Source organism: Citrus sinensis, chromosome 9 (genome assembly GCF_022201045.2).
Source record: "Citrus sinensis cultivar Valencia sweet orange chromosome 9, DVS_A1.0, whole genome shotgun sequence".
NCBI lineage: Eukaryota > Viridiplantae > Streptophyta > Magnoliopsida > Sapindales > Rutaceae > Citrus > Citrus sinensis.
In genome coordinates this window covers 22,877,920-22,941,248 of record NC_068564.1, presented here as the reverse complement: position 1 = coordinate 22,941,248, position 63,329 = coordinate 22,877,920, and the positions used below count along the sequence as shown (strand labels likewise).

The 63,329-nt window shown below is 38.7% G+C and overlaps 7 protein-coding genes across 10 annotated transcripts; 3 read left to right on the top strand and 4 right to left on the bottom strand.

Annotated features, from left to right (window-relative positions):
- The first annotated feature begins 3,991 nt into the window (after positions 1-3,991).
- LOC107175781 (probable disease resistance protein At4g27220) lies at positions 3,992-9,905 on the top strand. The gene is made up of 5 exons (XM_025096234.2): positions 3,992-4,713; positions 5,466-5,548; positions 5,646-8,214; positions 8,683-9,624; positions 9,822-9,905. The coding sequence occupies exons 3-5, from the start codon at positions 5,653-5,655 to the stop codon at positions 9,903-9,905; spliced, it is 3,588 nt and encodes a 1,195-aa protein (XP_024952002.2). The 5' UTR covers positions 3,992-4,713; positions 5,466-5,548; positions 5,646-5,652.
- Positions 9,906-10,271: 366 nt separating this feature from the next.
- On the bottom strand, positions 10,272-17,295 carry LOC102623093 (uncharacterized). Of its 3 annotated transcripts, XM_052433768.1 has the most exons (14): positions 16,709-17,295; positions 16,330-16,442; positions 16,185-16,241; positions 15,907-16,002; positions 15,744-15,814; positions 14,313-14,355; positions 13,417-13,497; positions 13,273-13,332; positions 12,281-12,367; positions 11,931-12,028; positions 11,774-11,822; positions 11,328-11,372; positions 10,784-11,237; positions 10,272-10,657 (listed from the first exon to the last, which is right to left on the bottom strand). In XM_052433768.1, exons 1-13 carry the CDS (start codon positions 17,043-17,045, stop codon positions 10,791-10,793), a joined length of 1,584 nt encoding a protein of 527 aa, XP_052289728.1. In that variant the 5' UTR covers positions 17,046-17,295; the 3' UTR covers positions 10,272-10,657; positions 10,784-10,790. The 3 variants fall into 3 exon arrangements, with proteins under 3 accessions (XP_052289728.1, XP_052289727.1, XP_052289729.1); XM_052433767.1 differs by having other exon boundaries at positions 10,272-11,237; positions 16,709-17,292; XM_052433769.1 differs by having other exon boundaries at positions 10,272-11,237; positions 12,281-12,331; positions 16,709-17,283.
- Positions 17,296-27,695: 10,400 nt separating this feature from the next.
- On the top strand, positions 27,696-28,055 carry LOC127899944 (uncharacterized). The gene is made up of 2 exons (XM_052434098.1): positions 27,696-27,930; positions 27,979-28,055. Exons 1-2 carry the CDS (start codon positions 27,696-27,698, stop codon positions 28,053-28,055), a joined length of 312 nt encoding a protein of 103 aa, XP_052290058.1.
- A 3,232-nt stretch (positions 28,056-31,287) lies between these two features.
- Positions 31,288-31,731, bottom strand: LOC107175595 (uncharacterized). Its single transcript, XM_015527164.2, has one exon. It carries the CDS (start codon positions 31,729-31,731, stop codon positions 31,288-31,290), a length of 444 nt encoding a protein of 147 aa, XP_015382650.2.
- A 2,382-nt stretch (positions 31,732-34,113) lies between these two features.
- Positions 34,114-39,403, bottom strand: LOC112498879 (probable disease resistance protein At4g27220). Of its 2 annotated transcripts, none has more exons than XM_025100725.2 (4): positions 39,162-39,403; positions 35,597-38,641; positions 34,655-35,467; positions 34,114-34,539 (listed from the first exon to the last, which is right to left on the bottom strand). In XM_025100725.2, the coding sequence occupies exon 2, from the start codon at positions 38,632-38,634 to the stop codon at positions 36,118-36,120; it is 2,517 nt and encodes an 838-aa protein (XP_024956493.2). In that variant the 5' UTR covers positions 38,635-38,641; positions 39,162-39,403; the 3' UTR covers positions 34,114-34,539; positions 34,655-35,467; positions 35,597-36,117. The 2 variants fall into 2 exon arrangements, with proteins under 2 accessions (XP_024956493.2, XP_024956513.2); XM_025100745.2 differs by having other exon boundaries at positions 34,114-34,530.
- Positions 39,404-49,454: 10,051 nt separating this feature from the next.
- LOC112498607 (uncharacterized mitochondrial protein AtMg00860-like) lies at positions 49,455-49,823 on the top strand. Its single transcript, XM_025099879.1, has one exon. The coding sequence runs from the start codon at positions 49,455-49,457 to the stop codon at positions 49,821-49,823; it is 369 nt and encodes a 122-aa protein (XP_024955647.1).
- An 11,604-nt stretch (positions 49,824-61,427) lies between these two features.
- LOC107175598 (uncharacterized) lies at positions 61,428-63,111 on the bottom strand. The gene is made up of 2 exons (XM_052434097.1): positions 62,271-63,111; positions 61,428-62,161 (listed from the first exon to the last, which is right to left on the bottom strand). Exons 1-2 carry the CDS (start codon positions 63,109-63,111, stop codon positions 61,428-61,430), a joined length of 1,575 nt encoding a protein of 524 aa, XP_052290057.1.
- Positions 63,112-63,329: the final 218 nt, after the last annotated feature.

Here is a 63,329-nt window from a genome sequence, read left to right as displayed (position 1 = left end):
GTACTGCCCTTTCTCTATTTGCTCCGTTTTGAGTTGGGGGTAGTGGCAACACTTCTGGTCTGCTCCCTCTACTGCCGTGGGAGTGTTGATGAAGACCACCATATGTCGAATCATGCCTTCTCCAAGGCTCCCTAGCTGGGGAACGAGGAGGCTGCGCCCTGCTGCGCTGATATTGTGGTGGCCTCTGATGAGGCTGGTAAGCTATTACCCGACCTCCTGCTCCACTACCTGAGGCCTGGTGATCCCTCCTCCTGATCGGCCCATTCCCTGGTGGTGCCCTCTTCTCTTTCTTTTTCAACCCCTCTAGCTGGTCAGTCTTAATCCGAGCCGCCTTTTCTTCCTCGATCTCTATGTCTCTTTTAGCCTGCTCGTATGCGGCCGCATATGACTGAATAGCTGGGCTTCTCAAGTTGTACCACAGCTTTCCTATCTTCACTCCCTCTTTCAATCCCCTTAGTGCCTGAGGATGGTTGAAGGCTCCCAAATCGAGGACAGCACGATGAAACCTCTTGATGAATTCTCGAAGGGTTTCTTGCTCCCCCTGTTTCATGCTTTTCAGCTCCATCATGTCATCTTCTGGTGCCATCGCCCCACTAAACTGCTCTGCGAATTCCTGGCACATCTGCTCGAAGGTTTTAATGCTGCCCCGAGGAAGTTTCCTGTACCACTCTCGTGCACGTCCCTCAAGGGATAGTGGGAACACCCTGCACCTTTGGGATTGAGATAATCCTTGTACCTCAGTTATGTCGTTAAAGCGCTCTATGTGCACCAGCGGATCAGTTCTTCCCGCGTATCTAAGGTCTGGGAGGCGAAAATCCCTTGGAATAATTGCCCTCATGATCTCTGCTACGAGCGGTGATTCTCCGTCCAGCATTATCCTCCAACCAGGAGCTCTGCTCCTTCCTTGCATGTCGTCAATTATCTGCGCTAGTCTGCGCACTTCCTCCTCCAGCTGCACTGCACGACCAGGGTCACGTGCTGCAACTTGATCCCGCTCTTGCTCTACATCATGCAAGTGTTGCCTCAACTCCGTTTTCTCTGCATTCGCCACCCCGTCGTCCTCGTCAAAAATCTGTCTTGTTGGGGACTGCTCTTCCTCTCTATGAAATTCTCCCCGCAGAGGTATGTTATCTCTCTCACCACCAAATCTCCCGGTGGTTTGACTTCTCCTCGCACTATCAGGACCTGGTGCCACTCCACCACCTCTCACCCTTTTCTTCTGGGTTACCCTGCGTTCACTCCGCAGCTCATGTAGGATGGTTGTCAGGGTCTCCATCTGCTTTTCCATCCGTTCCATCTGGTCGAACATGGCTTTTTCCCGTGCTTCACTGGCTATCTCCCTCAGCGTCACGGAATCGTTAAGCCTCAAATCACCCCCTTGTGCACTACTTCCTCCTGTCTCCATTGCTTTTCACTTGCTTCACTCCTCTTCTTGCTATCAACAGAAGCTTTTTGCTCAGCTCCCCACAGACGGCGCCAAAATGTTAATGCGAGATTCTGGTTACACTCTTCCTACGACCAGGATATCTGCTCGACCAACCTCACCTCGATCAAAATCTCTCCTCGTACGCTTTCTTCTCCAGGTGTTCCTGCGTCCACAGAAACAAGTCAGAGCACGCCGGTTGGTTTTCCGGCATAAACCCTCCGACGCTCAAGTCAGATATGAAGGTTCCGGGAACGTTTGCCACGGATCTTATGGCTTTTCTGTAATCTCCGTTCTTTAGAGTTCTCTTTTTTTAGTTCTAAATAGCAAAAATTCTAACCCTTTTACCTTCGTTGGCTACCTTTTTATAGGCTTCCTCTGAATCCCGGTCTTCCGCAGTCTACGCCCGTCATTCTCCCCACTCTCAGATGTGGACGCCCCATTATCGCCATTGTGGGCGAATGGAGTCGGACCTCGTGCCTTAATTCTCGGATAGGAACGCACGTCCTGCCAACTATCGTTGACTGGGTCTCCTCGCCTCGACCTTTAGCAGGAATGACCTTATGCCTCTAATCGGGAGTCCGGCCTCGCGAATGGCATATTCGTGGATGAGCAGAATATTTCTACTCCTATTCCCCTGCTACTTGGCTCTTACAAGACACACCTGCTCGCAGAACTCTGCCACCAGACACCTGCTCATCACGTCTGGTCTCCTCGATATATTTCCCTCGAACACTCACTATAAGAGGCTCAACTAGCCAAAAAGAGAAAATTCAGTGGTGGATCTCATGTCGAATCTTACCCCACAGACGAATTAAGTGTAGTACTAAGGAAAGTGTTCTAGATAGACTCCGGGAGGCTTATGATATATCTGAAGACATATATCTTAAGGTGTCTAATCTGAAAGATACACATAATCGTCCTTTAAGAGGATATGTAACGTTGTACTTATAATATTTTAATATGGGTGTTAGGCTTGCCCTGTAATCTTAATTAATTCGAATACTGGGGAGGGTAAATTTGGCTCCTAGTCAATTAAACCCGAAAGGATAGAGAGTGTTCTCTAGTCTATTCATTTTATGGAGTAAGTGCGAGCAAGGGGAGCCTAGTGTTGATGAAATTAAGCATTTGTACCAGATAAGGAGTAGCCCCAAGGACTTTCACCAATATTATTTTATGACGAGGACCAAAATAAGGAGGATCATAACCAACATCTTCACCTCGAGTGGTGACTGAAAAAATAAATTCCTTTTTGTTGGGGATAACTAGGGTCAAGTAGCGCCTATTGATGGTAAGAATATTCATATTCATTCCTTCTTTTGCACTCTAGGTTGTGTATTACTCGTATTATCTCGTGCTCATCCTTTTTTATCTTGGTCCTCACATACCCCCCTTACTTTGACAAATTTCTTATAGTGATTAATAGTGGATTGGGTTGGATTTTTGCAAACTTGATCCAACCTAACCTTTTTTCAACCTTACCTCACAGTAGGATGGTAGTAATCCTTGATAGACAGGTTTCTACTGTATTCACCACTAATAGACGGGTGATCAACACTCGACATCAATAAATGGGCATCTACACCGCCAAAAATGCTCCTTTTGGCTTCAAAAGAGAGAAAAAAATTGATTATATTATATGTATAAATTATTCAAAATATTGGACATGACACTAAAATTCTCAAATCTTTAAATAAAGCCCAAATTCTATTACCTAATTGGGCTCTTGGCCCAAAAATATATAGTAGCAGGCAAGAGGAGCTGCGTCTCATCTAATGTGGGATATTAACGTCAGCATAAAGACTTTACAGCTTCAAGGAAGAAGGGAAGGTGCAGTTGCTTCCCCTTCGTGGCTTCAAGGACGATGGGATTGTTTTAATTGAGAAGGAGGTTGGATTAGGTGATTTTAATTGAGATCTTTTTCATTTTTTTTCGTTGATTTTAAACTGATTTGAATTGTAACTCGTTCAAGTTACAAAACTTAACCCAATTGGGTTTTAGAGTTAACCCAACCAAACCGAAACTAATAATGAATTTTGAGTTCGGTTATGTTCGAGTCCACTTAATATGCGTGAGTGTTTCCTTTTTTAACGTCTTAAATTGCTACAAGATTTTAAGTAAACCAAAATGAATCTGTGAAAGCTAAATAAGAGGTACCCACACGTTCATTAATTTTACTTAATAGTTTACTCACGTATATATGTTATCATATGTGCTCATTATCATGTTAAGGAGGCATACATCAACTTCATCAAACAAGCTGTGATTGATTTTTACGGCCTTAAATTGTCACTCCCTCAATGAGTGATTCAATTTTTTGTGAGGCCATGTCAAGGAGATTTAATTTAGAAACAGATATAAACGTCACCTGACAGCTTCACTCTTGCAACACATTTTTAATAAATAATTTTTTTTTAAAAAAAAAGTAAAAAGGAAAAGGGAAAAAAAGGAAATAAGGAAGGAATTTCTTGGGAACACAACATTCCTTTATTATCATCTTTTGCTTTACTTTTGGCATTTTCTTTTCCTTTAGCTTCTCATTAACTTTCATGGTGAAAGCAGCAAAGAATACGTGCATCTGTCACCTTGGAATAAAATGTTTTTATTTAACTCATCAAGATGCTTGACATGCCAAATTCTGTTTCTTATCTTCATCTTCTTGCCTATTGCTAATCAGAGACTTTGCAAAGTTCTAATCAAGCTCAAGCGCAGCTCAATTTTCAAGGATAACTTTCTCCAATTTTCGGTACTGTCTTTCTACATCGAATTTACTTTTGTTTTTTCTTAAATTATTTATAGCTTATTACCTTTTTCTTAATTTCTATAGTCATCTATGTACCATGTACAGTTTTGTCTTAAAGCAATGAAATAAAATTTTGATACTTCAGAATAGTTAGCATCCCACATAATTTTTAAAATAATCGTATCCTTATGTAACTTGTAGGGTAATACATGTGTTTATTACTAATGATTAATACTACATTTATTTTTAACTCTAACATTTACTTGAGCTTTTTGGTTAAGCGGTTTATCTAACGAGTTGAAAATTAAATCAATTAAAGAATTTGAGGGATATAACAAAGATTTGTTTTCTATTGTACGGATGGTACTGTTGTTATGTACACTAGCCATGAATTCGTGCTTTCTTTTCTTCAACCATTTAAATGGATTATGGCTGGACAATTTATTCCTTTTTATCCCTTTCTTTTGCATAATATTACTGTGTTGGAATAGCAGTAATTGGTAGCCAGGTGAAGCGGCGAGGACTGAGAATATCTCCTTACGAAAAGGTACGTGACACTGTTCTTATGCATTAACTGGTATTATTATTCTTTAGTTAATTAGAGATGAATCTACAAAATTTTATGTGTTTGATAGTGTTATGGATAATTACAATAAGACATGAAGCTTAATTTGGGATATAACATGTGATTCCTTTAGGAAATAAGAGATAATTTCTGATTCTACTCTCTTCACTTGCATTTACAACTTCATTTCGTAGAAAGCTTGATAATATTAACTGATTGTGGAAGGCGTTAATGGCCTAATGTAATTTATAATTCCATTCTTTATCATCTGTTAGTGGAAGCGTGTGTAAATTACTTGTTTATTTTGTACAAAATAAACAATGAATAGAAACAAAATAAACTGGTGTATGCGTTAACTATTGCAATTGGAGCTGAATCCATGGTAGTTCTTTCGGAAATGTAAGAGCACTTCTGATTCTGCTCTATTCACATGCCATTTTGGAACATCATGAAAGCTTGATAATATTCATTGTGTATAGAATTTAGCTATCTTTTTTCTCTTCTTTGCTGCTTTTCTTGCATCATTTACATTCTACCCCATTTTTAAAGGCAGATAGGCAGTCATTGTGTTTCTGTTCCTAAAATATATAATAATTCAAGATCGTCATTTCATAGTCGTTCATTTACAAAAGGAAGGGGGCAAAAACAAAAAGTATGCCGAAAATTTTCCCTTTTTCTTCAATCTATGTCGCTTTTCTGACTTCGTATAAATTCTAATGAACTCTTAATATCAGATACGCTGTCATTGTGGCATCTGCTTTAATTATTATCCACACCACAGGTTGCAATTTTCCACTTGTGCATCTACTGAAACAAGGTATAATTCAAAGTTTCCAATATTCTCAAATCATATATTGTTTATAATTTACTTGCTTGGGTTGCATATATCCTAATGAACTTTTAATATTAACTAGGCTTGAAATGGCAACGGAAATTTTGGGTGGTGCTTTATCCAAAATTGGAGAATACTTGGTGGAAGCAACCATACACCAAGTTTGTTACTTATTTCGTTTCAAAAGCAACGTTGAAAGTTTAATGAACGAGGATAAAAATTTGAGATTGGCATTAGATCGTGTGCAGCTACAAGTTAATAGAGCCAAAAGAAATGCTGAAGATATCGAGAAAGATGTACAAAAGTGGCTTGACGAAGTAAGCGACATCATAACGGCCGTTCAAAAGCTAGGAGGAGAAATACAAGCAAAGAAGACATGTCTCAGTGGGTTGTGTCCTGATTTGGGTTGGCGATATCGGTTGAGTAGAGAAGTAGAAAAAATGACAGGCAAATTGTTGAATCTAGTAAACAGAGGCAAGTTCGATAGAGTGGGGCACATTCCACCAGGCATTGAGCTCTTTCCATCGAAAGATTTTGTACAATTCGAGTCTACAAAATCTACTTTTGATCAGATTATTGAAGCGATGAAAGATGATAAGATCAACATGGTTGGGATTTACGGCATGGGAGGTGTCGGTAAGACAACCGTGGCGAAAGAAGTACCTAAGAAAGTGCTGGAGTTGGGTATTTTTAAAGAAGTTGTGTTTGCTGCTGTATCTCAGAATCCAAATGTCAGAAATATTCAAGGTCAGATAGCAGAATCGTTAGGCTTGAAATTAGACGAGGAGAGTGATGCTAGACGAGCAACACGATTGATGAAGAGATTGAGAGATGAGAAACAGATCCTCATTATATTGGATGATGTTTGGGCAAGACTCGACCTGAATATGATCGGAGTTCCCTTAGGTGGTGGTTGTAGAATTCTTGTAACTACCCGCCGGAAACAAGTGTGTCATTCCATGGAGTGTGAGTCGCAAATTCCATTGAATGCTCTTGTGGAAGAAGAAGGTTTGGCTTTGTTTAAAAGAAATGCATGTGTAGGTGATGAACTGCCCACCTTAAATGACTTGGCAAAAGAAGTAGCTAGAGAATGCAAGGGTCTGCCTTTAGCAATTGTGACTATAGGAAGTGCTCTGAAAGGAAAGCCTATTGATGAATGGAATGTAGTGTTGAAAAAGATGAAAAATGCGAAATTTGTGGATGTAGAGGATGTGGATGCTGACATCTATGCTCTTCTTAAATTGAGCTACGATTATTTGAAGGGTGAGGAAACAAAGTTATGTTTTTTGTTGTGTTCACTATACCCTGAAGATTATGAAATTCCTTTGGGGGATTTGGTCATTTATGGAAAGGGGCTAGGTTTGTTCGAAGATGCCAACACAATTGAAGAAGCAAGGAGCCAATTGCGTGTAACGATTAATCACCTCAAGGCTTCTTGTTTATTATTAGACGGTGGCAATGAAGAACTTGTGAAAATGCATGACATAGTTCGGGATGTGGCCTTATGGATAGCATCTAAGGAGAAGAAGTTCTTTAGTAAGGCTGGCTTGGGATTGAAACAGTGGCCAAAAGATGAAGGTCTTGAACAATACGCAGGAATCTCGTTGATGGCCAACGAATTAGAAGTTCTTCCTGTTAGTTTGGCATATCCAAAGCTTGAAATTTTGTTTTTCGATTGTAATTATAGGGCTGAAGTGGAAGTTTCAGATCAATTTTTTGTAGAGATGAAAGCGCTAAAAGTTGTTCATTTAGGTTGTGGTGTCATGTCGGTAAAGTCACTTCAATTCTTGACAAATCTTCGATCTCTATGCCTAGATGATTGCAGATTAAAAGACATATTTTCCATCGGGACATTGAGCAGGCTTGAGATTTTTATTTTGAGAAGTTTTTTTGATGAATTGGCGAAAGAATTAGGGGAGCTTGGTGAACTGAGACTGCTGGATTTACGTGACTGTAGATGGTTGAGAAGAATTCCTGCCAATGTGATACGGAGTTTATCTCAATTAGAAGAATTGTACATTGGTGAGGTTAGCTTCCGTACTTGGAACGTTGAAGGGACAGGTGCAGAGACAAGTAATGCTAGCCTCTACGAGCTGAATTCACTATCTCACTTGACCATGCTGTCACTGAGCATAGAAGATAAATGCATTCCAAAGGACTTTACCTTTCCTAAATTGATAAGGTATCACATCAGTGTGTTGCCTAGTGACTCTAGGGGGTTTGATTCTTCGTATTTTAGCGAAACAGGTTCACATGGACACATAGAAATCCGAGGCTCTCGATTAACCTCATTTAATGCATTCAAAGAAGTCTGTCATACTCTACAAACTCTTGAGGTGAGTGATTGCAATGCGTTGACATGTCTATTCACAGTGTCCCTTGCTCGAAGCCTGGTGCAACTTGAGATACTCTCTGTTGAGAACTGCAGCTCGATGAAGCACATTGTTGTCGCAGATAACAATATGCCTGTTCGGGAGGGAAGCCATATCGTGCTTCCTAAGCTCACAAATTTAGCTCTTAGTGAACTTCCAAATTTCATGGGCTTCTATGAAGGAAGTGATTATTCAACGTGGCCGTCTCTACAGGAGTTGACAATATATGAGTGTCGCAACACGAGTCCGTCTTTCACTGTTTTTGAAGCAGCAGGCAAGGTATGTTCTCACAATTTCTAATTTATTTAAAGTTTATTGTTTTTATTCTTTCAGAATAAAAAGTTTGTAATGTTTTACCATTCAAACTGATAAAGTGGGGGCTATTCTCAAATTATTACATATGTCGATCGGAGTCAAAATTTATAGCATAACCTGGGGACATGCCAAGTATTAATTGACTCCTAAACCCCCACATCTATAAATCTTTACGATGAGTGATAGCGTCACCGCACGTGTGTGTATATAAAATGCAGGCGCTCTTTAAGAGCAAATACCAATATTATTTGCTATTAATAACCAAATAGCAATAGCTTTTAAGAGCGAAAACCAATTTGAGGTCCCTTCATCCTTTGTTTTATTTTTTTTTTTTTTTCTTTTTTTCCTGGCGTAGTTGTCTCATATCATAAATCTCATATCTCAATTTCAACACAACAGATTTTAATTTCATGGATTGATTTGTATTCCCAGGATTCGAAGTTTCTGGAGGTAAATAATATTGCTCGGATGCGGCATGGCTTAAAAAATTTGAAGCTTCTAGAAATTGGAGGTTGTTTAACACAAGTGGTATTTCAACTTGAGGGTTTTGAATTTGATGGAGGAGAAGGAGAACATTTCTTATCATTCCCAAGTCTAGAGACACTTAGGTTCTCTGATTTACCCGAACTAGAATGTATATGGAAAGGTCCCTCGCAATTTATAAACCCGCAAAATCTATCCATTCTATCAGTGGAGAATTGCCCTAAACTCAGACGTATCTTTTCAACGACTCTTGCTCGACATCTGTCGAAATTGGAAGTTCTAAGTATTGAATGGTGCTCAGCACTGGAGCAAATCATCGTTCAAGATGATGAAGAAGAGGAACAGCATCAGCAAGCGGCGTGCTTCTCAAATCTCTTAGAGATAACTATCTACGATTGCGACAATTTGAAAAGTCTGTTTCATGTCAATGTAGCTCGAGATCTTCAGCAGCTGAAAAAATTAGATATTGCACGTTGTGAAAAGTTGGAGCAAATCATCTTTCAAGATGATGAAGAAGAGGAACAGCATCAGCAAGCGGCGTGCTTCTCAAATCTCTTAGAGATATCTATCGTCGGATGCCACAATTTGAAAAGTCTGTTTCATGTCAATGTAGCTCGAGATCTTCAGCAGCTGAAAGAATTAAGTATTGACGATTGTGAAAAGTTGGAGCAAATCTTTGTTGGAGATAATGCTGTCGAAGAGTGCAAAGAAATTGTGCTGCCTGGTGTCTGGCTATTGAATCTTCTAAATTTACCAAAACTCGTTCACTTGTGCCCAGTGGGTTGTCACTTGATACTTCCATCATTAACCCATTTGTGGGTGACAATTTGCCCAAGAATTGCAGCAAGATTTTCAGTTGACCAAAATGGATCACTGCATGTCAAATCAGAGGTACTCACATTACTTTTTTTTTTTTTTCCCCGTAACTTTACCACTCAATAATTTTCTTTCCTCGTGTCCGTGTACATGTTATCTTCTTGGTTATGATCATACACTGCACAGATTGGTTGTAAAACCATGCTTAATTTGCTTGCCCAGTTATGGATTTGGTTGATGATAGCTTGCCATTGATACTGTTGGTTGTGCAGGCACGACAAATAGATGAAACAAACTTTGCCATGGAGATTGATTGCTCGTCAACTGATCAGATACGACAATTGACCTCCAGATAAGTCAGAATGATAGAAGATGAAGCATAGAAATTCTCACCCGTCAATATCAAATGAATAAAAGGAAAAGGAGCAGGTATTATGCTTATGAGTCTCCAGTCCACTCTTCACTTCAGCATGTGTTGCCTTGCCGTGTACATATCGATTGAGGCTTTTCTTCTTTTTCATTCTGTGCTCTTAATTGCATGTTAAGTATCCGTACTGTAATCATGAAGACAATTCTTAGGTTCTTTAAACATAAAATGTCGTAAACTTTGAAGATACGGATTGTTAATCTCAAAGCCTATGTACATATAAAACCTATAGAAAACTTAACCTGAAAAATATCGACTGTGAAGGTTCTTTTCGTTGCAGTTTATGAAGAACAAATGAACAGTAATATAACTCCCCATTACCTGTTGCAATGCACATGTATTATGGGAAGAAAAAATGATTGTTTTATTAATTCTTTCAATACACCAATAAGGGAATGAATGAACATACATGAATATAAGCCAAAACAATCGATTGAGCAACACATGAAATAATACATCAAAACTATCGATTAGATGGACACATTGTGCTCTGTAAACTCCTCTGGCTGCTTGTGGTTACTTTTCAAATGTCAAAACTCCCAATTGATTGAACGCATATGAATTTCTCCAACTTATTTGGGCTCCTTCAAGTTCAGATTCATATATACTCAGTCATCCCAACAGCAGCACGATTGCCACTTGAATGTTGAAACTATGTGGCATTCTTCATTTCCATTCCTCCTGCAAGGATTGATGAAATGACCGAATGCATCAAGAAAAACCACTGTGGCAAACTTGATACAAAAATGGTGTAGACATGCCAAAGCGCAAGCTTGAAAGGGGATTAACTACTCCATGGGCACCCACCAATATATCAGCTAAAACCATTTGCATGACCTTGGTTTTGTCTCCAACGTTTCTTTTTACCACTCTTCTCCTTCTTTGAGCCACCTTCTTCACGGCTTTTCGACTCCCCAGTTTCTTCCGTCTTCTTCTTACTAGTCTTCTCTTTAGAAAAAGCTTTCCTCTTTTTACCAGAAGACTGCACACTACCATTTCCACGGGGAAATGACTCTTCTTCATAATCTGACTGCCAATTGCACATAATGTCCCGCTGATCTCCAAAGTGTGTTTGTAATGGCTCCCCTGCTCCAGGAAGTAAGTTGTTAAAAGTTATCTCACCATTAGATCCTCCTTTGCGCTCCAGCAAGACTGGGTCTGGCCTAATTATTGTACCAAGAATGCTTCTGTTTGGCCCTAGGCTCAAGATGGTCTTTGGATTTGTCAAGGTTGTAAATGCCATTGCAAAAGCTGATTTAATCTGCAAAAGAGAAGAAACATGATTGATCATGCACACTGCATCAATAGCCAAGAAAACAAAAGGAATTTAGACACAAATTATTCCACAAACCTGGAAATAATTAAAGGAGTTCTTCCCAATGTCATTATCTGGAGCCTATTTTGTCATAAAGATAGCAATACTAATCAATAACAGAAGAATGCAAGAGTCAATGTTCACTGGCAGAACTCCATTAATAAATTCATGTGCTATTGACAAATCAAACAAGTGACTCACAAAATACTACATATACTCTTTAGTCTGTTAATAAATTGTAAAATGAGGAGGTGATGTACCAAGGATAACAAGATCCCTGTTTGAGAATTCACTACGAGCTTCATAAAAAACCAACCACAATTTCTTTTGGGAACATATCCAACTAAGCACTTAAAGTAAAATGAAAACATCAGAAAAGAAAATATTTTGATTTCATAAAACATCCTCCATTCCTCCTATTGTTTCTCAAGCTGTCCTACAAACAATAAATAACAAATAAATATCTAAAATTAAAAGTAAACCTGTGGATCCTCAATGGCGATGAGAAATGGTCGCCCCTTGTTTGTAAACCTAAAAGAAGAGAACCCACGAAACAAAGACAGTTAGTACCTACCAATCAGAAAATATAATTTTTAACTGAAAAATAAGTGTAGTTGGCATGATTGTCATTCTTTTTACCCTTTGCTACTCTTCTTAAAGAAGGAGCCTGCCCCTTTGCAGGATACACCAACATCGGTGGTGTTCAATTTGCGTCCATAAAAATCAAAGAAGTTCACCTGTTTTTTCACCAAATTAAAAAAAAAAAAAAGCAGTTGGTACATAGAGTTCATATATCTCAATTTACAACAATTATAGCTGACAAACAGCATTCCTTAGTCATTTATTTTAATGTTAAATCATTCTTTTTTAGCATTTTCATGTGCAATGAACATGTCCAACCTCACTAGAGGTGTAATCAAGCTGGCTTAGAAATGTAAGTCACTGCACCTACTGGAAGAACAACATATCAGTTTAATCCAAGCACATACCAAAAGGATTCCCAAATTATGTTCTGGAGAAGCTCGACACTCGTAGAGAGACTGCAAATATGCCATATAAGGAACATCATTAACTATCTGAGAAAAAAAAAAATGTCCATTATAATGCATAATGCTGGTGAATTAATGAATAGTTCACTTGGAGCAATTATAAGAATTGAAGGCTATTAATATATATGTATTCTTAAGGTCTGGCAACTCTTAAGCAGACTGGATTAATAACCACAGAACACTGTCTGCATCAACTGCCAAATTAGTCCAGCCAAAAGGGAAACAAAAAATCATGAGACAATAGTCTTTGTTGAAATTTAGGACTGGTATTATTGAAAAAGGGCGCGCCCGGCATATGGGCTAAGAGAATGAAGGATTTTGAAGACTTATTTCAAAATTTAATATAGGGAGAAGGGAATTTTTTTAAGGTTATGCATCAATTATTTTAAGTCTTCACCCCAGCCCACCACTTTCACTGACGAGCTCGCTGCTTGATTGTGTCACAACGGTACTGGAACGAACCTAATATACTCTGATTCGTAGGAGCTCTTCATAATGACATAAATTACCATAAAAACCATCTATTGGGACCTTTACAGTGCAGAACTGATGACACACAGTGGACCTAGTTGTTCCTGAACATAACTTTAAGGTTTGCCAAGAACCATATTACACTTCATTTCAATTTACTAAAAGAAGGATGCAGTTAAATATGCAGAACTCTGATGCAGTTTCAGGTATTGAAATATAACTGAAGAGATGCAAGGAACAAACTTTAGCTAGCTCTCTAAGTTCCAGGAATAAATATCTTTTAGAGCCACATCAGGTCTCATTCCCAAATCTTAATCTTAAACTAATATTAAAAAATAATTACAAATTATCCTTTGATTAGACAATGATGATAGAAAGACAAAAACATATCATAGGGTAACGCCAACAGTGAGATTACAGGGCCTATCAAGGTGAAAACCAAGAATGCAACATAAACTTACCTTCAAGACTGCCATTATCATGGTAAGGAGAGCATAGGAACCAATTCCACCAGAATATACCTATACAGTTCAAAGAAATATAAAATTAAACAACTTGTAATAACAGAAAGCCTTAAAGAATGGACAGCACTATCAAAGCCTAACCTCATTCAATTCTCTCTGCTGCAAAAAGACTTTCAAGATCAAACATAATGGACGTAATGGCGGGCAATTAGCCAATGCATCCTGAGTAAATAGTGCACACATTAAATGGATAAAAATTTATAAAATATGTTGTACTGAATTTCTTATTTTTTATAAAGCATTTGAGTTTGAAAACAAAGATACAGCACCGCATAAAGAAATAACATTTTACCAGTAAATTCGTAAAGCATATAGAGTTTAATCTTGTCAGGACACCAAATAAATTTTAACAAAATACAGAGTAAATCTGAAAAGCCAAAACTAAACATTCATCATCACAATAATAGTAACAAAATGCATAATTTTTATACCAATTTATTAGGTGAAGCACAACTACAATAAAAAAAAAAAAGAGACCAGCAATACAAAACTGATGACAAGATCCCAAAAATGGCCCAAGAAGTAGGATGATGGAGACACCAAGCAAACTCACCAAACAGGTCCAAAAATATCTTGGTACTCAGTGATAACAAAGGAGGCTAATAAGTTAAAAATTCACAAGATTATACAAGTATATCTTCTTTCTCCTTTAATAACTTCAAGATAATCAATTCCGTGCAAACATATAAAATGCCACAGTGATATTCACAATTTCCAACAAAAATTTCATATTCTACCAATGATTTCCACACGTCTCATCTTTTTTCCACATCAACATGCATTTATGAGAGCAAGTAAACTGTAGAACCTAATACAACTAATGGTTATAGCATGCTAAGCCTTATCCGAGAGATGTTCAAAACCCAATGAGTAATGCATGAGTAATATTCAAAGTTGCAAAAAAATTTCTCATCTGAAATTTATTAAAGAATTGCAACCACTATCAGGTCCTGTAAAAATATAGGTGAGGAACAAACCTTAATAAACTCAGCTGCTTTTGGTCCATTTTGTGCATCAAAACTGTCATCAAAGTGGAAGAAAATTGATGAATATTCCCAACAAAAAAATGGAGTTCATAGCTGATGATAATGTACAATAAATCTATTTTCAGACCAACTTCAGTAATATGATGAATATGAGCCCCTTCACTCATTGAAGACAACAGTGAGATGTTCTCAACATACAGCACTCTCACTTTCCCAGTCCACAACACCAATATGTAAAAGAAATGAGCAAGATATCAAATCAACACACAGGTGACTCACTAAAATGATTTTTCTGTACTATCATGCATGGCTAAATGCAATTAGAAACACCCAGAAACTAAGCAAGAGAAGAAAAAGGAAAAGGTGACGGCACAAACACAACGCATCAAAAGCGTTGGCTAATAATATCACATTTCGGAGCCTTAACAGGGAACGTCTTGATTGATTCTGGTATTCAACATCTCGTTCAAATGTTTCTTATAGATTTTTTAAAATAATCAATTTAAAATAAAAAATAAAATTATAAAATTGGAAAATCAACTATTTGTATGTGTGTGAGCGCACATTAAATTGTTAATCTGGTATAATTTATGTATTAAGAAGTAAGCTTGTGTTCAATCCTCCATCAAGAAAACCACGTCTCCAACAAACCCATTAAGTAACAATACCAATTAAAACCAATATAATATATTGATGTCGAAAATGGAACAGTGCCCTTTCTTTTCTAATTATCATCATTTGCTTCTCTTTGGTTACAGTTACAACTTACAAGGAAAAAGAATGTTAATCTCTGTACAAATGCAGAAAAAATAAATTTTATGACTTTATTTTTCTTTTAACAGAAAAAAGTACTTTCAAAGATAAAAAAATACAGAAAGAGTCAAAACTAGAAAACAACCCGACTAAACAAGAAGTTAGAATAAATGAAGACAAACAAGCCAAATTCTTAGGATAGTCACGAATGACTCACACTGGGATAACCGAAATGATCAGAGAGGAATGGAAGGCAGAGAAGATACAGTTCTGATCAAGCAGGAACAATAATAGGATGAGTGGATAACGCACATATCCCTCTAAATGAGATGCACATAAATATCTCTACGCTATCACGCATTATTAATAAACCCTCCAAGCATGGCAATGGAAAATATGTCCCACTTGCAGCAATTTCTTAGAGCAGACTAAAACATTCTTGCCATAACTTGAATTACAGAAACCAACTTCAACCGTTCAACTGCAGACCACCAAACCTTTAATCTCCAACAAGACCCCAGGTATGACACACCATTCTTATGACACGACATATATCCATAAAGTGCCTAAGCATGCTCAAATCAAGATGTCAACAAACTGCAAAATCGCACACATGAAATTTGCAATGTAGGCTTTAGATGCAACTGGTGCAAAAGGTAAGAAATAAACCTTATATCAAATGAAACACCACTTTTTTTCTCGACAAATTTAACAATCGGCACACGAGCCTTTGCAATCACCTAAAGAGAGGATAGATCAATTCATTAAAAATTATTCTATTAATAAATAAAAAAAAAAAACAAAAAGAAGGTAACTGTTAAGGGAAGTCCACCTGTATCTTTTTGGCAATGCCCCGTTGCAATAATGCCCTAGAAAGAGCTTGCAAACCAGTTGCTGGGTTATGGATACCAGATTCCATAATCACAACCTAGTACCAAAGCATTCAGCGAAAGCCTTAATTCAGATAATAATTAATTAAACTGATGAATCCCAGTACTAGACAACATAGATTCTTATGTTTCACATTACAATAGATGAAGAAAATGATAAATCACTGAAAAAAGTTCCTAAAATCACAAAGAAGAGATGCAGAAAAATCGTCATACTTACATCGATATCACTGGTTGGAAGATAAAGCCCAGTTCTGAAGGACCCAAAAACTTCAGGCTATAAAGCAACATTAGTAAGACAACCATGCCTACCACAAAATCAGAGAAAGCACAGACAAAAAGAAAGAGATAGCATCTTATCATACCTTGCACTTGGGCCATATATACTTAATAACATCAAACACAGCTTCTACTGCAGTGTTGCGAACCTCTCGTTCATCTGAAGTTGGAGATAGAAAATCACAAAAGTCCACTATCTCTGCAATTTACAAACAGATACAAGTCATGATAACATACAGAATATTTATAAAAACACAACAATAGATTCATAAAAACTTGTTGAAAATATTAAAGAAATTAACCTTCATTGCATAAACATATATTCAACTAATCAAGCACAACGGTAAATTCCAAAAAGTTCAATTTTTTCAAACATTTAAACAAAAACACACAAAGCAAGCAAACCCTGTTGCAAGTATTCACAAATTAAGCTGTTAATCTCGCAATTCAAATCAAATTTATCACCTTTATGCAACTGAAGCATAGGACTTTTAAACCTACTATTCCCTTTAAACCATCTGTTCTCCATCCTCGGTTCGGCTGACTTCGCCGGTGGCGTCTTCGGCTCGACTTCCTCCACGTCATCGACTCCACTCTCATTCACGTCCAGGGAGAAAAAATCCTGAGCAGGGGACTCCTCTGCAGCGCAATGGAGATCCGTCAAAGAGATCTCGTTGCGAAACACGGTGTAGTGATCCAATTCATCGGGCGGCGGAGACTGCCGGAGAGTGGGGTCGTCGGACGCCTGCGAGCCACGTAGTGGGCTTAAGGCTTCGTAAAGGATGTTGTGGGATTCTTCCATTGGGAATAAAAATTGCGAGATGTAATTGAATCGAGGGCGACGTTTGCGGACTAGGGTTTTAATCTAGGGTTTAGGTTGGTGAAGGAGCTCATGTTTTTTTTTTTTTTGGTTGAAAATTGGAGTCGGAGTTGAATTAATTTGAGACTGAGAGGGAGATGAAACGACGGTCAATCTTCATTTTGGTTGTCGTTTTTGTGATGTTTACTTGTTTAGTTTCACAAAAATTAAAAACTAATTAAAGGGCTCCCGACTCCCAATGGTTTAGGGTTTTTCAATTTTGGATTTTTAGAAATTCGGCTATTTTAAAGAAATCGTTCTTCTTGTTGGCTGCACGGTAGATTTTATCTGGACGAGTTTTGAAATTTAACTCCTCAATATTTGGGTGATATTTAAATAAATTATTTGATAACTAAAATATTTTTGATAATTCTTATTTTAGATTTTTTTAAGATTGAGTTTGATGCACTGCATTGTATTATATTATATTAATTGTATTGTGTTATAATATATTGTATTAAATTGTAATGCAACACAATGTTTGGTTTACTATAGACTGCATTATAAATAATTGTATATTAATATTAAAATTAACTTAATATTATTTAAATTTATTAATATTTTAGTGTTATATTATTAATTTTTTAAATTAATTATTAAATAACTAAATTTTCTATATATTAATTTTTATAACATTAGAATAATTTAATAATATACTTTTATCGAATAATATAATATTATAATGTTATAATTATAAATAAAATAATAATATAATATAAATATATAGTATAATATAAACTACTAATGTTACAATTATAAACATATAATACCATACAGCATTAAATTTTCAATTTGATTACAAATTAGTTTTTATTTATTAATGTCTAATGTAATTATTTAATTTATAAGGAAAATATAATTATTTCCCACCAGTATTTTATAGTTTCCCCCAAACTTTAATTCTCATCACTTCTATATAAAATATTGGAGGGAACTGAGAAAACTAATGTGCATCCTTTATAGATAAATGAGAGAGATAGAAATCTCTGGTGGCGACTTTAAGTATAAGCAAACAAGGTACTCGCCTAAGGTCTGATATTTTGGGAATGCCTCATTTTTTTGAATATGCTCTTAATAATTCTCTAATTAATGAAGCTTTTTTTTCTTAAATTATGTATTATAGGAAGCCTATCTATATTTGTTAATGTTAGTGTTAAAGGGATATAATTAATAATATTGTCTAACTATTAATTCATTCAGTATTAGTCCTTCCAAGGAAAAAAATTAAATTCTTTACCTTTTCAGTTTCCTAAAAAAAAATAATTATTTAACATTAAATTCTTTGACTTTTAGTATTCTTTTTAATTTCTATTAAAAATCTTATAAACTAAAAAATCAATAAATGAAACAATTTCTTGATATCTTATCTACAAAAAAATTATTGCATCCATTAGTTCATTTAAAAAAAAGAAAAAATTAGTCATTTAAAATATGAAGTCCATATTCATTATCTTATCATCAATTCATCTTCTCAACTTTTTATGTGCTACAATTCTAGATATTCTATTTTAAAATAGTATTTTCTTATTTATTTGTTTGTTTATTTTTATAATGGTTCTTCTAGAAGTATATTTATATATATATATATCTTCTTCAGTTTTGTTTTTAAACTTTTTTTATATCTTCTTAATTATTATTGAAATTTAAGAATAAATATGGAATGAACTTTGACATATTTTATATTTATTTGAATATTGAAGTTGTAAAATAAAAAGAGGCCTTATAAAAAAAAATTCACCTATAGCCCCAAAAACCCTAAAGCCGGCCTGCTAATCCCTAATTTTACCTTGTATTAAAAATAGAAATTGATATAAATATCCTTCTTTATCATATCCTCTCATATTTTATCAATTCATAGAATGTGATTCACAACCAAGAAAAATGTTCACTAAATTTATCAGAAGAAAATAAATGTCACCGCCATGCTATAGAATCTAGATATATATATATATATAGTATATCAGATGATGACCTTCTCACTTGTGTTGTTTATTTTGAGAATGTGATTCGAAGAAGAGACAAGCTGTCTAGACTTACATTTTCCTGAGAAAATTTTCCCAGAGAGTTGGGGCATTTTCTATAAAAAAAAAATGTAACGATCTGTGACACAATACATATAATTTTCCTTCTGTAAAAATCTTCTAAATTTCCCAGGAGGGTTTTTACCCTCCCTTCAGTCAACATCGATGGCAAAACCCATGCCCCCTCAAGTCTTTATTATTTTGGACGGTGCCCGAAATTCTATGGACATTTGCCTCATTGGTTTGTGCCTCTTCTTCTTCTTTTATCACGTTCTTGATTGGTTTTTCATCTGGCTTAGAAGATTTGATTTTGATCCCATTTGGTCTCATCAAACCAACTTATGCGTATTAGAGATATTAAACAGATTTGTACAAACCTCAGAAGAAAGGCAAAGGCAAAGAGAGCAGACCCTGAATAAAATGACGCATCTTGTAAATTACAAAAGGCAAGAAACTACAACATCATCAAGCTCTAGTGGCTGTGCTATTTGCTTGGAAACTTTTGCAGATGATGAAACTTGCCGAATTTTTCTTGTATGCAATCACATCTTTCATTTAAATTGCATCGATGGTTGGTTGGAGATTAATCTAACATGCCCTCTTTGTCGTAATTGTATCTTAGATGCATGAGATGCAGGATTGATTTTTGTAACAAGTACCAAACTTTGTTAATTTTTTTTTTTTTTGGTTTGGGGGAGGGGAGAATGAACTTTGTTACTTTAAAGGAAATTAATTTATGCTTGTTAGGCCCTATTGGTATTAAGGTTAAGGTACAACACTAAAGTGCTTGGTAAACTAAGATCCTCGGTTCGAGGCTTTGGAACGCAGCTACGTTAAATGCTTGTTATGAGAGTTTTGCCGCTTTAATGGTCCTACCCGGCTCGAATCTGGATTAGTTGAGACCCAATGTGATTTTCGGATACCAGATGGTTTAATATACCCAAAAAAAATACTTAGTAAACACTAGCGATTATAGCTTAAAAGTTAATAAATAAATTTAATATCGCACTTATATGATAAAAAAACCTATAATATCTTTATTATCTTTGTAAATATTATTATATAAAAATCATATTTATTACATATTATCAACTTTTATAACGTCATAATTACAGTTTTTTTTTCCACTGCAGTTGGTCATGGCTTAAGATTTAAGGGTATGTATTGTCATAATTTCATAATTTATTAACGGTAACAAACCTAACCAAAAAAAAAAAAGAACTATCAAAACAATAACCCCATTAAAAGGTTTAACTAACGGTACTATTGTTCAAAGAAGTTTCATAGTTTCAAAACTAAATAAAGCTAATATAGTTAATGGCAACAATTAGGGTACTTGCGCCTCCCCATTATTCACTAGAACATGAAACAATAGATTTTGTTTCCCAAAAGTTTTATTAATTATTCTTATTATGTCTCTAAAATTGGGATCCATAAGCTTGCTCAAGTTTCCAGGATCATTATTAGCTCCTTCTCCATCTCCTTCCCCATCACCGCGTAGAACTAATAAAACAAATCTTTATCTTGATTTGTTAGCACTTTTCATTTATTTGTACCCTAGTTGCTGTTCTTTGCTTCTTACTTAGCAGAAAACGTAACCGCAATCATAATCATAATCCCGACCGTGATGTTAATGATTCTGACCTTGAAGTAGGAGAAAGGCAAGGATTAGGGGACGAAGCGTTGGAGCAATTGATGCCTTGTGTAAATTACAGTGACCAAGAAATGACACCAAGTTCCAATTACTGTGTCATTTGCTTGGAAAATTTCGTGGATGGGGAATCTTGTCGACTGTTTCCAGTATGCTATCGCATTTTTCATTCAGTTTGTATTGATCAATGGCTGAAGGAACATCTTACATGCCCTGTTTGTCGGATTAGCTGCATTGATATTGAAAATTATTAGCGTATTTTGAGTTGCATGATTTATGAACTTTTACACTGGATTAATCAAATTGAATTGCCTGAGAAATTGTATACAAAATTTAGACTTGTACCAATCAAAAGTTTTGTTTTTGCTAAATTATGTTTAATAGAGGGCATGCAATAGGCATTTTTTTCCATCATTATTGTTTTTGATTAATTATTTGCCATTTTGTCGTAATTGTAAATTGCAATGATTATGTTTATGTAGAAAAATTTCCTAGCTTTTATGGAAGTTTGTAGATGATGAGCAGTGAAGGAGTTCTTATTTTCTTCATTGTTTTCTTTTAGATTTTATGGTGTTTGTTTTGTGAGAAAACTAAAGAAAATTATTGAGTAAAGAAAGGTGAGAGAAAAATATCCGAATAATAAAACAACGTTTATGAGTTATTAACAATTATTTCCTTGTGCCTGGGCACGTTTCAAGGAGCACATTCAAATTATGGTTCGGGCAAAATAAAATAAAATAAAATGAAATAAAATAAATCTATCCTTATACATTAAATTTAATTTTCATTTGATGATATGTAGTTAGTGTAAGAAGTTTAGACGATTTGACTATATTTGACCAAAAAAAAAAGATAATTCAAATTACATTGGCGAATAAAATCTCATTTTTTTCTTAAATTACATTCATTTTTTATGCCGTGAATTTTGGTATGTAAGTTAAAGTTGTGATCCTTTAAATTATAATTATTCTTGAATTGCCCCCGTAAACTAAATTTCTAATTTCATCCATGCTCAAGATTCAGTGGAATTTGCTAGCGAGGTAAGAAAAACAGAGCACGAATAAATGAAAGCACTAATTACTATTATTTTTTTTCTCAGAAAGAGAAATAATCTTTGAAAATGACCATCAAATTAACCAAACATATATATTCTAAATATATGCTTGGTATCACTTGTCTAATAGTCAAAAGTACATATTTAATGTCACAAATTCTTATCGATACTTCTAGTATTGTTTGGTCGCATTTTAAGTGAAATTTTTAGAAATTAAATAAATTATTTTACTTCTACTAATAAAATCTCAAATTTTGAACTTTTGGAAGTAGAAGTTATAAAGCTTTTTAAAGGGTTAAATTATCTTGAATATTTTTATTTATTTCACAATCTTATTTCATTATTTTCATAACATAACTTTTAAAAAACTTACCTATTAAAATAATTTTACAATATTTAACAAAAGCTCACACTGATAACTAAATGAACGAAAATATTTTTCAGTAAACACTCTACTTGTATAAGATCTATTAATAAAAACTTTACTTAAATAACTCTATTTAAAAAGCTATATCAATGGAATAAGTTTAATTGGACTACTTGGAATTTACAATTCTGGTCACATTCGAGTTTACAATTGAACCTCGTTTGCATTAATCTTAATAATTTAACATTTTAATTGTATGTTCATATCAATAAATCAAAAACTTATATTACCCAACATTGGTAAATATGTTTTTGTTCCCAAGGTCTTGTTGTAGCAAGAAATGTAGAGTCAACAAGTAAAAAGAGGGCTTTGGTCTAATGAGTTGTAACGTGAATTTTAAAAGAAAAGTCAAATAAGTCCAGTTGTTGTAGAGCTCATCAATTGGAAGCTTAAATAAATGAAACGAGTCCAACCGCTGGAGAGCAAGGCAGCCGGAAGCTTAAATAAGTCCTGTTGTAGGAGAGCACGACAATTGGAAGTTTAGATAAGACAAACAAATCCAGCTACCAGAGAGCATAGCAGCTGGAAGCTTGTATAAGTTAAGTAAGCCTAGCTGCTGGAGAACATGGTACCTAGAAGCTTAGATAAGACAAATAAATCCAATTGCTGGAGAGTACACCAGTTAGAAGCTTGAATAAGTCAAGTAAGCCCAGTTGCTGGAGAACAAGGCAGTTGGAAGCTTAGATATGACAAACAAGCCCAGCTATTGGAGAGCGCGTAAACTTAAAGCTTGAATAAGTCAAGTGAGCATAGCTGCTCGAGACCACAATAGCTAGAAACTTGAATAAGTTAAGGTAGCTTAGCTATTAGAGAGAATGGTTGGTGGAAAAATAAATAAATCAAATAAGTCAAGTTGCTGGAGCCTAGTTATTGAAAGTTTAAATATATAAGTCTAGCCGCTGAAGCTAATTTATTGGAAGTTTAAGTAAATAAGCCTAGTTGCTGGGAGTCTTATTCAGACCCAGAAGGTTTTATTTGAGGCCATTCTTAATTTGGGTTTTTGAAGTAGATAAGTGTTAGAGATAAATGCTGATTACTGATGGAACTCTAAATTTATTGATAAAGATTAGAAGTAAAAGTTGTTATCTAGGATTTGGGTTATCCAAATCGTAATATAAAAAGGGTGTTCTTCATGCATGAAAGGACAAGTATCAGCGACAAGTCAACCAAAAAACATAAAATAAGAAGAAGAAAAAGAAAGCTCCAGCGTATTCATTGTTAACTAGTGAAATTAATTTCTCTCTATTTATGAATGTAGGTCAAATGTTGAACTACGTTAATTCTTTGTATTTCATTTATTATATCCCCACATATTTATTTTTCTGGTTGAGTAGATTTCTACTACAAAAGGTCTTATTAAATTACTATCAAAATTACAATGGCTTGTTAAAATGATAAACGTATATTTTTTTTTATTAGATAAAATATGGTATTAATTTATTGGTTGAACAAAATCTAATTATAATTATAATACTACAACTAAACAGAACTTGATTAACAAAATTAACCATATAATTTTGCTTATTTATGAAGAGTCAGACTATAAAATTGGAACCGTACCATTGGGTACAGCAAATGCACGTTGGATCCTTAACAGCTTCTGTCTTTTTTTGGTTTTTTTTTTTTCAATTCATTGTATTGTCATCCCTTCTCGTGTAAATCTAAAATTCGTTCAGGCGGATAAACTTGTAAGATTATTTTAGTAACACGATTCAAAAGCTAAAACCGATATAAGTTACCCCAAAAATCATCATATGGTACATTATGATGGTGACGTTATTCTGCATAATGGCAGCCTGCGTTACCGCGGCATCCTTCATTACGGCGGCCACTTGCTTCGTCTGTGAATGCATTTGCTGGCCATTTTTTCGAAGATGTGAACAAGATCTTGAGCTTGGAAGAGTAATTACTTCTAGTACAAGTCATCGAGCCAGCAGGTTCGTAACTTATCAAACCCTAGAAGTTTCGGATAATAATTACCAAATATCAGGGAGCAGCAGCATAATAGGGGAAAGAAGGGAGCAGAGGCAAGAGGCATTAGAAAAATTGTTGCCGCTAGTGAAATATGGAAGCAGCAGCAGCAGCAGAGAAATATTGTCAAATTTTGGTGACTGTTCAATTTGTTTGGATGATTACAGGGATGGAGAATTTTGTCGAGTTTTTCCAGTTTGCAAGCACATTTTTCATGTCAAATGCATAGATCACTGGTTGAATAATCAGCTAACTTGCCCTATTTGTAGGAAATCTTTACTAGATTCATGAGCTAGCTAGCTAGCTGGCTGCAACATATTAATTTGTGTATATTAATCGGTCATGATTATTCTCATGTACAGAGAAGTGTAAATATATTAAACAGCAGATCAAAGGAACAAAGATTACTTTCAATTAGGAATCTCATTTTGTTTACTAATTGATCAACTTAAATTTGTTCGGAATTCAGATCCGTATGATTTTAATTTAGAGCCCTTTCGATCATTCTTAATATTTAACTTTTAAAGAAATAAAATGTAGGACGACGAGAAAATTAAGTCCAAATTGATTTCTTAGTCTTTTCCTCCTCTAAGATTCGCACTCGTATGGCCAGACAAAAAAGCTGTTTAAAAATTAATTGGCTACGTCTTTAATAGCAAAAGATTTTCAACCATAATCATAGCAATATGCCAATTAAAGTCTATGTATATATGATCATTTTGAAATGGGGGGTTTTGATGAGCATAATTTATATACATATTTTATCCTTTATTATATATTTGCTAGTTAATTTTATTTATTATTTTTAATTAATTGAATTATTTTATTAAATATGAACTTAATTAGAGATTGAAAATAAAAAGTACAAAAAAATTAACAATTTAAAAAAATATTAGTTGAAGCCGTGACAGAGTTAAGCCAAGAGCAATTTGCATTGAAAAGGAATTTCAATTCTCCAATTGAGTTGCACGTGCATGGCATTGCAAAAGTGGAAAGCAATTTAAATGGGGCACACACTTGACTTTCAAAAGTCCAATTAATGGCTTATGGTGGCGTTATTATGGAAGCTTTGTTTTATAATTGGAAAAGGATTTTAATTAGTAGACAAAGAGGATTCGGTGGCTAAGCATTATAAAAAGAGAGTTTCGGTTTTTGAATGAAGCAGCCGCCAAAGGACAAAAACAAAAGTGCAAAGCCGCAAGACAGAGAGTATTCGGCAACACTAGCAATTCGGCTTCCATGACTGATTTTATTTCTTTTATCTATAACTGATTTTATTTCTTTTGTTGCTCCCAATTTAAATATGTCTAAATAATTTTCTTATACTTAGGTTAAAGATGAAATCCTATTTAATGAAATAATTATATTTTTATTTAATTAATTCCCTATATATATTCTTTGATGATTATGGTTTTTATTTTACATGATTAGTTGGATATTATTAAAATCTTTTCATCAATTCTGTCATGCATTGTTGATTGTTAGGATTAATACTCGATTAAGTCTATACTTGGATCTATAAAGTTTATACATGATTATCTTTGATTCTATGTCTTTCATTAAATTGTTTACATAGAGTACTTATGGAAACTTTGACTCTTTGTTATTCAATATATTTACATGGGATACTTAGATATCATATTATTAAGCAGAAAAAGAACCAACACAAGATTAATTTTATTTGAGCTTAATTGTTATATCCATATGACATAAATTGATTTCGAGTTGTCACTCTAAAATTGGGGATTAATTAATATTTAGATAATTACTAGTTAGATAGTGGTGGATTCTGAAATCTTGGTAATTTTTATCCTATTGAATCTCATTTACTTTAATTGTTTTCTTAGTTTAATTAGTTTAATTTCTTTTAAAACTCAATTTGCTCAACTAGGTTAGGATTAATATTAATTTTAGATTTAAATTAGACTTTTCAATTTATAACAATCTCTGTGGGATCGACCTCGTTACCACTATTCTATCTCTAGATTCGTGCGCTTGCGAATATATTAAAATTTTCACAACATGTTTAAAATGAGTAATCACTTTGATTAAAAAAAAAAAAAAGGTTGCTGGATCTCACCGTAGAACCCACCTTACCTGTCCAGATGAGAGATTGTGATTGATTCTAAGATCGACCCATATAAGATTTAGAATGATATGCTGATGTGAAAATTCGAAAATCCCGTCAAATTTTGCAGATCTATTCTTCAAAAAGGAGTATTGTAAAAATATTCGCATATTTATTTCAATTAAACAAAGTGAAAATTCTAATATCCTTAGAAAATATGCCTTTATTTTTGGTTCTAGAAAGACTACGAACGTTGAATGAAAATGCTTTGACAAGTATATGGACTAATGTTGTTAAATGTAATTGGTATGCGATCAAGATTAATCACTTGAAAATTTTTGACAAGTTTATGGACAAATGTTATTTATTCGACAAGTTTAATCTAAAGGATTTCTGCATGGTGACAATTTTTGTTAAATAAATTTAATTATGAAACCTCAATGAAGAGTTATGAACAATGTTGAAAATCGAGTATATAACAATTAAACGAGAGCAATAAATAAAATGATGACCTAATTGTAAATAATATGTGTCCAAAAAAATTATCAGTTAATATTTCAATATCGCTAGATCAAACTATTAATTTGATGGATCATATTGTTGATCACATTGTAATGTTAATTTTTTTTTTCTAAATTGTAATGTTAAAATATATGGTAATATTTTTTGCAATTATTTTTTTTTTAAAATTGTCAATCCGGAGATTATCCAATCGGATTATGAATACTTAGTAAATTGTTGTTGTATCTTGCATTGCACTTAAAGTTCGTTCAAACAAATATTCCTAGATTTCGGTTCTTACGGAAATATTTTCTAATGCCTTGAAATAGCACTAATTAACTTTGACCCAATAACCAGTTCTTGTAAATCTGTTTGACCTAAAAACCAGTTCCAACAGTCTGTTTATTCACAGCCTACCAGTCAAACTTTCAAAACCCAAAAAACCTAAAATCCAAGATTATGCTGTCAATTAAGCTTGTTCAAACAAGAGATTACCAAACCAGATTGTATCAGCCACATTATGGGAACCAAAACAACCCAATTACAACCCAATTTAAATGCACACTTTAACTTCAATTTGTTCCAACCAAAAAAAAAAAAAAAATTCTTGACCACCGCGCTTATTTTACACAAGCTTTATACCCAAAACCCTCAACATCACAATACCGCAAAATCAAGAAACCCTAATTAATGAACTTCATGGTTCCTCAAGCTCCTCCTTTCTGCAACCTATCATCATTAATTTCTTATCTCAGTTTCATAACTATAATTTTTCTTTACATATTTCTGTTCTTACTAGCACTTTGGTTGCTCGTGTCCCTTTACTGCTACGCCGTTGAGGTTGTCATCTGGCTCATACTAGAAAGACGAAACCCTTGGAGCGGGAGCTTGATTGACATCATGATTCCTGATCCCGACTTTCGATTTACCCTGAAGCTTGCCGCCGTCGAAACGGGCAACTGGCTGTCCGGATTGATACAAAAGTTCAGGGGCGATTCGGAGGAAACACAAGGGCTGTGCCCTCAGGAATTGCCAGTATCGCTTCCGCAAATGAGTTACAAAAATGGTGAAACGGAAATGACTTCAAATACGGACTGTGCCATTTGCTTGGATGATTTTATTGAGGGTGAGACATGTAAGTCTTTCCCTGAATGCAACCACATTTTTCATTTGCATTGCATAGATCAATGGTTGAAGCATCGGCTAAATTGCCCTGTCTGTAGAAATCCTCTGTGTAGGAATCTTGAGCTAGATGTATGAACAGCATTTATTATTAATTGTAGGAAAAATAAATTTCTGTAAATTTTCATTCTTTTCTTTTCTTTTGCTTTTTTTGAATGGAAAACCCAAAAGGGTGGTATGTCAATACGGTTTCCGAAAATTGTACACAATTTATCAAAAACTGAAAATATGAAAAGCCTTTCATATCACATGAATTCATATATACGGCTTTGACCAGATCCATTAATTTTAAACATTCTTCATCAGAGATTCAAACATTGTTTTGTGAAACCAAAACCGGAGGGGGTGGGGGGGGGGGGGGGGGGGGAAGGCAAAATGCTTTTAATTTCATACATTCGATCTCTTTTACGTCCCTAAATTTATAATTGTTTGCAATTGAGAAAGATAGAAAAAAGAGAAAATTTAAAATTGTTTGGAATTGAGAAAGAGCAAACAAGGAGAAAAAATTGCAATTGGCAATTTTAAATTTTGTGTAGTCAATTTAGGGTGTGTTTGATATTGAAATTAGACAACTGTAACTTTTAAACTATAGCACCTGAAAGTTATATTAATATGATTTTTTATTTTTATAATAGAAAATCTATTATATGTTAAATAATCTTGTCAACATTATTATTTAAATTTTATATTTACTATCTATTATTAACTTTTATTTTATAAATATAATTTTTTTTTTGCACAAAAGTTATGACTTAAAAAGTCATAGTATCTTAATCCCAAATAAGATGTTAGACCTTCCATTTTGAATTGGGAAAAGAACATAGAGATCCCCAACATTTGAATAAAGGACACAAAACTCCCTAATGTTTCAAAAAAGACACTCAAACCCCCATTGGTTAACAGAAACCGTTTCTTTTAACAGAAATTATAATTTTAAAGTGCAATTACCATTATACCCTTATAGCATATTAAAAAATAATTATTCATTGTCCAATTTATCCCAATGTAGCTGGTGACTCTGAATTTGATATTGCTATCCGCTCAGCCCTATACTCCTCTGCTCCATCATAATCCGTACTCACTTTAGTAGCTGGTGTTTCACCGTTGGGAATTTCTGATGACAATTTTGAAGCAGAAGTGTTGTCTGGAAGCATATATAACTCGTAATCACCAAAATGCGTTGCCAAAAGAAATAAAAGAAATAAATGGCAAAATCCTCCACGGGTTTGGGGCCCCATGGAGCCCCACACCAAACGGGGAAAATTTTGAATAATTTTTGAGGAATGGAGTGGGGAGTGGGGGAAAAATAATTCCCAAATTCTAAATGGGGTGGGGTTTGGTTTTGTACTCCCCACCCCACCCCCACCCCAATCCCCATTAAATATAAATATGTTTTTAATTCTTGTTTAATAATTTTAATTTTATCAATTATAATGTCAATTAATATTTTTTTTAATTTTTATGCAATATAATCAAGATATGAATGAAAGAAAATCTTATAATATTTTTCAACTCTGAAATATTGATATATTTTCTTTTCTCTTTTAAGGTGATACGCTCTTTAAATATTTTTCACTTTTAATATTATTTTAAGATATTGTTTTAAACTTTTAGATTTTTTTAAAAATAATTTAAATACTTTATAATATGATGATTTTATTTTAAGTCTCTAATTTTTAATTTACTAAAATAATATATTTATACATATTATAAAATAGATAAATGGGGAATGGGGTGGGGATGGGGATTCTCCATCCCCACCCCACTAAATTTATTGGGGAATGAGGTGGGGAATGGAGGCAAAAATTTCTAACGGGGTGGGGAATGGGGTAGGCCTCCCCACCCCCACCCCACCCCACCTCATTGCCATCCCTTAATCACTTGTGCACCAGTTAGCATAACCTCTGGTGATCAAACATCAATTTTTCTTATTGATAATATATAGACTCAGTAATTTACACAACCTGCATCAGCACATAGGCACACAAAACAATCCACACAGTCCATCCAGTTGCATCGATCAAGGTTAATTGGTTATCCAAACTGTCAAAGCACATCACTTTGGCAGAAGGGGCCACTGTGGAGTTCAGTCTACAGTAAAGGCCTATTCAAAATCTACGAAACTAAGCAAAACTTCAGTCATTTGTATAGGAAGCATCATCCCAAGTGCAGGAGTTGTGGAAAATCAAACATTACAAAGCACCAACAACAGATACATGCAACAAGTGACAAGACTTGAAGGGATAAATCAAAAGGGTGAACTGTATCTTCCAAGTAGATGCATGCCTTAAGTTTAAGTAAAAGGAACAACCAAACGCGAGCAGTTCCAGCAACTAGACGCGGTCTCGATCGACGCACGAGCAGAAATTCCAGCAGCTTCCTCGATCGCGAGCAGTTCCTGCAACTAGACGCGGTCTCGATTGACGCACGAGCAGTTCCAGTAGCTTCCGGTAGCGCGAGCAGTTCCAGCAACTTCCGATAGCCCCAACAGTTGTCGGCAAGGCAAACCGTGAGTGTGTGTTAAAGGATTTGTCTGAAAGCAGTGTGTGTGTGTGTGGCCATGTGGGGTTTGTTTGTGCGTGTCATGTGTGTGTGGGTTTTTAGTCAATTCAGTTGTTTTTAATTTGTAATTACGGTATTAACCTTGTAATGATTTAACGAAATAATTTCCGTTAACCAATAGAGGTCTGAGTGTCTTTTTTAAAATATTACGGAGTTTTATATCCTTTATTCAAACGTTGGGGGTCTCTGTGTCCTTTTCCCTTTTGAATTTAAACTATAATCAGAGTTAGGCCTATTCGCAATCTTTCTGGCGGCTTCACATTACACACAACACTATACTCAATTTACTCAATCATATAAGCTTTTTATTCACCCCCACTCAACTTACATTAAAATATTTATATTTAGTAAACACCAAAAAATTAAATTAGTTTGATATAATATCTTTATTATTTTGGAACTATTTTTTCAAAAACTACACAGCTGCAATATCGGATCTTTAAATAATTGATAGGGTATTTTAGACTTTTTCTTACCTTAGAGAAGCATTTTCCTGCGAACACTTAGATCCACTCGTGACGGAGTAAGCGCTACAACAAATCACTTTAGAAAAAAACGAAATTAAGTTGTACTAATACGAATTATTAGAGTCGAAATATAAAGCAAAAACAGGGAAAAAAATAAAAATTAAAAAAGTCACAGCTAAAGATATAATTATAACACTTGATGATAAAAAAATTAGGTTGGTAACAACGAAGAGCGTGCGTTAAGGAAGAATAGAACATATTCAAACAATTTGTATCAAATATCATTCGGTATCATCATCTTCATCAACATTGCAACAATTATAATATTCATCGCCACTTGAGTAATGATTGCCACCATCATCAAACGGCTCATCATCTTCATCATCATCAAAATCATCCTCATCATCAACATGATCAGACTCACCATCACCATCTTCGTCCTCGTCACGACGACTCACCAGGCGCATCTTTCCCTCACGCGCCTCCTCATTACCCAGTACAAAATCAACAAAATTAAACCCATTGCCCGACGCGGGTCTTTGTAAGTATAAGTACTGCTGCTGCTGGGTCGGATTCTGACTGATTAAAGGCTTGTCGAGTAGTTGTAGCTGATGTTTGTTGACGACATTGGAGGAGGGGCAGGGGAGGCCGACAAGTCGGCTGCCGAGATGCTGCGGAAACGACTTGCCGTTTTTGAGGAAGATCCTGGCGGCGGAGTTGGCCATCTGGCCTGAATTAATCAACAGACGGCTGTTTTGTTTTGGGTCTTTCAAATTTTTGGAGGCGAACGCTGAGATCAGGGATCGCTGGGGGGGTTGTGATATAGGAAGGGTTTAGGGTTTTAGAGGACACGTGGCTGCATCAGAAATGTGGAGTTAGTTCTAGAGACTCCGTAAGTATGTGCCACGTGAGTTACGGGCGTTGTCAACAGTGTTTGTTAAGGCTCAAAGGGTTAATAAAAAAAAACTAAATTTTATTTATATATTATCACAAGAATATACACGATATAGAATTTTTAAAATGGAGAATTCGATTTAAGAGAAGATTTTAATTCAAATAACTGTAGTTTATTAATCATAGTGAAGTGGCAACAAATGTATCCTTAAAAGAAAACATGGCAATTAATTTTAAGACTTATGATTAATTTCATATCTTTTTTTTAAATGTTAAGTGCTATTAAGGTGCAGTTGGAAGTCATGTGTAATAGTTGAGCTGCCAAAGCTTATACACCAAGGTGTTTAGTAACACCTTATAATGGGATTTTGGAAGTTTTATAGTTTTTTTTTCTTCAATTCTACTTCTTAACCATGCCTTTTACTCTCCAACATCTATATTTTAAAAGTTAAAATACTTTGTTCTTAAACGCACCCTTAATTTTATTAGTCAAAATTTTTAGAATATCTTATTGTTTGACTTGTATTGGGTGGTAATTGAAATATATGAGTGAAATTTAAACAAAAAATTATTTTTGCTATGCGGAAATATTTTGAAGAGTTTGGTTACTTAAATTTAAGCACACACAAACATATAGAGCAATTTATCAATAGGATTTATTCATTACGTGGATGCACGACAAGTCGGCTGCGGATAAGCTGGGGAAACGACATGCCGTTTTTCCGGAATATTCTGGTTGCCCAGTTGACACTTGACCATGTGGACTGATTGGAAGTTTTAGTCGTTTTTGTTCTCTGTAAATTTTTTTGGGAGCCAATTGTGACGGGTTTCATATAGGAAGGATTTAGGGTTTTAGTGGACACGTGGCGGTATCTGAAGTATGGAATTGGTTCTAATTTTTAAGGGAGACTCGTATTTTCCTTTATAAAAATTTATCATTTTTTGTTATTTATTCTTTATTCTTTTTTTCTTTTTTGAATGGATATTATTATCAAGTACTGTCTTGAGTTATGAAATTAGAAGTTATTGGCTCTGCTACGAAACTCTGCTGTTTATTTGATTTGTATTGGGAGATAAATAAATGAAATTAAGAACCGACTATTAACAATAGTAGAATTCCTCGGTTTCTTCAGAAACCACACAGAACCATTTTCAGTAGAAATATGTATCCAGGCCAAAATTTCACTAGGATATACCTTTTATTTTGAAGGTGGCATCTCATGAAATCTTTAAACACGGTCATTTAATTTTGTATGTCAAGAACTTGTCGAGCATAATTTGTTTGAGGAATTAAATAGAGCGAGGTGTTTGAGGAATTAAATAGAGCGACCATGATCTCCTCCAAGTGAAAGTGAGCAAATGGTTGAGCAGGTTACCTTGACCAGGTGTTATGAGCTTGAGCAGATCACATCGACCAGGTACTATGAGGTGGAGCAGATCACCTCGACCAGGTGTTAGCAGATCACCTCGACCAGGTGCTATGAGCTCGAGCAAATCACCTCGACCAAGTGTTATGAGCTCGAGCAGATCACCTCGACCATGTGCTATGAGCTTGACCAGATCACCTCGACCAGGTGGTCTAAACTTGAGCAGATCACCTCAACCAGGTGATGACCAGGAATAAAGACTCAATTAAAATAAACCACTACAAAGCACCTCCGAAAAATTAGGGCACAAATTTGATCAATTAATGGTTATTGGCACGATCTAAGGTCGTGGGTGTGTGGTGTTTATAAAAACCCCGAGAAAAGCACGCCAAGGAGGGCTCTTTTTCTCTTGATCTGACTGAGAAATTCTTTCTGGAGACTCTACTTTACTTTTCTGCAAATTATTCAAACAGCTTTTGGTTTTAAGGCAATATTTATTAAACTATATGAGAAATGGCATATTTGGTTTTTCCTATAAACCCCATAACTGACTTGAGCGTCAGAGGGTTTACGCCGGAAAAACTTCTGGCACCCCTTACCATTCTCTGTAATTTTAGGTGCTTATTGATCATCAGCTTGAAGATTATATGCTCATGAATGTTCTGCTCATAGTCAGAGAATATTCTCAGAGATCGACCAACAGCTTCCCACCAACAAATTTAATGCTGATGCAGGGATCTGAAACTGAGTCACTAACCAATTGGTTCAGATTGCAGCATCAATATAATTATCCGAAATTCCTGATGTTTGGAGCTGGGAGAAAATGAAGAAACAACAGCAACACTCTGAGAAGATTCAAGTTTTCATAGTTCATAATGACATCCTAAGAAATCATATGTTATACATACAGTGCCGTGAGACTGATGGACATTGCATTACAAGATCGCAGACTTAACTAAAAGGTAGAGGACAAGTAACCCATTATGTTTCTTACATAACACTGAAAGTCTGAACCACTAAAGACAGCTGCAATAGAAACAAAGAAAAGAAAATTAAGAGACTGCAACTATGGTCACATCACTTGGTTAACCAGTGGCCATCAGCCATTCCTCTTCTTTTTCTGTTGAATGCTATTTTCTCCTCTTTCTCTCAATCTTCTCTGTACGGCGGCAGTACTTCTTGAATCTTATCAAAACTGACGCAGTCGACGACCAAGCTGGCGCACTCCAAAGGGACTTTTGCACTGACATTTTCGTCATCCATCTGTGGTTCCTACACAATCAGTTAACACGAAAGACAATATTGGGCTCTCTTGTTGTCCCAGAAAGTAAAACAAGAAGCAAATGAGAGTAGAAAAACATCTTGGTAATAATCTCAAAATGGGTACCTCAGCTTCAGCATGCACAGAATCAGTTTGGCCTGCTGAAAATCTTGTACTTATCATGGGACAGTCTATAACCTTGAAACTCCTCAGAGATGGAAATATGAAGTGATAACCCATAGGGCAGACGTTAGTGAGGCTTGGCAATCCATTCAGCTCCAAGTGCCAAAGTTCACTCAATACTATTTCATAGTCATTTCCGATCCCTGCTTCATCTTTCTGTCCAAATACCTCAACTAACCGCATATTATCACATACAGTTAGCTCTCTCAATTTTTGAAGACCTCGAGCTATGTCTACATGAAACAGCCTCTCTAATTTGTTGCACTCTTTGACTTTGATGTATATGAGATTTGGAAAATACACATGTTGAAGATGATCGCTGGAAGAGATTTGGTTGTGAGCTTCATCTTCATCCTCAACAATGATTTGCTCCAATTCTTTGCAATGCTCAATTCGGAAATGCTTCAGTTGCAACAGATTTCGAGCAAGTGCAGACGAGAAAATATGTCTCAGTCTATTGCAGTCTTTCAGGATTAAACTGGTAAGATTTTGCAGACTTAATACATGTGTTGGACCTTTGCATAAAACTTCTAGTTCTGGCAGATTTTCCAATGTCAAATCCTTCAAACTTGATCTTAGGAGAGAGATTTTTCTTTCTTGTCCATCACTGAGAGTAGCACCTAGCTGAAAAAACAATTGTACTCCAAGTAGATTGCCAATCTTTAAATGCTCCAAATTTTTTAAGCCATGTTTCAACACAGCCAAAACTGCATCACTCAGTTGGTTGCAATCTGCAACATATAGAAACTCCAAATTCTGGGAAATACAAAACCTATTGGTTAGGATACAATATACCATACCAGCTACTAGAAACAAATAACATAACCTAAATGATTTTGACTATTAACTAAAGCTTTTTTTTTTTAAGGAGAAAAAAAAAAGTACCTCTACGAAATTGTCCAGGTTAGCTTCAAGTTCAGCTCCAATAGCAAAATTGGGACAGGATTCTAGTGTCAAATGCTTCAAAGCTGGCCAAGTTGAATAAAACTTTTCTGGACAGAAGTTGATGAGCTTTGGTAGTTCTTCGAGTTCTAATTTCCTCAACATGGGGAGCGCCATGACATTTTTGTCTCCTGCGGATACATTTCCCTCAACGTCAATATCATCAAACACGATATGCTCCAAGCTTTGGCACTCCCTTATTTTGAGTGTTTGTAGCTGTACCAAGCTTTTAGCTAGTGACACTGAGAAGATATATCTTAAGCTATGGCACTCAGTCACTTCAACATCCATAAGATTTTGGAGGCTGACACGATGGGTGGTTTGCCTCCATATCCACTTCAATTCCCACAGATCGTACAGTTTTAACTTTGCTAAACATAAAAGCAGTACGAGAGCACTTTGTCTGTCATCATAGCTTTGAAACACTTGCTGTAGCTTGTTGCAAGACCAGATTTCCACCTTTTTCAGCTTTTGTTGTTGAAGCAATGTTGCTGATGACAATCTGCAGATACTCTGGCATCTTCTAACATATAAAATTTCCAGGTTTTCCAGAAGCTGCTGGGGTAGTTTGCACCACAGTATATTTCTGAAAGACTATTCATTCCTGTCAGGTATAACTGTGTCAAATTAGAGAATGCAGTGTGTGGCACCAGCTGCTGGGATGCATCTATGATGCATTCCAAGTCCTTACAATCACAAAGGAGAAGACAATCCAACTCATTGAAGCCCCCCTGATCAATGCTTGGCACAATATTTTGATAATCCATTACATTAACCAAAGCAAAAAATTGCAGATTCCGATACAGTGGTTTAAAGACAATAAGTGAGCTTGCTTCAATATCGCTCACTCTCAAGGCCGTTGATCTGGAAAGATTTTTTGGATAATCATGATTCACTTTGATTTGATGCCTTCGCAATTTGGAGAAAAAAAAAGCTTGTGGATGGCATTCGGCATCTTCATCCAAAGAGTCCGCTCGAAAACAGGGTTCCGAATTTATCTCTGTACTCTTCTGTTCAATTTTCAACTCGATATCGCCACTAAATTCTTCTAATGGAGGAAATTTTTCCACCATGGTCAGAGAAATAAACGTTCCACGCAAATCTAGCACTCTTAATTCACCAAGATTCCTTAATTCTTCTGAGATTTCACCGAAGGAAGAGTCTTGGAGACTAAGAATCCGTAGCCTCTTCAGCTTTCCAAGGGAAGACATGTCTCTCAATCTGCAGTTAATCAACTGGAGACTTCGGATGTTCTCTGAGAATTCAAGTGATTCAAGTGATAGCTCCCCATTAGTTATTTTTAGAACTTTCAGTGCTTTCATCTCTTTGAAAAATTGTTCAGGAACTACAATGAAGTGATCATAACTTTCGCTGCCTAGTAGCAAGATTTCCAGCTTGGGACACACCAAACCAGTGGGAAGCTCCTTTAAATTGTTCTTCATCAGAGAGATTGCAGTATAATGATCTAGGCCATCCTTCTTTGGCCACTCCGTCAACCCATTTCCAGCTTTGCCCATAAACACGTTACTCCCTGTAGATGCTATCCATAAGGCCACATCGCGTACCATGTCATGCATTTTCACACATTGTTCACCAGCATCTAGTAACAAACAACAATCTTTGAGGTTGTTAACTAAGAGCTGCAGTTCATTTCTGGCATCTTCAATTGTGTCGGCATCTTCAAACAAACCTAGGCCAATTCCATATCTAACCAAATCCTCCACTTCAATTTTAAAATCCTCGGGAAACAGGGAACACAACAAGAAAACCAGCTTTGTATTCTCACCCTTTAAATAATCATAACTTAGTTTAAGGCAAGCATAAACATCCACATCAACATCTTCAACATCAACTAGCTTTGAATGTTTTAGCTTTTGGGACACTGCTTTCCATTCACTAATGCCCTTTTCTTTTAGAGCACTTCCGACACTTACAATTGCTAAAGGCAGCCCCTTGCATTCCCTAGCAACTTCTTTTGCCACATCGTTCATGGAGAAGTCACCATCACCAATACCAGCATGTCTTTTGAGTAAAGCCAATCCTTCTTCTTCATTCAGAGTATTCAGCGAGATCCGTGATTGACATCCCATGGCAGTGCATACATGTTGTCGGCGAGTAGTTAGAAGAATTTTGCAACCCTTGCGATCAGAACCGAAGGGAATCCCTATAGTTGCCAAGTCGAGTTTTGCCCAAACATCGTCTAGAATTATCAGGATCTTCTTAGTAGTGTCTGTAAATCTCAAGTGTAATCGCTTTGCTCTTTCTTCTAGGCTACTTTTCTCCTGTATTGTCATCCCCAAGGAGCCTGCTAGCTGATCTTGAATATTTATCAAGTTTGGATTCTGTGATACGACAGCCTTCACAACCTCATCAAAAATCTTTTGTTCTTGGACCTCGTTGCCGATCATGTTTGCCAGAGTTGTCTTCCCTGCTCCTCCAGTCCCATACATTCCCACCATCATCGTCTTCTCGTCTTTCAGTGCCTCAATAATCTGATAAGAAGTCAATTTAGTAGCCTCAAAAGACATAAAGTCTCTTGGTGCAGAGAGTTTTATGCCCTGTAGAGGTTTTAGATGTGCCACTCTGTTGAACTTGCCCCGAACTTGTAGCTTGGCCATAACGAGCGTCTTCTTTGCTGCCTTTCTACTCAACCGATATCGCCAAACCCAATTAGGACACCATCCATTAGGACGAGTACTTCTCTTGTTCACTTGTATTTCTTCTTTCAACCTCTCAACTTCTTCAACCACATTGTCAACATCCACTAGCCACTTCTCTACATCTTTCTCAGTTACTTTGGTGTTTCTTTTTTCTCTTTCTACTTCTTGTTTAATGCGATCTTCTGCCAATTTCAGATTGATCTCTTCATTCTGAAGATCATCAACAATGCTGTTTAAACAGAATAAATAGCGAACTTGGTGCACTGTAGCCTCCACCAAATATTCACCAATCTTTGATGCAATACCAGCAACAATTTCCATGCTCTCTCTGTTATACCAAGAAAGCAGTTTAGTATATTTCTATATGAAACAATTAAGCCGAACGGTTCCATGCAATTAATGCTGATTTAATCATGTTCCATGCATCCACAACAGTGTCCAACAATTGGGTCCCAAACCACAAATTATTTAATGATCTAGTTTTATCATGGTATATATGCAAGTACTCACGGGTGCTAATCTGTTAGTAAATAAAGTATTTAATAAAATTACAAATTAATTTCTTAATTTTTTTTAATTTTTCCATATATTTTTTGGGAAGTTTAAAAAGTTTCTTTAGTGTTAAAAATTTCAAAGTTTAGTAAAACTAGAAAAATGAATCCAAATGCTCGTTCGAGACCAAAAAATTTTGTAGCCATCTCCAGGAGCTTCAAAGGATAAAAATAAAAATTTAAAAAGTGAAAGATAGAAAAGTAGAAAACTCAACTCATTCTATTAAGCTGATGACAGGACAAAAGAGTAAAAATAAAGTTTTTTTTTTTTAAAAAAAGAGGTTACTGATTCCATACCTGAGAAGTGATGCTACAGAAAACGTGCACAGAGATCTTCCGGTACTGTTGTTCACTTGATCTTCAAGTGTTTCTATATATCAGAAAAGCAAACTAAACAAAGTGGGAATGAAACAATGAAGTTGAAGGATTTAATCTGGTCTTAAAAATGCAGCTTCTGTGAGCATGAAGATGGAAATGGGATGTCATGCGCTAGTGCTACCATAAATGCTAAAAATGAATGGGACTTCATGTGCTTGTATACTATAAATGATGAAGGCACAGAACTAGTAAATAGAACGCGGTTTTACCACAATGTTACTAATCTCGGTAATTTGGTTTACTCAAGCAAGGGGTAGACAAGGGAATGGATGGCCTACCTACAATGAGATAATAATTGATCGAATGTTTCATTAAACCCACTTACAAAATGAAATGGATCCGGTGCTCAGTTGAGCCTGTTCTAAACACCAAATCAATGGTCATAAATTGACCGGACACATATTACACAACTCTTGACCATTAATTCAGTACTTGATAGAAGTTCGGCTTAACACCGAATCTTGTTCCCAAAAGCAAAAGTCAAAGTTATGAACCTTTCTGTTTTCTGCTTACTTTTTACATTGGATTCATAATTTATCAAATATGTTATATGTATTAAATTTTCAAGTTGATTATTATCTTACAATCTCAAATCCAATTTTTTTCATTGTCTTTCAAAAGGTAGGGCGGGCAGAATTGAATAAACTTTTTATGTTTTGAGTTCATAAAAGTAATGCTTGAAAATATGTACATGAGAATGATTGAACTCAAATGATCAACTAAATTTATCTGCATTTTTTTCTTCTTAGTTTTCATATTTGATTCATAATTTATCAAATATGTTATATGTATTAATTTTTCAAGTATATTATTGTTTTACGATCCCAACTCCAATTCTTTTTCATTGTTTTTTAAATGGTACGGTGTACAAAATTGAAATTTAATACAACTTTTTCTATTTTGAGTTTGTAAAAGTAATGCTTTAAAAATATGTACATGAGAATAATCGAAGGCAGATGATCAACTAAAAAGTCTGTTTTAAAATGACTCGTTAAGTTCCTGAACTGAAATCTCATTACCAATCAATATACTTGAGTAGGACCTTTTTTATTAATTAATTACAAAAACTTGAGCTGAAGTCGAACTTAAGCTCTACATTTGAATCAAAGGCCTTATTTATGATGATGGGAGATGATGATGAAGTTATTTATTTATTTATTGTTATTATTTTGCTTTTGAGTAAGTATAATAAGAAAGGAGAGAGATTGACAATTTGATTCTAAATGGGTAAAATTGACTGGGAAATAATAATAATAATAATAATAATAATAATAATAAGCCCCTAAAATCGCGCCAAGCCCAATTAGGACAAGTACTACTCTGTTCATTTTACATCTTTCTCAGTTTCTTTGGTGTTCCTTTTTTCTCTTTCTACTTCTTGCTTAACGCGATCTTCTGCCAATTTCAGATTGATCTCTTCATTCTTAAGATCATCATCAGTGCTGTTCAAACCAAATAAATAGCGAACTTGGTGCACTGTAGCCTCCACCAAATATTCACCAACCTTTGATGCAATACCAGTATATATATGTGAAGAAAGCAGTTTAGTACATGAAATAACTAAGGTTAGAGTTTGCTGCGATCATAATTGAGCTAAATGAGCGTCTTTTTTTTTTTTTTTTTCAGTGCAATTAAATTAATGTTGGTCTAGTCATTGTTCCATATATCCATAACAGTGTTACAGTATCTTATCATTGGGTCCCAAAGCATACATATACTATTAAATTATTTAGTTATATATATATATATATTGCAGGTACTCAGTGGTGCTGGTCTGTTCATAAATAAAAATATCTAGTGGTGGTACAAGTGATTTTGGATTCAAACCCTGTCCAGCTATGTGATTTTAATTAACTCATAAATTATTTTTTTCTTTTCTTGTAAGTTTTAAATGTTAGTGTTAATTAAAGTTTCAAATTTTAGTAAAAGTAGAGAAATCAATTCAAATGCTATGTTTGAGACTTAAAAATTTGTAGCTATCTCCAGGAGCTTCAAAGGATTGAAATAATAAGAATTTAAAAGTAAAATATAGAGACGTAGAAACCCAACAAAAAAAAAAAAAGTTTTACTGATCCCATACCTGAGATCTTCGAGCACTTTTCCCGTGATCTTCAAGTGTTTCTATCTATCAGAAAAGCAAACCAAACAATGTGGAAATGAAACAATGAAGCTGAAGGATACCATATAATTTAAAAAATGTAGCTCCTTGTGAGCATGAAGATAGGAATGGATTCACGAGCTAATGCTACTATGAATGATGAAGGCACAAAAGAAGTAAATGGGACGCCGTTTTACCGAAAGCTAGTACTGATAGATGTTACTACATTGCCTGGAAATGGTAATTTGGTTTATGCTAGTGGGTAGCCAAGCTAGGGAATGGATGGCTTACCTACATGAGACAATAATTGATGGGAAGCTGTCTCTTTCTATTCTACTCATTTGTAAAAGGTTAATGTTCAGTTAAGCTTGTGTTAAACACCGGATGGATGGTCAGGAATTAATTGGCTCTCATGTGGCACTCAAGTTAGATAATTCTGACCATTGATGCAGTTCTTAAAATAAATTTAACTGAGTAATGGATCCTCTTGCCTTACAACATTCAATTATATGTAGCTTTATTTTTTTCTTCCCTACTTTTCACATTTGATTCATAATTTATTACATACGTATTAGTTTTTCAAGTTGATTGTTATTTTACATTCCAACTCCCTGATTTTTTTTTTCATTGTTTTTCAAAAGGAAGGGTGTACAAAATTTAAATTTAGTATAACTTTTTCTCTTTCGAGTTCCTAAAACAATATTTGAAGGCATATACATGCGAATGATTGAACTAAAATGGTCTAAGACGGTCAGCTAAAAAAACAAAAAATCTATTTTAATACAATTCCGTTAAAATCCTATTGCTGAAGTGCCAGTTACCAAACAACATACTTGGGTAGCACTTTTTTATTAATTAGTTACATAGAATTGAGCTAAAGTCGAACTTGCCCACTAAATGATGATGAAGTTATTTATTTTTATTTTTACTTTTTTGTTTTGAGTGAGTGTAGAAAGAAATTGACAATTTGATTCAAAGTGGGTGACATTGACCTTGAAAAATAAGAAACCCCTAAATTCACGCCATTTTCAAAATTTTACTAGACATTATACAAATTAAATAAACTATATTCATATTTCATCATACTCATTAAACTTACAACTTAACCATTTAAGGAACTTGCTACCTTAAAGCATTTGTAAGGTGCAGTTTCCTCACAAAATGGAGTAATGGGCTCACTTGGACCCATCTCAAATCACTTGTTTTTGCTGGGGCACTGAGGCACACCTTATAGATGATGTAAGATACCAACTCCCCATAATTTAAGAGTTGGACTTTTGGCACTCCTTCAAAATTCTTCTAAAACCTCTTTTTCAATAATGCTAAGCTTAATGCCAAAAATACCCTTATTTCTAAATAAACACATTTAATTTGTGAACCTTTTAATTTTCTATTATTTTCTCACTCCTCACAAACAAACTTTTGTGGGTGATAAACTTCTTGCTAAAAATTAATTAATTAAATAAAATATCTATAAGATTATGTTGTAAAAAATTTTTATTATGAATCTTAAAAAAAGGCAGATAATTTTGTTAGAATATGTTTTGTTTATTATCAATAGATTGTCTTAGTAATTGAAGAAAATTTTATAGAGAATTTGAGAAAAAATTACATGTGTGAGTTTGATAGCAGAGAAAATACAATTTTTTTTTTAAGAGAGAAAATACAAAAGTTTGAAGTGAGATAAAATAAATGTGAGATATATTAAAATATTTATCCTTAAATATAATTGTAATAGAAGAGGGGTTTTAAAAGGATTTTGAAGGGTGCCAATAGTCCAACTCATCATTTAAATAGGGGATTGTTCTTAAAATGGCCCATAGACTGGGCCTGATAAGTAGATCATCATCGTTAATACAAACCCAATTGGTTTGTTGAACTCTTTGCTATTTAAACATCTTTGCTTCATTGCCTTTTGAACTTTCTCAGCTTTTCTATGTCTGCTAGGCCAATTATTCGAAATTTGAATCCCGAAGGTCTCTCTCTCTCTCTACAATGGTTACCTCTGTTATATAGAGAAATTAGAAAAACTACTCTCATATATTAAAATAGGTTAACCCTCCTAAAGTATAAGAATGTTAACTTTTATATTAATTTATTATTCTACCCCTAATTTTGATGTTAGCCATAACATTGAAATATTTTGAGAATGTATATCAAATGCATACTGATATACTATTAATGATTAAATTAATTTAAAAATGAATTATAAATTGTGGAGAAAAATTAGTCCATGACTTATTAAGGTACTAAGTCATTGTGCATGGTATATATATGTGTTTAGAAGAGGAAACTTCATTGTATAGGATGGCGTTTGTTGGATTTTTAAGGAAAAAAGTAGGAGTGGGCAAAAAAAGTTGATTAATAAAAAACCGAACTGTTTGATTCGGTTCGGTTTTTGTGCTGTTTTTTTTCATCCAAAAAACCGAAGGAGTAATCTAACAAAAGTAGTAAAACTAGTCGGTTCGATTTTCGGTTTTTTAAAAAAAAAACTGAAAAACCGAACCAGAATTCAAATAACAATCCCTAAAGTCTAAACTAAACACTTCTTCAGTTCTTCTTCTGATCTTCATTCTTCAGCAGCTGCTGATTTTTAAAATTCAGCCGCAGTACCTTCAGCCGCTGGAATCTCGTCTCCGCTGCTCGTTGCCGCCGCTGCAATCTCGTAGTCGCCACTGCTCGTCAGTCATCACCGCTGCTCGTCCTTCACGAATCTGATTTGCCGCTGCTGCTCATCGTCGAGTGTCCGCCGCCGCTACCACCTGCTGCAGTTGCTGTCATTTGCTGCTGCTACCACTATCACCAAAAACTCTCAGCAGAACAAAAAATTGAATGAAAAGGTTCCATTTTTCATTTCTTTCTTTGATGATTGTAATCATGTCGTTTTTCTTGTTTTATGTTGATGATTGAAGTTGTGTGTGTATATATATAGAGTCCAATTAGTCCGGGTTTAATGGCCAATGATGGAGTTTCAGGGCACACGATCCTTTTTTTTTTGATGATTTAAGAGCAAATTATGCTCGATGTGTTTTAAGAAATTTAAGTTGTAAATCAATTCGTGTTGAGATTGCTTACGTTGAGAATCACTTAAAGTGTATATTATTGGCATTCTTCTGAAATTGCAGTGGAAATTACTTTGAGCTTGCCAACAGTTTCAATGTTTTGGTTTTCATTTATCAATAGTGAGAAGGGTCAGAGATCGAGTAGAGGACTTGTATTGAACATCTAAATATTTTGTTCAAGTTAATTTCCATTCAAATTCCAAATAAAACTTCAAAAATTATTTCCTGTTACTAGTTGCAGCTGTAGGCATGAACATGTTAGTGAAACTCAATCTGCATACTTTAGACATTAAGCAGATACTCAATGACATTAAGAAACCGCTCAAGTATTAATTATCATAAATGAAACAATTATGAAAGAATGCCGCAACGTTTTGCTTATTTATTTTGATTTGAACTTGTTATTTGAACATGTTATGTGTTCTTGAACATACTTTGAGACATATTTTGAATTTTATTTGTTAACTTTTTATGTTTGTGGTAGATTTATTAATTTAAGGTTTTAAATTTAAAAAAGCCCAAAATAGGTCCAATAGGCCCATAATCGAAATAATCGAATCGAATTATTTCGATTAATCGAGTATTTGATTATTTCGGTAATTTGATTAATCGCGATTATGATTTTAAAATAATCGTAATCGAACGATTATGAAAAATTTAGTAAAAAACCGAACCGAACCGAACCGTGCCCACCCCTAGAAAAAAGATTAAATAAAATGAAAACATATACCCACCATGATATATTTTTTTGGAAATATTTAATCATCTTATTGTGGTATTTGAACAGATATATTGCATGGATACATATAATCAAATGTTATTGTCATTTTACATATGATCATATTATATTTGTCTCCCATTTATAAAGTACTATAGTTTATGTCCAAATGTTATTTCAATTTAATTGGATACTTTATAAACAATATATGTTATGATTGTTCATAACAATTCATTATTAAATTAATTTGATCATTAAATACACACACATGTATATGTATGTATGTGTTGATGCTGAAATCTGCTCGCCCTTTGACCGACCAGATTCTTTCACCAACGTTTGTGTTATCTGTTGTTGCTCGTTCACTAGAACTGGAATCGTCCCCCTTCCTCTCAATAGACCTGCGCCCACTAAAAACGGATCAGAGACGCCGGTGGTTTTGCCGGCGTAAACCCTCCGATGCCTAAGTTAGCTCAAGGTGTTTACGGGAAAACAATGTGATTTGGGTTCAAGAAGCTTATCTGAAATTCGTAGGAAAATGGTCTGGTTGCAATTTGGCAGCGTTTTCCCTCTCTCTGTTTTTTCTCCCCCTTTCTCCGTTGAGTTCCTTTTCTTTTATAGCCGCTGTCCCCACCTTTCTGTTTGCCCTTCATCCCCCCCATTTTTCGGGTAGTGGCAGCCCCTCACGGGACTCTAACCGTTGCATTCTCGCAAACGTGGGGACTTACGTGTCCTTCAACGGTTCTGGGAAAAGCGTAACGGCCGCGGTTCTGTGGGATCGTGTTCCCGCTTTCTGGGGGACAGGTATCGGCTCGGTGTATACCTCTGGTCGGTACATTCCCCTAGCAGGGATTCCTCTCTGGTCGGTTTATGCTTGTCAGGGGTGTTCGGCTCGTACCATAGGCTGAGGTGATCCACGCCGGGGTGGAAATAATAGCATGGCCGACCTGGTGCTTGTATTTACTTAACAGTATGTATAAGTTATTTTACTTAATTTATATTCTCAAAATATTCCAATTTATGATTAACATCAAGATTATGGGTCGAACAATAAATTAATATATAAAACTAACACCATTATAACTGTAGGATTTGGACCTATTTTAAAACAAAAGGGAAATTTTGCTTAATTCATTTGAACAAGAGGAGTAATCCGCATTTTCCATATGTTTCTCTATTTCTTAAGAATATTATAATGCACTCCTGTATTTATAATGATTTCTCCTCCATCTTTGCAAAAGGGTTGTAACTTGTAATGTTTGCAGCATAATGTTGCGGACCGCCCAAGTTGCTAGCCCAATTTGCCCACCAAGAGCCCAAAACAAGGCCAAGAGTGCTAGCTTGGCCCAATTCCGGAAAGTTCTAGGCAACTTTAACACATTTGAGCTTGTAAATATTCTAGATTTCTCTATACATTTCCAGCACATGTAAATTCTAGATAGTTGGTAGATTTCTCTAGAATCTCTAGAGCTTGGCAAGCCTCCCCGATAAATATGGAATGTCATTAGGCATTTGAACAACAAGCATTGAGCAAGCAACTCAAGCATTGTAAGCTCTCTTGTAATCTCTCTTGTTAGCAATACAAGTTTCCTCATTCGGCTCCATTGCTCTTTTCTCTCTAACTCTTCGAAAACCTCTAGGCTTAGCTAGTCGAGAAGCTCAAAGGCTTACGTAGCAACATTTGGCAAAGGTTGTATAAGTGCCACACGGGTTTGCTGCGCAAAACACTCATCCCGTGACAAGTGGTATCAGAGCTAAGGTTTGTACCCACGCAAGTTACCTCACGAGCAATGGCCAACACTTCGAATCCAACATAAGAGGGTGTTGTTGGCGTGGATGTTCCACCGGAACCAAGCCGTGACCGTGAGGGAGATCGCGCCCAAGGCAAGCGTTGCAAGTCCAAGGCCCCATTCGTGGATGCGCTGAAGCCTCGTGTAACCACTCTCGAAATCGCATTGTCCGCCGCTCAAGATAGCCTCGAGGGATTAGACGAACGAGTGGACGGTCTCGAGGGAGAATACACAGAGTTCACGGTAGCAACCAAAGCCCTCATCCAAGAGCAAGCGAACACTCTTCGAGGTGAGTTTTGATGTTTCCATGATGAGTTGCTAAAACTTCATAGCTTTGTTCAGGATGAATTACGCGCTGTCCGTGCGGAAGTGGAGGAAGTCTGCTCGGATTGGGCATGGCACAAGTGCACACTCTCCGCTAGTCCAGCTTTCGCAAGCACGAGTGATGAGCGCCGCATTGACGTGCCAAAGCCTGATACCTACGATGGCACACGCAACGTCACAATCGTGGACAACTTCCTATTTGGGCTTGATCAATACTTCGATGCCATGGGTGTACGAGACGAGGCATCGAAAGTGGGCATAACACCCACATATCTTCGAGGCACTGCACAATTATGGTGGCGTCGCAAGCATGGTGAGATGGGCAAGGGCATTTGCACCATCGACACTTGGGCCGACTTCAAGCAAGAACTCCGAAAGCAGTTCGCCCCAAGCAACGTAGAGAAGGAAGCGCAAGCTCGCTTACTTCGTCTCAAGCAATCAGGTAGCATTCGGGACTACATCAATGAGTTCACTACCATTATGTTGGAGATAAGCGACATGTCTGACAATGATTCACTCTTCTACTTTCAAGATGGCCTCAAGGAATGGGCCAAGATCGAGCTTGATAGGCGTGGCGTTCAAACACTTGACGACACCATCGCCGTTGCAGAATCGCTCGCCGAATACTCTACCCGATCCAAGGACAAAAAGGCCAACCAAGACAAAGGTGGGGGAGAGAGTCGCAAGGACAAGGGCAACAACTGCAAAGATTGAGGGCAGAAAAAGCCGCCTAGCAACAAGAACGGGCAAGGAAAATCAGAGGACAAGAAGGAGGCACCAAAGCCATGCAACCCATGCTTCATATGCAATGGTCCTCATTGGGTACGCGACTATCCGAAAAAGAAGTCGCTTAAAGCTCTTACTGCCCAACTCAAAAGCAACCTTACAATGTCCACGGAAGAACCCCAACTCAGCATGGGTTCTCTCCAACGTCTTGGCGCACTTAACCGCCAATAGCGCGCACTCACGAAGAAATGGCTTATGTATGTAAGCGCAAAGATAAACGGCCAGTCCGTTCGCACACTGCTAGATACGGGAGCGACGCACAACTTTGTGTCCATAAACGAGGCCAAGCACTTAGGCGTCAAGGCCACCAAGGAAGGAGGTACGATGAAGGCAGTAAACTCGCCCGCCAAGCCAATTACGGGTATTGCATAAGGCGTCCACTTGACACTCGGTACGTGGAGCGGAAAGCTTGATTTCTCCATAGTACCCATGGATGACTTCAAGATGGTCCTCGGCATGGAATTTTTCAACCAAGTCCATGCCTTCCCGCTGCCCGCTACAAACTCCCTAAGCATCCTCGACTAGAGCAAAGCATGCATGGTACCCACGAAGTGAGGCAAGTCCGAGGAGAAGACGCTCTCCGCCATGTTATTCAAAAGGGCTTTCAAGAATGACCCAAGCTTCTTGGTCTCCATTCAGGAACTAAAGGAGGAAGGAGATTGCGGAAAGTCGCCAAGCCAAGTCCCTCTGCGAATACAAGCCGTCCTCAACGAGTACAAGGACGTGATGCCTTCAAAACTTCCGAAGAAGCTCCCACCTCAACGAGAAGTAGATCATGCAATCGAGCTGGAACAAGACGCGAAGCCACCAGCTTTGGCGTCCTATCGCATGGCGCCACCCGAACTAGAGGAGTTGCGGAGACAACTCAAAGACTTGCTGGATGAAGGTTACATTAGACCCTCGAAGGCCCCATTCGGTGCACTGGTTCTCTTCCAAAAGAAAAAGGATGGATCGCTGCGGATATGCATCGACTATAAAGCGCTCAACGAGATCACCATCAAGAACAAGTATCCAATTCTCTTGATTGCGGACTTGTTCGACTAGCTTGGCAAATTGGAGTACTTCACCAAATTTGACGTACGCTTTGGGTACTATCAAGTGTGCATCGCCAAGGGAGACGAACCGAAGACAGCGTGCACAACAAGGTACGAGTCTTTCGAATTCCTTGTCATGCTTTTTGGCCTCACTAATGCACCCGCCACATTTTGCACGCTCATGAACAAGGTGCTCCAACCATTCCTCGACCGCTTTGTGGTCGTGTACTTGGACGACATCGTGGTGTATAGCACCACACTCGAGGAGCATGCCCAACATTTGTGACAAGTCCTCCAAGTACTCCGAGACAACGAGCTCTTCCTCAAATTGGAGAAGTGCTCGTTTGCCCAACAAGAAGTGGAGTTCCTTGGCCACAAGATTGCGGGCGGGAAGCTTATAATGGAGAATGTCAAGGTGAAGGCCATCCTCGAATGGGAACCTCCCATGAAAGTGCCCGAGCTTCGCTCATTCCTTGGGCTGGTGAACTACTACCGCCACTTCATTAAGGGCTACTCAGCCAAGGCGGCACCCTCGACAGATTTGCTTAAGAAAAACAGAACGTGGTATTGGTCCGAAGAGTGCCAATGTGCATTCGAGGAGTTGAAAAGAGCAATCTCGGAGGAACCCGTCCTCGCTCTTCCAGACCACTCCAAGAGCAATCTCGGAGTTGAAAAGAGCAATCCCACGAAAAGAGCAATTTCGAAGTTCAAACGGATGCCTCGGATTTCGCCATTAGTAGAGTCCTCATGCAAGAAGGCCACCCCATAGCATTCGAGAGTCGAAAGCCAAATGATATGGAATGCCGCTACACGGTGCAAGAAAAGGAGATGACAGTCATCATTCATTGTCTAAGAGTGTGGCGACATTACTTGCTTGGCTCACACTTCACAATCATGACGGACAACGTGGCGACAAGCTACTTCCAAACACAAAAGAAGTTGAGTCCAAAGCAAGCACGGTGGTAAGATTTTCTAGCAGAATTCGATTATTGGCTTGAGTACAAACCGGGTAAAGCCAATGTTGTTGCGGACGCTCTAAGCCGCAAGGCAGAATTGACAACACTTAGCATGAGCCAACCGAAGTCCGACCTTGTCTCACGCATCAAGGAAGGCCTCCAACAAGATTTGCTAGCAAATGACTTGCTGGAAAAGGTGCTCGAAGGCAAGACAAGGCGATTTTGGGAAGATGAATGCATCATCCTCACCAAGGGAGATCGGCTGTTCGTGCCAAGGTGGGGAAATTTACCGAAGTAAGTCATCAAGGAGTGCCACGACTCCAAGTGGGCTGTCACCCAGGAATCGAGCGCACCACCGCACTAGTCGAAGCCTCGTACTTTTGGCCGCACATGAGGGACGACATCGAGGCATATGTGTGAACTTGTCTTGTAGCCAACAAGATAAGGTAGATCACCAACTTCCAGCGAGATTATTGGAGCCGCTACCACTCGCAACAAGGCCATAGGAAAGTGTCTCCATGGACTTCATCACATCGTTGCCCAAGTCCGAAGGGTGCGGCAGTATCATGGTCGTTGTTGACCGTTACAGCAAGTATGCCACTTTCATTGCCACACCAGCCGATTGCAAAGCGGACGAGGCAGCCCGCCTATTCGTCAAGCACATTGTGAAGCTTTGGGGAGTCTTGAAGAGCATTGTGAGCGACCGAGACCCTCGGTTCACTGTGTGTTTTTGGACGGAGCTCTTCAAGATGTTGGGGACCGATCTCAAGTTCTCAACAAGCTTCCACCCAAAAACGGATAGGCAGACCGAGCGCATCAATGGCCTCCTCGAGATGTACTTGAGGCATTATGTGAGCGCTCATCAGCGAGATTGGGTGAAGCTACTCGACATCGCCCAATTTTCTTATAATTTGCAGCGAAGTGAGGCTACGGGCAAGAGTCTGTTTGAGATCATCATGGGATTTCAGCCCATGACCCCCAATGCCATAGCCTCAACTTATGGAGGAAAAAGCCCCGCGACATACAAGCTCGCCCGCGAATGGCACGAGGAAGCGAACATCATGTGAGCCTGCCTTGACAAAGCCGCGAGGAAGATGAAAAAGTGGGCGGATACAAGGAGACGACATGTTGAGTACAAGGAAGGTGATCAAGTCATGATCAAGCTCCTACCCCAACAATTCAAGACGTTACGGAAAGTCCACAAGGGGTTAGTGAGGAGCTATGAGGGACCCTTCCGAGTTGTACGACATGTGGGCAATGTCTCGTATCTACTTCAACTTCCGCCAAGACTCAAGATCCATCCGGTCTTCCATGTGAGCCTTCTCAAGCCATACCACGGAGATGTGGAAGACCCAAGTCGCGGAGAATCAAGGCGCGCGCCAACCGCCGTTGTCACCGCATTCGACAAAGATGTGGACTACATCCTTGCGGATCGCGTGGTTTCGAGGAGAGGCGTGCTAGCACATAGCGAGTACTTGGTGAAGTGGAAAAACCTCCCCGAGAGCGAAGCCACTTGGGAACGTGAAGATGATTTGTGGCAATTCGCTGAGCACATCCATAATTTCAAGCATGAGAGCGCGATGAGGACGCCGCGAGCTTAGGTGGGGGAGGATGTTGCGGACCGCCCAAGTTACTAGCCCAATTTGCCCACCAAGAGCCCAAGACAAGGCCAAGAGTGCTAGCTTGTCCCAATTCCAGAAAGTTCTAGGCAACTCTAGCTCATTTGAGCTTGTAAATACTCTAGAATTCTCTATACATTTCCAACACATGTAAATTCTAGATAGTTGGTAGATTTCTCTAGAATCTCTAGAGCTTGGCAAGCCTCCCCTATAAATATGGGATGGCATTAGGCATTTGAACAACAAGCATTGAGCAAGCAACTTAAGCATTGTAAGCTCTCTTGTAATCTCTCTTGTTAGCAATACAAGTTTCCTCATTCGGCTCCACTACTCTCTTCTCTCTAACTCTTCGAAAACCTCTAGGCTTAGCTAGTCGAGAAGCTCAAAGGCTTACTTAACAACATTCGACAAAGGTTGTCTAAGTGCCACACGGGTTTGCTGCGCAAAACTCTCATCCCGTGACAATAAGCAGTGATACATTATTTTTTTTTCTAATTTAACATGCATGATCATGGGAGTTTAGAAATTTTTATTCATAAATATTTTGGTTTATGTACTTTCATTTCTTTGAAAATTTTCTCATCTTTTATTAGGTTGTCTTTGGAATTTACGTGGCCCGCCTTTTTTCTACGATTGGATTTGGTTAGACAATGTGTGGCTAGTAAACAAGGATTGGTTTTTTACTAAGGTACGGAATGAATTATCAAATATTTAATATGATTCCACATGATCTAGTTTCATTAAGTAATAGATTTTAGCCAATTGAAAAGATCTTTTGATCATTACAAAGATCATTTTGATTCCATTATCACTATTTTATTTATAGGGGGTGGTTGGTAGATATTAATTCTAAAGCAAAAGTGAGTTTATAAACACTTTATTATGAATTCAGGATGAAGTAGGATCACCAAGTCAAAATAATAAAAATAATAATAATAATAACCGAACAAAACCACAACCAGTACTAATGTATATTTCTTTAAAACTTTAAAAAAAATTTTCTTTAAGCAATTGTTTCTAAAGGATTATGTTTACTTAGGTTTTAGAAACCAGGAAATGGATCAAGGAGTTGATTGCTTCTTTGATAATAGAAGCTATGCTGATGTAGGACAAGTTTGGAATAAGACTTTGTTTTATGCTTGTTTTGTTATTTTAAGAACTGTCTTCATTAGTTTATTGTTTTGTTTGAGTCATGGAGTTATTTTTGGCACTTTGTTCTAATAATAGTTAAATGTTATTTGTCGTATTTGATTAGAATTCCCAATTAGTCTATTGTGAATAGGCTTTAATCTCATCAACTTTTATTTAGCTTCTTGTGGAAGAATTTACCTTAAAAATGTTCAACCGACAAGACGTCTTGAATTTATTTCAGAGATGACATGTCGTGCTTGTACTAAAGTTTTGTAACCGACAAACTTGAAGTTGCTGTCGTTTCCAATTGAAAAGCGAAGGGGCACGTGAACTCCCAAAACTAATAAGATCAAAACGCAGAACTTTTGCCATCGTTTTGATGCGACTTAATGAAGCGTGCGTGGAGTGGAGCAGGTGCCAGGCTCAGTCAAAACGGCCAAAAGGCCGTTAAATCCGTTAAGAAGCGGGGGAAGCATTCTGGGTTTTCGATGCAGCCTTTACAATAAAGCTGGTTTTGTGATTAAGAGCCATCTTCTTCATTCAATTTCGTTTTAGTGAGAGGGAGAAAAATATCTTGATTTGCTCCCTGCATTTTGCTCTTCCTGGCAAATTAATGAAAGCTTATTGCAACTTGCTCCAAGGCTGAACCACTTTGATCTCTGGATTTGTTTCTTTTGCTTATGCTGTGTGTTAAGTAAATACAAGCACCAGGTCGGTCATGCTATTATTTCCACCCCGGCGTGGATCACCTCAGCCTATGGTACGAGCCGAACACAGGGACAAGCATAAACCGACCAGAGGGGAACCCCTGCTAGGGGAATGTACCGACCAGAGGTATACACCGAGCCGATACCTGTCCCCCAGAAAACGGGAACACGATCCCACAGAACCGCGGCCGTTACGCTGTTCCCAGAACACAGAATCGCGGCCGTTACGCTTTTCCCAGAACACAGAATCGCGACCGTTATGCTTTTCACAGAACAGAGAATTGCGGCCGTTACGCTTTTCCCAGAACCGTTGAAGGACACGTAAGTCCCCACGTTTACGACAATGCAACGGTTAGAGTCCCGTGAGGGGCTGCCACTACCCGAAAAAGGGGGGGATGAAGGGCAAACGGAAAGGTGGGGACAGCGGCTATAAAAGAAAAGGAACTCAACGGAGAAAGGGACAGAAAAACTGAGAGAGGGAAAACGCTGCCAAATTGCAACCAGACCATTTTCCTACGAATTTCAGATAAACTTCTTGAACCCAAATCACATTGTTTTCCCGTAAACACCTTGAGCTAACTTAGGCATCGGAGGGTTTACGCCGGCAAAACCACCGGCGTCTCTGATCCGTTTTTAGTGAGCGCAGGTCTATTGAGAGGAAGGGGGACGATTCCAGTTCCAGTGAACGAGCAACAACAGATAACACAAACGTTGGTGAAAGAATCTGGTCGGTCAAAGGGCGAGTAGATTTCAGCATCAACATTTTGGCGCCGTCTGTGGGGATCTGGATAAAAAGCTACCACCGAATTAGCACTTATCGGAGAGACAGAGAACAAGTAGACATGGATTTGTCAAGGAAGGACGCTTTGAGGGAGGATAACGAATCGGGGGAAACAATCACCCTTCGGGAAATTGCAAATGAAGCCCGAGAGAGGGTGACGCAAGATCGATTGGAACGGATGGAGAGGCAAATGGAGACTCTCGCCACCATACTGAATGAGCTAAGAGATGAGCGGAGAAGGGATCGCGAAATCCCCGTGGGGAGAGATGATGTGGGAGCAGAGCCCAACATCCGGAGGCATAGAGTCGAGGAGATCCCTCCGCCAGCGGACCAACCTTATGGGGTTCATCCCCACAGAAGCACTGGTTGGATTCCTGGAGAACAAGTAGACGAAGGGAGGAACCAACCCCGCCCCAGGCAAGTACCGGGAGCTGATGGCCGAGGAGTCAACGCTGATGAAGGAGAGCTCAGACAGCGGTTGCAAAATGCCGAGCAGGAGCGAGATCAGATAGCTGCACGTGATCCTGATCGTGCCGTAGAATTTGAGGGAGAGGTGCGCAGACTAGCGCAAGTGATAGAGGAGATACAGGGTAAGAGGAAACCCCCGAGCTGGAGGATAATGCTAGATGAAGAATCTCCGCTATCAGCTGAGATCATGGGTACCATAATCCCAAGAGATTTCCGCTTCCCCGACCTCAAATACTCCGGGCGAAGTGATCCACTGGTGCACATTGAGCGTTTCAACGACATGACAGGTGTGCAGGGGCTGACACCAGCTCAGAGGTGCAGGGCGTTCCCGTTGACGCTAGAGGGACGAGCTCGAGAATGGTACCGCAAGCTGCCCCGAGGAAGTATAAAGGGGTATGAGCAGATATGTCAGGAGTTGGCCGAGCAGTTCCGAGGGGCAGTAGCCCCAGAGGACGACATGATGGAACTGATGGGGATGAAACAGGAGGAGCACGAGTCCCTACGGGATTTTGTAAAGCGATACCACCGAGCCGTACTTGATTTGGGAGCTTTCAATCACCCGCAGGCGTTGAGGGGTTTAAAGGAGGGTGTGAGGATAGGCCGGCTATGGTATAACCTGAGAAGCCCCCTGGTGCAGAATTATTCAGCAGGGTATGAGCAGGCGAGACGAGATATTGAAATTGAAGAGGAGAAATCAGCAAGACTAAAAAGTGAACAACTAGAAGAGCTGAGGCGGAAGGAGCGGAGAGCCCCGAAAGGGAGCGGGTTGGGAAAGCGAACTGGAGAATCTTCGGGGATGGGCGGAACATCAGCTCGGTCCCGCCCTTACCCCATAACTCCGAGAGCACAACAGTTCCAACACAGCCGGGCTCAACCTCCACGCCCCCCAATCCCAGAGCGGCAGCGAGAATTCCGGCAGATGGCTGCCCACCCCTATCACAACACTCCCAGAACATTACATGCAACCGATTCCAGGGCTAGTTGACTAGATCAATTAGCAACTGGGACAGCCCGAGGTGACATTCATGATAGCCGATCAGTTCAGCTAATAGATCAGAGCTCGGCCTATAGACAATACACTCCATTAAATATCTCCATGGAGGAACTATATGAGAGGATCGAGGGAAGAGGCCTGCTATACCCTCCAGCCCCAATAACAAAACCGGCTCATCGACGGGATAAGAACAGATTCTGCAAATTCCACGACACTCACGGTCACACAATCAGCCAATGTCGTGACCTGAAGATTCAAGTGGAAGATTTAGTAAGGAACCGATACTTGGATGAGTATGTAGACGGAGTGTCCCCTGTCATTGAGTCAGAGTACATACGGGATGAAGGAGTTGAGAGGAGTCTGGAACGAGAACAGCCGACCATCCGTGTGATAGCAGGAGGGCCAACATTGGCCGGGGATTCAAACAGAGCACGGAAGAACTATGGGAGATACGCCATGGCTGGCAAAGAGGTGCTTCTGAATTTACCGGCAGCCAAAAGAGCAAAAGTGCGGCAAGTTCCTATTATGTGGACGGAAGATGACGAAGAGGGTATTTTGTATCCTCATGAGGATGCCTTGGTGATTAAGGCAAAGGTGGCCGGTACAGAATTGCAGCGAATACTGGTAGACACGGGCAGCTCAGTAGACATTCTGTTTAAGTCGGCCCTAGATGATATGGGGATTTCAGATTTGAAGCTGGAGCGGACAAATACTTCCTTGAAAGGATTTGGAGGGGGACGGTTAACTCCCTTGGGGATCATTGAACTTCCGATTACTGTGGGGACAAAGCCGTTTGAACGAACGATGATGCTGGACTTCGTCGTGGTAGAGGAAAGAAGCCCTTACCAGATGATATTGGGGAGACCGTTCATGAGGATAAGCCAATGTGTAATGTCCACGCATTATCTAGCGCTGAAGTACAGAGTAAATGGAGTTGTGGGTGTAGTAAAAGGCGACCAGAGGATGGCCAGGAGCTGCTATGCTACAGCGGCCAAGGAAACGTTGCAGGTCACCTCTCTAGATAACCGGGGGGAGTCAAAAAACGGTCGCCAGGAACCTGTTGAGAAGCTGGAGGAAGTTATTGTTAGCAGGAGTGACCCGAGCAGAGTGGTTAAAGTCGGATCGAAATTGGGTGAAGAAATAAAAGGCGAGCTGGTGAAGTGTCTACAGTCCCATGCGGACATATTTGCCTGGTCTCATGAGGATATGCTAGGTATTGATCGAGGGGTAGCTTGTCATAAGCTGGCAGTCAGGAAAGGGGCAAGGCCGGTGAGGCAGAAAAGGAGGTGCTTCAACCAGGAACGGTACGAGGCCATAAATGCGGAAGTAGAAAAACTGCTGAAAGCGGGATTTATAAGGGAAGCCAAGTACCCGGAGTGGATTTCCAATGTAGTACTGGTAAAGAAGGCCAATGGGAAGTGGAGAATGTGTGTAGACTTCACGGACCTCAACAAGGCATGCCCGAAAGACAGCTTCCCCCTACCAAAAATAGATCAGTTGGTGGACTCAACCGCGGGTCATAGTCTGCTCAGTTTCATGGATGCCTTCTCCGGATACAACCAGATACCCATGAACGAGCAGGATGAGGAAAGCACGACCTTTATAACTAACATGGGTTTGTTTTGCTACAGGGTGATGCCTTTCGGCCTGAAAAATGCAGGAGCTACCTATCAAAGGTTGGTGAACAAGATCTTCAAGCCATTGATCGGACATACAATGGAGGTATATGTGGACGATATGATCACAAAGTCCAAAGAACCAAGGGATCACGTGAAGCATCTTGAGGAAACCTTTGAATTACTGAGGAAGTACGAGATGAAGCTAAACCCGGAGAAATGTGCATTTGGGGTCAGCTCGGGCAAATTTCTGGGATTCCTGGTGAGCCATCGAGGGATTGAGGCCAACCCGGAAAAGATACGAGCAGTGATAGAAATGAGGTCGCCACGAACAGTAAAGGAGGTGCAGAGCCTTACGGGGAGGTTGGCAGCATTGAACCGATTTATTTCGCGAGCCACTGATAAGTGTCACCCTTTCTTCCAAGTCATAAAGAAAGGGAGGAAGTTGGAATGGACACCGGAATGCGAGGAGGCATTTGGACAGTTGAAGGAATATCTAGCCCGCGCCCCGTTACTATCAATTCCGAGAGAGGGTGACCAGCTGTTTTTGTACTTAGCAATCTCTAAGTGGGCTGCCAGCTCGGTTTTAGTCAGGGAAGAAGAAGGGAAGCAACGCCCGGTATATTACGCAAGCAAGGCCCTAGTGGACGCAGAAACCAGATATCCGCTAATGGAGAAATGGGCGCTAGCTCTGGTAACGGCGGCACGCAAACTCCGACCATATTTCCAAGCCCACCAGATTGTTGTGATGACCGACCAACCCCTTCGGCAAGTACTTCAAAAACCGGACGCGTCAGGTCGGTTAGTAAAATGGTCGGTGGAGTTGAGCGAATTTGACCTGTCGTACAGGCCCCGAGGGGCAATCAAGGCCCAAGCCCTGGTAGATTTTATGGTGGACCGCATTGAACCAGGGGAAGGGGTCCAGGAGGGACAACCAGCAGAACAGGAGGATTCGAAGGGGATATGGTTGGTGATGGTTGATGGTTCACGTAGTGAACAGGGATCCGGGGCAGGAGTTATAATACGAAGCCCAGAAGGTGTTGAGGTATCCTACGCTGTAAAGTTCGAATTCCAGCTTACGAACAACCAAGTTGAATATGAGGCCTTCATTATTGGTCTCGGCCTTGCACATACGCTACGAGCAGAAAGGGTTGAAATCCGAGCAGACTCCCAGCTAGTATGCAACCAGCTCAGCGATCAATTCCAAGTAAGGGAAGAGAAATTGGGATTTTATGTAAAGAAGGCGAGGCAGATGGTCGAACTATTCAAGGAAGTAGAGGTGAAGCAGATATCCCGGAACGAAAATTACCGAGCTGACATGTTGGCTAGGATGGCCGCAACTGTAGATCCCAAATTACCTAAATCAGTTCCACTAGAGGTGAGGACCTCGCCGAGTATAGGAGAAGAAGTAGAGGTAATGAAAGTAAGCACTGAAGAATCCTGGATGGACCCGATCCTTGCATACATCCGCGATGGAGTTTTACCAGAGGACAAAAGGCAAGCGAGAAAGCTAAAATGCCGAGCAGCGAGGTACACATTACTCGATGGAGTACTCTATCGCCGAGGATTCACTTTGCCCCTGTTGAGATGTGTGGATGATGAGGAGGCAGATTATGTATTAAGGGAAATTCATGAAGGAATTTGCGGCAATCACTCGGGAGCGAGAACTTTAGCCTTCAAGGCACTCCGACAAGGATACTTCTGGCCAACCATGCATCAGGATGCGAAAAGGATGGCAAAAAACTGTAAAACCTGCCAAAGCTTCTCCGAGGTTCCTGCACAACCCCCAGAGAAGCTGACCACCATGACATCCCCGTGGCCTTTCGCTCAATGGGGAATCGACTTGATCGGACCGTTACCTAAGGGCCGAGGAGCGGCGACACATGCAATTGTGGCGATAGACTATTTCACCAAGTGGGTGGAAGTGGGAGTCCTCAGCCAAATCACGGAGAAGAAGACAACAGAATTTATTTGGAGAAATATCATCTGCAGATACGGGATCCCCTATGCCATCGTTACAGACAATGGGAGACAGTTTGACAACGGCAACTTCAGGGAATTTTGCCGAAATTTGGGGGTGGACCTGAAATTCTGCACCCCCGCACACCCCCAGGCAAACGGACAAGTGGAAGCAGCCAACAAAGTGATAAAGAAGCTCCTGAAAACTAGACTGGGAGAGAAGAAGGGGGCTTGGGTTGACGAGTTACCAGGAGTGTTATGGGCTTATCGGACAACTCACAAGACCGCCACAGGGGAAACTCCGTTCGCCTTAGCATTTGGTCATGAGGCGGTAGTCCCAGCAGAAATTGGAGTGGGGACACATCGAACGGAATATTTCAACGAGGAGCAAAATGACGAGCAGATCTGCTTAAACCTAGACTTGCTTGAGGAGAAGAGGGCAGGGGCATCGCAGAAAGTGGCCCAGTGTCAGCAAAGGATGATGCGTTATTACAACAAGAACGTACGCGTGAGGCAATTCCGAGCAGGAGATTGGGTACTTAGGAAGGTGAACCAAAACACCAGGGAACCTAACCATGGCGCCCTTGGCCCGAAGTGGGAAGGCCCGTACAGGGTGATACGCGCCACTGGACCAGAAGCTTATAAGTTAGCATACCAGGATGGGCGAGACGTGAAAAGGTCGTGGAACGCCGAGCACTTGAAGAAATATTTCCAGTAAGCAAAATGCTCTACTGAATTCTCGTTCTGACAAGTTATTTCTGTTAAATGCATGATAGCCTGTTGTACATGCATATGTTCTATGTTTTTTTTTGTAAGGCATTCAAATTTCAATAAAGATGAATTCAGCATGAAATCCCCTGGTAGCAAGACCAGTAAAAATATTACTAAGGCAACAAAGTGCCTGTTTCTGCTCGGTCAACGAAAGACCAGCAGCTAAATTTATGAAGATGTTACTAAGGCAACAAAATGCCTGCTTCTGCTCGGTCAACGAAGACCAGCAGCTAATTTCTCGAAAGTGTCACTAAGGCAAGTAAGTGCCTGCTTCTGCTCGGTCAACGAGGACCAGCAGCTAAATTTATGAAGATGTTACTAAGGCAACAAAATGCCTGCTTCTGCTCGGTCAACGAAGACCAGCAGCTAATTTCTCGAAAGTGTCACTAAGGCAAGTAAGTGCCTGCTTCTGCTCGGTCAACGAGGACCAGCAGCTAAATTTATGAAGATGTTACTAAGGCAACAAAATGCCTGCTTCTGCTCGGTCAACGAAGACCAGCAGCTAAATTCTCGAAAGTTTCGCTAAGGCAAGAAAATGCCTGTTTCTGCTCGGTCAACAAAAGACCAGCAGCTAAAGCTACGAAAATTCTACGAAGGCAACAAAGTGCCTGCTTCTGCTCGGTCAACAAAGGACCAGCAGCTAATTTTTCGTAAATTTTATTAAGGCAAATGAGTGTCTGCTTCTGCTCGGTCAACAAAGGACCAGCAGCTAATTTTTCGTAAATTTTATTAAGGCAAATGAGTGTCTGCTTCTGCTCGGTCAACGAAAGACCAGCAGCTAATTTTTCGAAAAATTTTGCTAAATGCAAGTAAACACCAGACAAGAGATCCAATAGAAAGTATCTGGAAATCTCATAAATGTTCAATTCTTTATCAAACGAATACAACTCAAGAGTTCATACAAAAAAAAAGGGGGGCCTAAAGATTATGAGAGTCAGCGGCTCCAGCAGCTGAAAGATCAGCGACCTCGGGAGGTAAAGGGTCAGCAATCTCAGGAGGTGGGAGATCAGCATTACCGGGAGGTACATGCACGGACCATTGACCTACTTCGAAAGCACGTCCCCCAATTTCCTCCTCCTGCGCCCTGTCCAAAGGAGCCTCCACCTGATCCTGCTCACCCTGCTCCTTATCTCCCTGGCTGGCCCCAGCCATATACCTCTCCACCCCAGATTCCAGCTTGCTCATGTCGAGCTCGGGGTATTCTTCCTTGAGTACAGACATCATACACTTATAGCTGAAAGCAACCCCGGAGTTGTACTAAGCATCCAACCGATCATCCACATCAGCGGATTTGCCTTTCTCTTCAGCCAGCTGGTCACTCAGGGATTTGATCTCTCTCTCAAGGGCGATCCTCAAAGTATCCCTTTCACTTTAAGCAACTTGAAGGTCAGACTTTAGGCCACCCAACTCGTCCTCAAGATTGGAGGAGGTGGACTCAGCAACCGCAACCTTCTCCGCCAGCTCCGACATCTGCTGGTTCAGTTCGGCCAGCTTCTCCTTGGAACGATCAGCAGAGTCAGCTTTCTTCTTCAACTCCTGATTGTCAGCTTGAAGCTTCCTCTCATGGCGCGCGGCCCCGGCCTTGTAACACGAAACCATGGTGGCCAGCCTGAAGGATACTCTCTTAACAGAAGCAGCCAACTCTGAGAGGTCCATACTCTCAATGTCCTTCACCATCTTGGGCCCCACCGATCTTTTGTAATCCTTCTGATACAAGCTCAGGTAGTCGCCTTGTTCCCGAGATGGCAGAGGGGAGGATCGGTCCCCAGACTGGAGGCTGACCTCGGGACTCTTGTCAGAAGTTCTCTCCCCACCACTCTTACGGGGCGGGGGAGGGGGCAGAGCAGGAACAGGAGCCTTGGATGGGCCTACGCTGGTTTTCTTCGGAGGAGGAGGTGGGTTGCTGGAGCTGCCTGAAGCTCGACCACGCTTTCTGGTCATAGCACTGAGAATCTTGTTATCCATCCCGGCAGCTATATCCACTAAGCCCGAGCCGACCAGACTTGTTGGTGACAGGAGGTCTTGGCAGGTAGACGCGTTCAATAAAGCCGTTTCCACTTGAAGCAAAGGCCGATCTTCAAGCCCCCCAATCAGACCCCACGATTCTGAAATAGCACAAAAGGTTAAAGAACCCAATAAGTAGCAATTTTATCAATAATATAGGCAAAAATGAACGACCTGGGGTGACAAAATTCGTTGGAAGGTAAATATCACCACCCAGCGAGTGAGCTGCTGGACACCAATTCCCCCCAGCAAAGAAGAATTTGTTCTTCCAATTTTTGCACAAGGAGGGGAAGCCGGTGATTGGTTTCCTCTTCACAGAGCTCGACATGAAATAATACCAGCCTGCTTCCCTCGGGCTACTCCTCAGCTGGTATAGATGCTTCACTTCAACAAGGGAGGGCTCCTCTGATTCACACCTCTTCCACAACACATACATAGCCGAGAGAACCCTCCATCCATTGGGATGTAGCTGACCTGGGGCCAGGTGCATACCACCCAATATCTTAGCAAAATAACGTTGAAGGGGCAGCCGAGCTCCTAATTTGAAGCTCTCCAGGTGCATCGTCACATACCCCCGCGGAGGCCGACTGGGGACGTCACCTTTTCCTGGAACTACCAGGAGAACCTCTGAAGGAATGTCATAAAGGTTCCTCAGCTTGAACAGATCGGTTTCGGTGGTAGCACAAGCTGTGTAGTCAATAGGGTAAGAATCCGCCTCTGCCCTATGACCAAGATGCCTTCTTTGAGGAGGTCTGCTCGGTCCGGAGCTGCTCCCCTCACCATCACCGACTCCTTCAGGAACCCTAACCCCACCATAGCTGTGGTTCTCACCAGAGCCCGAAGCAGGTCCGCCTCTATTACCTACAAGCTCTATTTCGGGGGAGGGAAAGACAACTAAGGGGCGTGGATACTCAAGGGTATCCCTCCCATGGGAAGGACCTACACTACTGGAGGGACCTAAGAAGTCGGTGGGTATTGGCACGTTGAGGCCTGAACTCTCCGATTCTTCATCACTCTCATCAGCAATCAACTTTCCTCTCCGGTTTGACATATCGGAATCCCAAAAGAAAATAGAGAAAACTCGAGTATATGGACACGAAGAGGGCAACACAGAACCCAATCAACAACAACCAGAGGAGAAGTTAAAAGCAATACCTGGATTGAACTGTCACTGATGGCGCGGCCGTGATAGAGAAAAAATCCAGCAAGTGGATACTCCAGACACGAGAAGTGTAAGCAAAGTTCAGAGAGGGGGTTAAGTAATGACGG

Coding starts and splice junctions, on each gene's coding strand:
- LOC107175781 (XM_025096234.2), top strand. CDS start 5,653: ATGGCAACGGAAATTTTGGGTGGTGCTTTATCCAAAATTGGAGAATAC. Junction 8,215..8,682: donor TTTTTGAAGCAGCAGGCAAG/GTATGTTCTCAC, acceptor TTGTATTCCCAG/GATTCGAAGTTTCTGGAGGT. Junction 9,625..9,821: donor CACTGCATGTCAAATCAGAG/GTACTCACATTA, acceptor TTGGTTGTGCAG/GCACGACAAATAGATGAAAC.
- LOC102623093 (XM_052433768.1), bottom strand. CDS start 17,045: ATGGAAGAATCCCACAACATCCTTTACGAAGCCTTAAGCCCACTACGT. Junction 16,003..16,184: donor TTCCAACCAGTGATATCGAT/GTAAGTATGACG, acceptor CTTTGGTACTAG/GTTGTGATTATGGAATCTGG. Junction 11,238..11,327: donor ACTCCTTTAATTATTTCCAG/GTTTGTGGAATA, acceptor TCTCTTTTGCAG/ATTAAATCAGCTTTTGCAAT.
- LOC127899944 (XM_052434098.1), top strand. CDS start 27,696: ATGATTCCTGATCCCGACTTTCGATTTACCCTGAAGCTTGCCGCCGTC. Junction 27,931..27,978: donor TTTTATTGAGGGTGAGACAT/GTAAGTCTTTCC, acceptor TGCATTGCATAG/ATCAATGGTTGAAGCATCGG.
- LOC107175595 (XM_015527164.2), bottom strand. CDS start 31,731: ATGGCCAACTCCGCCGCCAGGATCTTCCTCAAAAACGGCAAGTCGTTT.
- LOC112498879 (XM_025100725.2), bottom strand. CDS start 38,634: ATGGAAATTGTTGCTGGTATTGCATCAAAGATTGGTGAATATTTGGTG.
- LOC112498607 (XM_025099879.1), top strand. CDS start 49,455: ATGGAGAATGTCAAGGTGAAGGCCATCCTCGAATGGGAACCTCCCATG.
- LOC107175598 (XM_052434097.1), bottom strand. CDS start 63,111: ATGTCAAACCGGAGAGGAAAGTTGATTGCTGATGAGAGTGATGAAGAA. Junction 62,162..62,270: donor AGCAGCTCACTCGCTGGGTG/GTGATATTTACC, acceptor GTGCTATTTCAG/AATCGTGGGGTCTGATTGGG.